At 47.8% G+C, this 60,948-nt stretch overlaps 1 protein-coding gene across 2 annotated transcripts; it reads left to right on the forward strand.

Moving 5' to 3' along the window:
• Positions 1-29,732: 29,732 nt before the first annotated feature.
• On the forward strand, positions 29,733-60,532 carry cdk10 (cyclin dependent kinase 10). Of its 2 annotated transcripts, XM_079248019.1 has the most exons (14): positions 29,733-29,935; positions 30,683-30,755; positions 30,832-30,903; positions 30,998-31,100; positions 46,259-46,340; positions 47,311-47,378; positions 57,937-57,989; positions 58,173-58,242; positions 58,367-58,426; positions 58,497-58,620; positions 58,776-58,915; positions 59,921-59,973; positions 60,047-60,148; positions 60,296-60,532. In XM_079248019.1, the coding sequence occupies exons 1-13, from the start codon at positions 29,846-29,848 to the stop codon at positions 60,139-60,141; spliced, it is 1,083 nt and encodes a 360-aa protein (XP_079104145.1). In that variant the 5' UTR covers positions 29,733-29,845; the 3' UTR covers positions 60,142-60,148; positions 60,296-60,532. The 2 variants fall into 2 exon arrangements, with proteins under 2 accessions (XP_079104145.1, XP_079104144.1); XM_079248018.1 differs by lacking the exon at positions 60,296-60,532 and having other exon boundaries at positions 60,047-60,258.
• Positions 60,533-60,948: the final 416 nt, after the last annotated feature.

A 60,948-nucleotide genomic window follows, 5' to 3' on the forward strand; every position in this document is an offset into this window, starting at 1 on the left:
AGTTTTCATCTCTCTCGTGGAGTAAAAAGTATGGAAGCTCCTCTATTTCAGGTCTCTGGTCATTTCTCCTCCCCAACAACACATAATTCACAGCTAAAACACAAGTTTGTCTCCTTTCAGCCACCATATTCAGAGATGAAGATGTAACACCTTCTACTGTTTTAGGTGTTCCTGTCCAGTTGTTCCTGCCCAGATGTTCCTGTCCAGGTGTTCCTTTCCAGGTGTTCCTGCCCAGCTGTTCCCGTCCAGATCTTCCTTTTTCAGATGTTCCTGTCCAGATGTTCCTTTCCAGGTGTTCCTGTCCAGATGTTCCTGTCCAGATGTTCCTGTCCAGGTGTTCCTGTCCAGATGTTCCTGCCCAGGTGGTCCTGTCCAGAGGTTCCTTTCCAGGTGTTCCTGCCCAGGTGTTCCTGTCCAGGTATTCCTGTCCAGGTGTTCCTGTCCAGATGTTCCTGTCCAGATGTTCCTGTCCAGGTGTTCCTGTCCAGATGTTCCTGCCCAGGTGGTCCTGTCCAGAGGTTCCTTTCCAGGTGTTCCTGCCCAGGTGTTCCTGTCCAGGTATTCCTGTCCAGGTGTTCCTGTCCAGATGTTCCTTTCCAGATGTTCCTGCCCAGGTGGTCCTGTCCAGAGGTTCCTTTCCAGGTGTTCCTGTCCAGGTATTCCTGTCCAGATGTTCCTGCCCAGATGTTCCTGTCCAGGTGTTCCTGCCTAGATGTTCCTGTCCAGATCTTCCTTTCTAGGTGGTCCTGTCCAGGTGTTCCCGTCCAGATGTTCCTGTCCAGATTTTCCTGTCCAGATGTTCCTTTCCAGATGTTCCTGTCCAGGTGTTCCCGTCCAGATATTCCTGCCCGGATGTTCCTTTCCAGATGTTCCTATCCAGATGTTCCTGTCCAGGTGTTCCCGTCCAGATGTACCTGCCCGGATGTTCCTTTCCAGATGTTCCTATCCAGATGTTCCTGTCAAGTTGTTCCTGCCCGGATGTTCCTGCCCAGGTGGTCCTGTCCAGAAGTTCCTTTCCAGGTGTTCCTGTCCAGGTATTCCTGTCCAGGTGTTCCTGTCCAGATGTTCCTTTCCAGATGTTCCTGCCCAGGTGGTCCTGTCCAGAGGTTCCTTTCCAGGTGTTCCTGTCCAGAGGTTCCTTTCCAGGTGTTCCTGCCCAGGTGGTCCTGTCCAGAGGTTCCTTTCCAGGTGTTCCTGTCCAGGTATTCCTGTCCAGATGTTCCTGCCCAGATGTTCCTGTCCAGGTGTTCCTGCCTAGATGTTCCTGTCCAGATCTTCCTTTCTAGGTGGTCCTGTCCAGGTGTTCCTGTCCAGATGTTCCTTTCTAGGTGGTCCTGTCCAGGTGTTCCCGTCCAGATGTTCCTGTCCAGATTTTCCTGTCCAGATGTTCCTTTCCAGATGTTCCTGTCCAGGTGTTCCCGTCCAGATATTCCTGCCCGGATGTTCCTTTCCAGATGTTCCTATCCAGATGTTCCTGTCCAGGTGTTCCCGTCCAGATGTACCTGCCCGGATGTTCCTTTCCAGATGTTCCTATCCAGATGTTCCTGTCCAGGTGTTCCTGTCAAGTTGTTCCTGCCCGGATGTTCCTGCCCAGGTGGTCCTGTCCAGAAGTTCCTTTCCAGGTGTTCCTGTCCAGTTGTTCCTGCCCAGGTGGTCCTGTCCAGATGTTCCTATCCAGGTGTTCCTGCCAAGATGTTCATTTCCAGTTGTTCCTGTCCAGATGTTCCTGTCTAGATGCCAAAGACTGGGATCTAAACCCAGACTGTGACCTAAACCAAGACTAGGACCTTAACCCAGACTGGGATCTGAACCAAGACTGGGACCTGGACCAAGACTGGGACCTGAACCCAGACTGGGACCTGGACCAATACTGTGACCTGGACAAAGACTAGGACCTGGAAAAAGACTGGGACCTAAACCAAGACTGGGACCTGGACCAAGACTGGGACCTAAACCAAGACTGGGACCTGGACCAAGACTGGGACCTGAACCAAGACTGGGACCTGAACCCAGACTGGGACCTAGACAAAGACTGGGCCCTGAACCCAGACTGGGACCTGAACCAAGACTGGGACCTGAAGCCAGACTGGGACCTGAACCAAGACTGGGACCTTAACCCAGACTGGGATCGGAACCAAGACTGGGACCCTGACCAAGACTGGGACCTGGACCAAGACTGGGACCTGAACCAAGACTGGAATCTAATCCAAGACTGGGACCTGAACCAAGACAGGAATCTAAACCCAGACAGGGACCTAAACCAAGACTGGGACCTGGACCAAGACTGGGACCCGAACCAAAACTGGGATCTCAACCCAGACTGGGACCTGAACCAAGACTTGGACCTGAACCCAGACTGGGACCTGGACCAAGACTGGGATCTGAACCCAGACCGGGACCTGAAACAAGACTGGGACCTGAACCAATACTGGGACCTGGACCAAGACTGGGATCTGAAAAAAGACTAGGACCTGGACCAGGACTGGAACCTGAACCCAGACTGGGACCTGAACCCAGACCGGGACCTTAACCAAGACTGGGATTTAAACCCAGACTAGGACCTAAACCAAGACTGGGACCTGGACCAAGACTGGGACAAGGACCAAGACTGAGACCTAAACCAAGACTGGAACGAGGACCAAGACTGAGACCTAAACCAAGACTGGAACGAGGACCAAGACTGGGACCTGAACTAAGACTGGGACCTGGACCAAGACTGGGATCTAAACCCAGTGTGGGATAAAAACCCAGACTGGGATCTAAACCAAGACTGGGAACTGAACAAAGACTGGGACCTGAACAAAGACTGGGACCTGAACCCAGACTGGAATCTAAACCCAGACTGGGACCTAAACCAAGACTGGGACCTGGACCAAGACTGGGACCTGGACCAAGACTGGGACCTGGACCAAGACTAGGACCTGAACCCAGACTGGGACCTGAACCAAGACTGGGACCTGAACCAAGACTGGAATCTAAACCCAGACTGGGACCTGAACCAAGACTGGGACCTGGTCCAAGACTGGGACCTGAACCAAGACTGGGACCTGAACCAAGACTGAGATCTAAACACAGACGGGGACCTGAACCAAGACTGGGACCTGGTCCAAGACTGGGACCTGGACCAAGACTGGGACCTTAACCCAGACTGGGACCTGGAAAAAGACTGGGACCTGAACCATGACTGGGACCTGAACCCAGACTGGGACCTGGACCAAGACTGGGACTTGAACCAAGACTGGGACCTGAACAAAGACTGGGACCTGAACCCAGACTGGAATCTAAACCCAGACTGGGACCTAAACCAGGACTAGGACCTGGACCAAGACTGGGACCTGGACCAAGACTGGGACCTGAACCCAGACTGGGACCTGAACCAAGACTGGGACCTAAACCAAGACTGGAATCTAAACCCAGACTGGGACCTGAACCAAGACTGGGACCTGGACCCAGACTGCTGAACCAAGACTGGGATCTAAACACAGACTGGGACCTGAACCAAGACTGGGATCTGGACCAAGACTGGGATCTGAACCCAGACTGGGACCTTAACCAAGACTGGAATCTAAACCCAGACTGGGACCTGGAAAAAGACTGTGACCTGGACCAAGACTGGGACCCGAACAAAGACTGGGATCTAAACACAGACTGGGACCTAAACCAAGACTGGGACCTGGACCAAGACTGGGACCTTGACCAAGACTGGGATCTGAACCCAGACTGGGACCTTAACCCAGACTGGAATCTAAACCCAGACTGGGACCTAAACCAAGACTAAGACCTGGACCCAGACTGGGACCTGAACCAAGACTGGGACCTGGACCAGGATTGGGACCTGAACCAAGACTGGGATTTCAACCCAGACTGGGACCTGAACCAAGACAGGGACTTTAACCAAGACTGGGATCTCAACCCAGACTGGGACTTGAACCCAGACTCGGACCTGGACCAAGACTGGGATCTGAACCTAGACCGGGACCTGAACCAAGACTGGGACATGGATCAAGAATGGGATCTGAACAAAGACTAGGACCTTGACCAGGACTGGAACCTGAACCCAGACAGGGACCTGAACCCAGACCGGGACCTTAACCAGGACTGGGATCTAAACCTAGACTGGGACCTAAACCAAGACTGGGACCTGGACTAAGACTGGGACCTGGACCAAGACTGGGACCTGAACCAAGACTGTGATCGAAACACAGACTGGGACCTGGACCCAGACTGGGACCTGGAAAAAGACTGGGACCTGAACCCAGACTGGGACCTGGACCAAGACTGGGACCTGAACCCAGACTGGAATCTAAACCCAGACTGGAATCTAAACCCAGACTGGGACCTAAACCAAGACTAGTACCTGGACCCAGACTGGGATCTGAACCCAGACTGGGACCTGAACCAAGACTGGGACCTGGACCAAGACTGGGACCTGAACCAAGACTGGGACCTTGACCAAGACTGGGACCTGGACCAAGACTGGGATCTGAACCCAGACTGGGACCTTAACCCAGACTGGAATCTAAACCCAGACTGGGACCTAAACCAAGACTGGGACCTGGACCAAGACTGGGACCCGAACCAAAACTGGGATCTCAACCCAGACTGGGACTTGACCCAAGACTGGGACCTGAACCAAGACTGGGATTTCAACCCAGACTGGGACCTGAACCCAGACGGGGACCTGAACCAAGACTGGGACCTTAACCAAGACTTGGACCTGAACCCAGACTGTGACCTGGACAAAGACTGGGACCTGGACGAAGACTGGGACCTGAACCAAGACTGGGACCTGGACCCAGACTGGGACCTGAACCAAGACTGGGATCGAAACACAGACTGGGACCTGGACCCAGACTGGGACCTGGAAAAAGACTGGGACCTGAACCCAGACTGGGACCTGGACCAAGACTGGGACCTGAACCCAGACTGGAATCTAAACCCAGACTGGAATCTAAACCCAGACTGGGACCTAAACCAAGACTAGTACCTGGACCCAGACTGGGATCTGAACCCAGACTGGGACCTGAACCAAGACTGGGACCTGGACCAAGACTGGGACCTGAACCAAGACTGGGATCTAAACACAGACTGAGACCTGGAAAAAGACTGGGACCTAAATCCAGACTGGAATCTAAACCCAGACTGGGACCTAAACTAAGACAAGGACCTGGGAAGGGACTGGGACCTGAACCAAGACTGGGACCTGGACCAAGACTGGGACCTGGACCAAGACTGTGACCTGGACAAAGACTGGGATCTAAACCCAGACTGTGACCTAAACCAAGACTGGGACCTGGAAAAAGACTGGGACCTGAACCCAGACTGGGACCTGGACCAAGACTGTGACCTGGACAAAGACTGGGACCTGGACCAAGACTGGGACCTGAACCAAGACTGGGACCTGAACCCAGACTGGGACCTTAACCCAGACTGGAACCTGAACCAAGACTGGGACCTGAACCCAGACTGGGACCTGGACCAAGACTGGGACCTGGACAAAGACTGGGATCTAAACCCAGACTGTGACCTAAACCAAGACTGGGACCTGGAAAAAGACTGGGACCTGAACCCAGACTGGGACCTCGACCAAGACTGTGACCTGGACAAAGACTGGGACCTGGACCAAGACTGGGACCTGAACCAAGACTGGGACCTGAACCCAGACTGGGACCTGGACCCAGACTGGGACCTGAACCCAGACTGGGACCTGGACCAAGACTGGGACCTGAACCCAGACTGGAATCTAAACCCAGACTGGAATCTAAACCCAGACTGGGACCTAAACCAAGACTAGTACCTGGACCCAGACTGGGATCTGAACCCAGACTGGGACCTGAACCAAGACTGGGACCTGAACCAAGACTGGGATCTAAACACAGACTGAGACCTGGAAAAAGACTGGGACCTAAATCCAGACTGGAATCTAAACCCAGACTGGGACCTAAACTAAGACAAGGACCTGGGACAAGACTGGGACCTGAACCAAGACTGGGACCTGGACCAAGACTGGGACCTGAACCCAGACTGGGACCTGGACCTAGACTGTGACCTGGACAAAGACTGGGATCTAAACCCAGACTGTGACCTAAACCAAGACTGGGACCTGGAAAAAGACTGGGACCTGAACCCAGACTGGGACCTGGACAAAGACTGGGACCTGAACCAAGACTGGGACCTGAACCCAGACTGGGACCTTAACCCAGACTGGAACCTGGACAAAGACTGGGACCTGAACCAAGACTGGGACCTGAACCCAGACTGGGACCTTAACCCAGACTGGAACCTGAACCAAGACTGGGACCCTGACCAAGACTGGGACCTGGACCAAGACTGGGACCTGAACCAAGACTGGGATCTGAACCAAGACTGGGACCTGAACCAAGAAAGGAATCTAAACCCAGAAAGGGACCTAAACCAAGACTGGGACCTGGACCAAGACTGGGACCCGAACCAAAACTGGGATCTCAACCCAGACTGGGACTTGAACCAAGACTGGGACCTGAACCAAGACTGGGATTTCAACCCAGACTGGGACCTGAACCCAGACTGGGACCTGAACCAAGACTGGGACCTGAACCAAGACTTGGACCTGAACCCAGAATGGGACCTGGACCAAGACTGGGATCTGAACAAAGACTAGGACCTTGACCAGGACTGGAACCTGAACCCAGACTGGGACCTGAACCCAGACCGGGACCTTAACCAGGACTGGGATTTAAACCTAGACCGGGACCTAAACCAAGACTGGGACCTGGACCAAGACTGGGACCTAAACCAAGACTGGGACCAGGACCAAGACTGGGACCTGGACTAAGACTGGGACCTGGACCAAGACTGGGACCTGAACCAAGACTGGGATCGAAACACAGACTGGGACCTGGACCCAGACTGGGACCTGAACCCAGACTGGAATCTAAACCCAGACTGGAATCTAAACCCAGACTGTGACCTAAACCAAGACTAGTACCTGGACCCAGACTGGGATCTGAACCCAGACTGGGACCTGAACCAAGACTGGGACCTGGACCAAGACTGGGACCTGAACCAAGACTGGGATCTAAACACAGACTGGGACCTGAACCAAGACTGGGACCTTGACCAAGACTGGGACCTGGACCAAGACTGGGATCTGAACCCAGACTGGGACCTTAACCCAGACTGGAATCTAAACCCAGACTGGGACCTAAACCAAGACTAGGACCTGGACCAAGACTGGGACCTGGACAAAGACTGGGACCTGAACCAAGACTGGGACCTAAACCAAGACTGGAATCTAAACCCAGACTGGGACCTGGACCAAGACTGTGACCTGGACAAAGACTGGGACCTGGACCAAGACTGGGACCTGAACCAAGACTGGGACCTGAACCCAGACTGGGACCTGGACAAAGACTGGGACCTGAACCAAGACTGGGACCTGAACCCAGACTGGGACCTTAACCCAGACTGGAACCTGAACCAAGACTGGGACCTGAACCCAGACTGGGACCTGGACCAAGACTGTGACCTGGACAAAGACTGGGATCTAAACCCAGACTGTGACCTAAACCAAGACTGGGACCTGAACCAAGACTGGGACCTGAACCCAGACTGGGACCTGGACCCAGACTGGGACCTGAACCCAGACTGGGACCTGGACCAAGACTGGGACCTGAACCCAGACTGGAATCTAAACCCAGACTGGAATCTAAACCCAGACTGGGACCTAAACCAAGACTAGTACCTGGACCCAGACTGGGATCTGAACCCAGACTGGGACCTGAACCAAGACTGGGACCTGGACCAAGACTGGGACCTGGACCAAGACTGGGACCTGAACCAAGACTGGGATCTAAACACAGACTGAGACCTGGAAAAAGACTGGGACCTAAATCCAGACTGGAATCTAAACCCAGACTGGGACCTAAACTAAGACAAGGACCTGGGACAAGACTGGGACCTGAACCCAGACTGGGACCTGGACCAAGACTGGGACCTGAACCCAGACTGGGACCTGGACCTAGACTGTGACCTGGACAAAGACTGGGATCTAAACCCAGACTGTGACCTAAACCAAGACTGGGACCTGGAAAAAGACTGGGACCTGAACCCAGACTGGGACCTGGACAAAGACTGGGACCTGAACCAAGACTGGGACCTGAACCCAGACTGGGACCTTAACCCAGACTGGAACCTGGACAAAGACTGGGACCTGAACCAAGACTGGGACCTGAACCCAGACTGGGACCTTAACCCAGACTGGAACCTGAACCAAGACTGGGACCCTGACCAAGACTGGGACCTGAACCCAGACTGGGACCTGAACCAAGACTGGGACCTTAACCCAGACTGGAACCTGAACCAAGACTGGGACCCTGACCAAGACTGGGACCTGGACCAAGACTGGGACCTGAACCAAGACTGGGATCGGAACCAAGACTGGGACCTGAACCAAGAAAGGAATCTAAACCCAGAAAGGGACCTAAACCAAGACTGGGACCTGGACCAAGACTGGGACCCGAACCAAAACTGGGATCTCAACCCAGACTGGGACTTGAACCAAGACTGGGACCTGAACCAAGACTGGGATTTCAACCCAGACTGGGACCTGAACCCAGACTGGGACCTGAACCAAGACTTGGACCTGAACCCAGACTGGGACCTGGACCAAGACTGGGATCTGAACAAAGACTAGGACCTTGACCAGGACTGGAAACTGAACCCAGACTGGGACCTGAACCCAGACCGGGACCTTAACCAGGACTGGGATTTAAACCTAGACTGGGACCTAAACCAAGACTGGGACCTGGACCAAGACTGGGACCTAAACCAAGACTGGGACCAGGACCAAGACTGGGACCTGGACTAAGACTGGGACCTGGACCAAGACTGGGACCTGGACCAAGACTGGGATCGAAACACAGACTGGGACCTGGACCCAGACTGGGACCTGGAAAAAGACTGGGACCTGGACCAAGACTGGGACCTGAACCAAGACTGGGATCTAAACACAGACTGGGACCTGAACCAAGACTGGGACCTTGACCAAGACTGGGACCTTGACCAAGACTGGGACCTGGACCCAGACTGGGATCTGAACCCAGACTGGGACCTTAACCCAGACTGGAATCTAAACCCAGACTGGGACCTAAACCAAGACTAGGACCTGGACCAAGACTGGGACCTGGACAAAGACTGGGACCTGAACCCAGACTGGGACCTGAACACAGACTGGGACCTAAACCAAGACTGGAATCTAAACCCAGACTGGGACCTGAACGAAGACTGGGACCTGGTCCAAGACTGGGACCTGAACCAAGACTGGGATCTAAACACAGACTGGGACCTGAACCAAGACTGGGACCTGGACCAAGACTGGGACCTAGACCAAGACTGGGATCTGAACCAAGACTGGGACCTTAACCAAGACTGGGATCTAAACCCAGTTTGGGACCTAGACCCAGACTGGGACCTGGAAAAAGACTGGGACCTGAACCAAGACTGGGACCTGAACTCCGACTGGGACCTGGACCAAGACTGGGACCTGAACCCAGACTGGGACCTGGACCAAGACTGGGACCTAAACCAAGACTGGAAACTAAACCGAGACTGGGACCTGGACCAAGACTGGGACCTGAACCCAGACTGTGACCTAAACCAAGACTGGGAGCAGGACCCAGACTGGGATCTGAACCCAGACTTGGACCTGAACCAAGACTGGGACCTGGACCAAGACTGGGACCTGGACCAAGACTGGGATCTGAACCCAGACTGGGACCTTAACCAAGACTGGGATCTACACCCAGACTGGGACCTAAACCAAGACTGGGACCTGGACCAAGACTGGGACCTGAACCAAGCCTGGGACCTGGATCAAGACTGGGATCTGAACCCAGACTGGGACCTAAACCAAGACTGGGACCTGGACCAAGACTGTAATCTAAACCCAGACTTGGAACTAAACCAAGAGTGGGACCTGGACCCGACTGGGATCTAAACCCAGACTGGGAACTAAACCAAGACTTAGACCTTAACCAAGACTGGAATCTAAACCCAGACTGGAATCTAAACCCAGACTTGGAACTAAACCAAGACTGGGACCTGAACCAAGACTGGGACCTCTTCCAAGACTGGGACCTGAACCAAGACTGTGACCTGAACCAAGACTGTGTCTTGGACCAAGACTGAGATCTGAACCCAGACTGGGACCTGAACCAAGACTGGGACCTGGGCCAAGACTGGCACCTGAACCAAGACTGGGACCTGGTCCAAGATTGGGACCTGAACCAAGACTGGGACCTGAACCAAGACTGGGACCTGGACCCAGACTGGGATCTGAACCCAGACTGGGATCTGAACCTAGACTGGGACCTGGACCAAGACTAGGACCTGAACCAAGATTGGGACCTGGACCAAGACTGGGACCGGGACCAAGACTGGGATCTAAACCCAGACTGGGACCTAAACCCAGACTGGGACCTGAACCCAGACTGGGACCTGAACACAGACTGGGACCTGGACCAAGACTAGGACCTGATCCAAGACTGGGACCTGAACCAAGACTGGGACCGGGACCAAGACTGGGACCTGAACCCAGACTGGGACCTGAACAAGGACTGGGACCTAAACCAAGACTGGGATCTAAACCCAGACTGGGACCTAAACCAAGACTGGGACCTTAACCATAGAGTGTTTGTAAAAAGATGGGCGGAGCCTCTGTGATGTCACCCGTAGGTTTCTGAAGAGCTGAATTGAAGCTCGGTGGGCGGTATCTACCATCACCATCTTGGCAGGGGCATGCGTGTCGTCTCCCCTGGAAAATACAAAAATGGGCAAAGAGGTGGAGCTGAGAGGGGGGCTGTGAGCGTCATGGTGGATGATTGACATCGAGCAAACTCCGAGCTTTCAGTAGCTAAGAGCTAACCGAGCTAACCAGGAGATAACAGGAGCTAACCAGCTAACGGAGGTAAGCGGGCTAAAGCTAAGTCACGTTAACCGGCTAAAAACCGCGGCTAAAAACTACGTTCTTCTTCCTTAAAGTGTCAGGTCGAGTACCTTTCAGTCAAAAGGACACGCCCCTAAATATGCCGAACTTCGAGATTAAATTACTTCTAAACGGGTGAGTTAGAAAAAAATTCACTCCCCCAACAGTTGTCATTAAGGTAAACCTGACCTATTAAACCTAAAATGGATTTTTGAACCAGGCTGTAAACATGTTTATTTCTGCTGTAAACATGTTTTTTTTTCTGCTGTAAAGTTGGTCTTTTTAACATGGGAGTCCATAGGGATTTGCTCTGTTTTGCAGCCCCAAGTGGAGGAAGGGGGAACTGCAGTTTTATACACTTCCGCATGGACTTCACTTTTAACCACCGAAGGCTCCGTCCATCTTTCATATATGGTCTATGATCTGAACCTAGACTGGGATCTGGACCCAGACTGGGATTTGAACCTAAACTGAGATCTGAACCCAGACTTACAGGCGGCTGAAATGAGTTTCCTCCGCAGGGTGGCCGGTCTCTCCCTTAGAGATAGGGTGAGGAGCTCAGTCATCCGGGAGGAGATCAGAGTAGAGCTGCTGCTCCTCCGCATCGAGAGGAACCAGTTGAGGAGGCTCGGGCATCTGGTCAGGATGCCTCCTGGACCTCCCTGGTGAGGTGTTCCAGGCACGTCCCTCGGGGAGGAGACCCCGGGGAAGACCCAGGACACGCTGGAGGGATTATATCTCTCGGCTGGCCTGGGAACGCTTCGGGATCCCCCCTGCAGAGTTGGCAAATGTGGCTGGGGAGTGGGAAGTATGGGCTTCCCTGCTGAGGCTGCTGCCCCCGCAACCCCGGATAAGCGGGAAAAGATGGATGGATGGATGAATGGATGGATTGATTGATTTTAAAAAATTAGTTTATGACTGATGGAACATTTATTATTTTTTCATATTTGTTTGCTTTTTAAAAAATCTTTCTATTGAACCAGAATTAGAAAATAATGTAATTATTTTCATAAAACTTTTATTTATTATTACTTTAGTCAGTTTCAGTTTTTCTCCTTCTTTAATGGGAGGGTATGAATACATATGAGGACAACTATATATGTGTCTAACAAGGATTATTTTCCACTGAAGTTAACATCAGCTTGACAGGATGAGCTGTCAGCCAGAGGAGAGCTCGTCTAAACCGCCTCCTCCTCATGCTGCTCATTTACACACAAAGGAAAAGAAATTTCATTTAAACTACTGCCACCATTTTCTGTCATTATAAACATATTTTCAAGTTTTTGTAGAAGAATGGGCTCAATAATGAGATAAACTTGGCATATGTAGTTGCTAGGCAACGGAGGACTGGAGCACCATGGGTAATTCTCGTCCACTAGATAGACTGTCTCATTTTACTTGCAGGAAGCTCACCTGTATGCAGATGATGTAGGACACTTGGTAGTCTATGTGGTCTGTGGAACACCTGGTAGTCTGTAGGCCTGGAAGTGTGCAGACTCTGAACTGAGACACGGCCCATGTTTCATGTTCGGAGCCACGAGGCCGCCATGACGCACGTGACACTCGTCCAGCCAAGGTGTCGCAACTCTGCATGAAGGGCTCTGGTTGTAGCTAGCGCTGTTAGCAGCTAGCTCCTAGTTCTGCTGACATAAAACGCTTTAAGCATTGTTTACTTTTGAAAGAGGTTCTTCTTGCAGCCTTAAACCGTCTTCCCGTGAATGATCTCGTGCTTTAGTCGCTAGTTTAGCCATGTCACTGTTTGCTAATTTATTAAGCGGTGGGCAAAAAGCCAGAAAGAGCCAGAGGAAAGACATCGATAAGTTTACAGAAATAGAAGCTTTGCTGGCAGAAAAGGCAGAATCACTGAAGAAAAACATTGACCTGGAACTTTTAAACGCCAAGAAAAACATTAGAAAAAACAGAAGAGGTGAGATATATAAGACACATTTTTTATTTTCCCGTGTGTTAAATGCTAACGTTAGCTGCTCGTTATAAGCCTAATTAGCATCGTAGCTACAAGAATGCTACAGTAATTAATAAATAACAAATTCCTAAATTTATTTAATTTATAAACAGCTTATTGAAAGATGGCAGACAAAATTATGGGGTCGTGATGTCATACACGGTATTGGTGCTAAAATATGTTTGTTTTTTTTTGTTTTTTTTAAATAAAGGTATTAATTAGCATTTAAAGGGGTTCAAATGAGCTGACGTCACTTCCTGTTACACAACTTGGCGGGAAAATGTCTCCATGGCAACGCTGACCTACCTGACGCACACCTGGAGAAGCTGTAATGGCAGAAAAATTAAAAATAGTGTGAAATTTGAGACATCTGAGGAAAACAAACAAATCTTCACATAAAATGTTATAAATTAAAATTAAGTGGAAAAATGAAGATAAAATGCATCAATGTTATTGATGAGAACGTCAACCAGAAAAATATATTCAGTCAGCAAAGTAGTTCTACGTTTTATGAAGTTCACACAGTTGATCAATAAGCTGTAGCTGCCATACAAAGGAAGTTGTAAATGAATAATTCCCATTAAAACAATGCGGTCGCCGTGCAGAATCAGCAGGCTGATGCGGGTCTCCCCTCTTTCATATTCACAGCCACAACGCAGACCAATCCCCGCCAAAGTCCCCAATCACAGTGGGAATATGAGCCCAGTTCTCCGCTTCACAACATCTTCAGTTCAGGGGTGTTTCATCACAGCAAAAGTTCCTTTCTGGTCCTCCAGCAGCATCATTTCAGGAAAGTGAGCCGTGCAAGTCCATCAGGACCAGAATGGTGGATTACCACGCTGACTTGAAGTCCTGGCTTGTGTTTCTTCGCTCTAATGGTATAACCCGCCTCTAAAATCACGTTAAGTCTTATTTTTACTTTGCGTAACTGAAAGCTAATCTTCCAGTGCACGCTAACCTAAAACTAAAGGTCCGGATTCTGATGAGGCTTCGTGGTGTGAGATGAGGGGAGATCGTTTCTATAGAAACAGTTTGTTTTAAATTGAAATTAGTTTCAGAGTTTTTCACAGAGTCTCTTTTCCCTGTCTGCGTCTTTCCTGCTCCGAATCTTTTTACATTTTGGAAAACTGTGTTTTTATTTTGGTCGTTAAAAAGTATTTAAAGCACTCTGCAGCAACGTGCACCCTGCAGCAACGTGCACTCTTTAGCAATGTGCACTCTTTAGCAACGTGCACTCTTTAGCAAAGTGCACCCTGTAGCAATGTGCACCCTGCAGCAACGTGCACTCTTTAGCAACGTGCACCCTGCAGCAACGTGCACTCTGCAGCAACGTGCACCCTGCAGCAACGTGCACTCTGCAGCAACGTGCACCCTGCAGCAACGTGCACTCTGCAGCAACGTGCACTCTGCATGTTGACGTGTGTTCGCGGTAAGTTGCAAATGAATTGTCTGAATAGAAGAATAAAGTTTTCTGAGTTTTGAAACCGAGACGTGATGCGTGACTCAGAAAACGTTCAGAACTTGTCTGGAAGATGAGAAAGTTCATGCCAGGTGTGTCATCGCTGTTTCCAGCTGCTCTGCAGGCGCTGAGGAGGAAGAAGTGGTATGAAAAGCATCTGAAGCACATCAGCTGTGCTGTCAAGGCCATGAAATCTGCTCAAGAACACATGTAAGGAGGAAAGCTTGTTTCCAGCTTTGCATTGTGTTTGTGTGTGTATGTGTGTGTGTGTGTGTGTGTGTCTTACAGCTGAACTTTCTGCTGGTTTTGCAGCGAAAGCTTCAACGAAGTGAACGATACGATGACGGAGGTTCCAGAAGAGGAGGTGGCGACTCGGGACGCGTCGGCCAGTCTCGTTCCGTCTGTAAACCAGGAGGTGGAATTTGATGAGGTACCTGTATGATTACATATGTTGGGAGATTATTTATTGTGTTAGTGCTGCTGGTGTTCCATTTGCTGTTGTTGTTGTGGTTGTTTGTCAGAGTCTGGACAAGAAGACCTGCGCCATCTGCATAATGATCATACCGCTGTTTTATTTTTATATCATTATTAGCGCTGGCAGCCATTTAAAACTGCAATTTTCTGTTACCTGCTAAATTAAATGCAATTTTATATGATGAAGTGAAAAAATGAAATGAAAAATACTTTATTAATCCCAAAGGGAAATTCAATATTGTAGTAGATAATAATAATAACTAGAGGAGGTCTTGTTCCGGAGGCTGATGGCTGCTGGCAGGAATGATCTTCTGTATCTTTCAGTCTTACATCGGACCTGAAGAAGCCTCTCACTGAACACACTTTGTTGTTTCATCACTGTGTTGTGGAGAGGGTGTGAAGAATCCTCCATCATCTTCATCAGCTTGTGCAGCATTCTTCTTTGGACAATCAGCTCCAGCGGCTCCAGAGTTACTCCAAGCACAGAAGCAGCTTTCTGGATCAGTTTGTTGATTCTCTTCAAGTCTCTGGTTCTGATGCTACTACCCCAGCAGATGCTGCAAAGCTGACTGCACTCTCCACAACAGACTTATAGAAGATAAGCAACATCTTGGTGCAGACGTTAAACCATCTCAGCTTCCTTAAGAAGTACAGTCTGCTCTGACCTTTCTTGTAGATGTAGTCAGTGTTGCATTTCCAGTCCAGTTTGTTGTCCAGCTGAACTCCAAGATACTTGTATTCCTCCACCACCTCCACCTCCTCTCCCAGGATGGAAACAGTGCTTTGTTTATTCTTCTTCCTCCTGAAGTCAACAATCATCTCTTTTGTTTTGCTGCTATTTAATATGAGATGATTGTCACCGCACCATTTAACAAACTGACTGACCAGTTCTCTGTACTCTGCTTCTTGTCCATCCCTGATACACCCCACAACTGCAGAGTCATCAGAGTATTTCTGCAGATGACAGGACTCAGAGTTGTACTGGAAGTCTGAGGTGTACAGAGTGAAGAGGAATGGCCAGAGTACAGTTCCTTGTGGTACACCAGTGCTGCTGACCTCCATCTCAGACACACAACCTTTCAGTCTCACAAACTGGGGTCTGTTTGTGAGGTAGTCATAGATCCAGGTGGTTGTGGAGGTATCCACCTGGAATTTATGGAGCTTCTCACATAACAAAGCAGGCTGAATGGTATTAAAAGCACTGAGAAATGAAAGAACATGACCCTCAGAGTGCTGCCTGAATGGTCCAGATGAGAGTGTGCTCTCTGGAGCAGGTATATGATGGCATCTTCAACCCCAAGTCCATTACGATATGCAAACTGGAATGGGTCCTGAAAGGTGTTTACTTGCTTGTTGAGGTGAGCCAGTAAGAGTCTCTCCAGGACTTTCATGATGTGAGATGTCAGGGCAACTGGTCTGTAGTCACTTGGTTCAGCTGGTTGTGTTTTTTTAGGCACTGGAACAAGGCAGGAGGTTTTCCACTGCACTGGGACTCTATTTAGTCTCAGACTGGTGTTGAAAAGGTGCTGGAGAATCGGACATAGTTGTTCTGAGCAGGTCTTGAGAACTCTGGGACTGACACCATCTGGACCTGCAGCCTTGTTCTGGTTCAGTTTCTCAAGTTGCTTCTTAACCTGATTGCAGGAGACAAACAAGGTGGAGGTCTCAGGATGTCCTGATGTGGAGGGAGATGAAGCTGTGTTCTGGTCCATGACTGAGCTGCAGGGTGACAGATTGGAGGCGTGACAGGAAAGCAGTGGGCTTATGGAGGGTGTGTGGTCTGTTGGGCTGGAGGTAGGGGGTGAACTGAACCTGGTGAAGAATATGTTCAGCTCATTAGCTCTGTCCAGACCTCCATCAGGTTGGTCCCCCTTTAACTTGAAGCCGGTGATCTTCTTCATTCCAGACCACACATCCCTCAGGTTATTCTGCTGGAGCTGACTTTCTAACTTCTTCCTGTAGTCCTCCTTGCACTTCTTAGTTTGTGTTTTAAGTTGTTTTTGTGTTGCCCTCAATAACTCCCTGTCTCCATCCCTGAAGGCTTTCTTTTTGATGTTCAGCAGCTTTTTCAGCTCACTGGTGATCCAGGGTTTGTTATTGGGGAAGCACCTCACTGTTCTTGTTGGGACGATGCTGTCCACACAGAAGTTTATGTAATCTGTCACACACTCAGTCATGGCGTTGATGTCGTCTCCATGAGGTTCACAGAGGACGTTCCAGTCTGTAGCCTCAAAGCCTCCTCTAAGAGCATCTTCAGCTTCAGCAGACCAGATTTTGATAGTCTTTGTGATGACTGGTTGCTGCTGAACGATGGGCTTGTAGGTGGAGGTGAGAAGAACCAGATTATGGTCAGATCTTCCTAAAGGAGGCGGGGCAGAACAACTGGATCCATTATTCATATTTGCATAAAATAAGTCCAACATCTTATTTTCTCTGGTGGAGCAGCTGACAAACTGCTGGAATGTTGGTAGAGTTGCAGAGAGGGAGACGTTGTTGAAGTCTCCGGAGATCGCCATGAATGAGTTTGGATGCTGTGTTTGTAGCCGAGCAACGACGGAGCTGATGACATCACAGGCTGTGTCTGGTGCGGTACCAGGTATTATATAAACCGCTACCAGAATAACACAGGTAAACTCTCTGGGTAAATAATATGGACGGAAGCTCACAGCTAACAGTTCCATGTCCCTTGTGCATATCTTCTCCTTGACAGTAACATGTCCAGGATGACACCAACGCTGGTTAACCAGCACTGCAATTCCACCACCCTTTAGCTTTCCGCTGTGTTGTCTACTGCGGTCTGCACGGACCGTTTTAAAGCCCGGTACAGACACATTACAGTCAGGGATGTGTTCATGCAGCCATGTCTCGGTGAAGCACATAATACTGCACTCTCTGTATTCTTTCTGAGACCTTGTTAGCATCTCCAGCTCGTCCGTTTTGTTAGCTAGCGATCTCACATTACCCAAGACGACGGTCGGGAGAAATGGTTTAAATCTCCATCGCTTTCTCCTCTGTCTGACTCCCGCTCTGCATCCTCTTCTCTTTCTTTTCAACTCCATCAGGATTTGATGTGTTGTTTCATTGATAATCCTGATTTGGGAGAGGTTAATCAGTTGATCCCGATTGTAAACAAGTCTTTCGTTGCCATGGAGACTCATCATAACAAGTCTTGAAAGAGCAAAAATATGCAGAAAAATCTTCTTTGTGGCACACGCTCCGAACCGGCATGAAATCCTCAGAAAAAAATACCTAATTTGAGGTCATATCTATGCGAGAAGACTTTGTACTTTAAAAAAAAATCAAAATAGCAAGTCAGAGCTAGTCAGAGTCATTTGCTGCCATCAGACGGCGCAATATAGAATGAAATTATATTCATTCATTCATTCATTTTCTGAACCGCTTAATCCAATTCAGGGTCGCGGGGAAGCTGGAGCCTATCCCAGCTGGCTTTGGGCGACAGGCAGGGTACACCCTGGACAGCTCGCCAGTCCATCGCAGCGAATTATATTATTTTCTTTATATTATATTATATTATATTATATTATATTATATTATATTATATTATATTATATTATATTATATTATATTATATTATATTATTCGATTTGATATAATTATTCTAATAAGTAAAACTATCATTTTATTTGACATAGTTTAATGTAATATAATGATATAATATACTATTCTGAAGCAGTGATGTTTTTAAAAGAACAAACTAAACTGAAGTAGTGATGAAATGATTTCAGAGTTATGTCCTGGTGATTCTTTATTATTTATGTTTAAAATCCATCTTTAGTCTTTATTTTTTTATTTTATTGTGATGTTTTCTGTATGCTATGTTTCATAGAATAGACTAAAATAGGTTTCATTGCCATGCTACTAGACGATACAACGAGATTAAGCGGAGAGTATTAACACATTTAAATGGAATAAAATAAAACAATATCCTAAAGGTGTCATCATGTGACCACAGCTCTGTCTGATAGTAGGCCAGAACGAGACGTCGCCTCGTCGGCGAACTTGGAATGATGTTTTGCGAGTGGGCGGGGCTACAGTCGGACCTGTCGAGAGAGTAGATTATCGGGCAGTGTGAGGAAAGCCAGTGCTGAGAGGATGAGAGGAGGGAACCCAGTTTAACCCGCTGTGGGCGGTTAGTTGGGAAATCCTTTATCCAGGCACAGGTGGGACCCCCAGGTGATCCGGATGTCTGGGTTTACTGTGTTGAAGGCAGAACTGTAGTCTATGAACAGTAAGCTGGCGAAGGTGGCGCAGGGTTCCAGGTGGCTGCGTGAAGGATAGTGGGTATGGCGTCCTCTGTCAATTTGTTGGGTGTGTGTGTGTGTGTGGGGGGGGGGGCTCTCTGATGTGGCGTGTGATGATGGGAGAAAGTGCTACGGGTCTGTAATAGTTGAGGGTGGCTGTTTGGGACCGGGATAGTGGTTGCAGACTTCAGCAGGATGATTGTGAAGACCTGGGAAGGCTGGGGAGCCGTCCCTTCAGCACCGTCCAGATATTCCACCTGGCCAGGTGCCGTCTTGGTGTTTACTGAACAGAGTATGACTTCCTGGGGGGGGGGGGGGGGGGGGGGGCTGCAGCGGTGTGGCAGGGAGCTGTGTTGGAGACTCAAGGCGTCAGCTGTTTAGCTCTTCTGCTATCCCGGCGCCCGAGTCTCGTGGCGTGACGGCGCAACCTTTGAAGTTGGTGACGGTCTGGACGCCACGGCCGTCGGGGGTTGATGCTGCGGAGGTGATCCTCCACTGACCTGCAGGTGGCTCTGGCATCCCGGATGCCTCTTCTCAGGTCGGCACCAGCAGTGCTGGGAGGGTTGTGTGTCCCGTGCTCGGAGGCGTGCACAGACCATCCAGGGTTTCTGGTCTGGGTTTGTCCTGATGGTCTTGTTCACCGCCACATTCCCAATGCAGTATTTGATGCTTTATTCTATGACTGGAAGTGTTGCACGGCACTTTCTGCAGCTTCGCTGGTGTTCAAGGACCTTTGATATGCAAAAGGAAACAGAGTTATTACCGTTAGACTGTTTGCCTTACTGATGTTAGAGGTAGATCGCCATGATCTGTACAGATCAAAGTGGGATTGGTGATCATCTGTGTTTGCCTCCTCCAGGATGCCGTGCTGGCAGAGCTGGAGAAAAGTCTGGATGAGAACGACTCTGAGGTCAAGGCGACAGACGGTTCTGCCTGTTGTACCACGGCCTTGTCCTCCACATCTCCTCTTCATCCCTGTAAGAATGTTTTCTAGTGAAGCCAGATGTTGGAAGTATCTACAGAATGAATGCACATGATGTAACAACCTGTCTGTCTTTAAGCTGAGATGGAGGAATACGAGATTGAAGATGCCTTAGAGTATCTGCGACGCTGGGCGAACGAAGCCCTGTGATCGGAGCCGTCACGCTGGGAGAGGAAATAAACGGCAGTTAGCTAGGTGTTGCTTAGTGTTTTACGTTCATGGTCGCGACAGGTCTTATCTAGAGGTTCCTTTGCCCCGCGACGCTTCAGTGCCAAAGTAGAAATGGTCTCATTCAGGGAGCTTTGTTCTTTTGCAGTTTTCATCGCTGCTCATCCTGTTCACCGTTTCATTTCTTCCTCTGACAGTTGTTGTTTCAGACGGTTTATTTTTGGAAATAAAACCAACAAGATCCCATAGACGTGTCTTACATCTTACTACCTGCCCCAACATCTAACAGGTTATCCTACATCTTACTACCTACTCCAATAACTAACAGGTTATCCTACATCTTACTACCTGCTCCAACATCTAACAGGTTATCCTACATCTTACTACCTGCCCCAACATCTAACAGGTTATCCTACATCTTACTACCTACTCCAATAACTAACAGGTTATCCTACATCTTACTACCTGCTCCAACATCTAACAGGTTATCCTACATCTTACTACCTGCTCCAACATCTAACAGGTTATCCTACATCTTACTACCTGTTCCAACATCTAACAGGTTATCCTACATCTTACTACCTGTTCCAACATCTAACAGGTTATCCTACATCTTACTACCTGCCCCAACATCTAACAGGTTATCCTACATCTTACTACCTGCCCCAACATCTAACAGGTTATCCTACATCTTACTACCTGCCCCAACATCTAACAGGTTATCCTACATCTTACTACCTGCCCCAACATCTAACAGGTTATCCTACATCTTACTACCTACTCCAATAACTAACAGGTTATCCTACATCTTACTACCTGTTCCAACATCTAACAGGTTATCCTACATCTTACTACCTGTTCCAACATCTAACAGGTTATCCTACATCTTACTACCTGCCCCAACATCTAACAGGTTATCCTACATCTTACTACCTGCCCCAACATCTAACAGGTTATCCTACATCTTACTACCTACTCCAATAACTAACAGGTTATCCTACATCTTACTACCTGCTCCAACATCTAACAGGTTATCCTACATCTTACTACCTACTCCAATAACTAACAGGTTATCCTACATCTTACTACCTGCTCCAACATCTAACAGGTTATCCTACATCTTACTACCTACTCCAATAACTAACAGGTTATCCTACATCTTACTACCTGCTCCAACATCTAACAGGTTATCCTACATCTTACTACCTACTCCAATAACTAACAGGTTATCCTACATCTTACTACCTGCTCCAACATCTAACAGGTTATCCTACATCTTACTACCTACTCCAATAACTAACAGGTTATCCTACATCTTACTACCTGCTCCAACATCTAACAGGTTATCCTACATCTTACTACCAACTCCAACATCTAACAGGTTATCCTACATCTTACTACCTACTTCAACTACTACCAGGTTATCCCACATCTTACTGCCTGCTCCAACAACTCACAGGTTATACTATGTGTTACTAAGTGCCAACAGCTAACAGATGAAGCATCTTTTTTTCCTTTGTTGCTGGATGCAGATCAATAGTTACTGATCAGAATTTATTTTTCACACTTTCTGGAATAGTCTTTTAACCTTGTTAAAAGGTTAAGAAATCTGTCACTGCATCAGTTTGTTAAAGAAGTCAAACATCTAATCAGTCTAATAATCACTTCACCAAAGGGAAAATCCAGGTATCTTTTATTTTGATATATTTTTATTCAATTTAGTTTATTTTTAATGTTATTTCAATGAAGGGTTTCTATTTTATGTCTATTTATTTTTAATATATTCTTTTCAACCTTATCTCATTGGCCATCTACAACCATATATATCGGTGTATTTTCAGTTAGAAACGGGTAAAAGTTTCACACTAAACATGTTTATGGCATACATTTGTAATGAACTATGAATGTCATGAAATTTGGTTTTTACTCAGCAGAGTCCGTTTTTTAAATTTTTGTTCTTGTTCTGGTGTTTGTTGTTTTTGCACTCCAAAACAAGATTTGTACTTTAAATCCGGGATCTCTTATTGTTGCCGTAAGCAACTGAATGGGATTAGCGTCTCTGGCAGACAGCGAGATGGAGGAAGGCGACTGGGATGAATGCAGGCTGTAAATCTGTTGCAGTCTAAACTCTCCAGAATGTGATCATCATGTATGAGGACATATATGAACTGTGGAACTGCTGACTGAAGCTCAATGGGGTCTGGAGCGAGCCAGAGGGAATTTTCAGGTGAGGTTTGCTATCTTCTACATGTTTGTATAAAGGATTGTAAGGTTACTGGTGAGATTGTTTTTTATCAGGTTTACTGCCTTCTACGCGAAGATGCAGATCTTTATTTACTTTATTAGAAAATAAAAGAATTTTCCTTCCTGCATTACGATGGAGATTAGATTTTTTCTTCCTCATGAACTGTAAAGTGGAAAACACAACGTGTGACCTCATTTAGGAGACTTAAGCTTCATGGCAGGACTGACGGGCTGCTTCAACGCTGGCACGGATGGAAACATCAGCTGTAAAACAACCAAATAAAGATTGTTTACGAATCATTACTGATATGATGCTCACATGGCCCCTAACAGCATTAAGAAATTAGCACAATCCAATTTGAGAGGGGCGGCTGCTCGTTGTGCAGCATGAATACAAAGCTGCTCAGCAAGTGCAGCCCGTTGTCGACTTCCACACCTTCACAAAGATTTTACAAGAAGTTTACTCTTTGCAAGATGTAAGACTGAAAGATACAGAAGATCATTCCTGCCAGCAGCCATCAGCCTCCGGAACAAGACCTCCTCAAATTAATTATTATATACTGCAATATTGAATTTCCCTTTGGGGATTAATAAAGTATTTTTCATTTAATTTAATTTCATTTATGGAGCAACACGCGACTTGTGTTTCAATTCACCTTTATTTATATAGCGTCAAATCACAGCAATGCCATCTCAAGACGCTTTACAGACAGAGAAGAAAACATGAAAGCCTATATAACCTCGTATATAAGGAAACCAACAGATTGAGTTGGAGGATCCAACGGTGGGGGGGTAAAAGAGAGAGATAAAGAGAAAGAAGCTCAGTGTATCAGGAAATGTCCCTCAGCAGTCTAAACCTATAGCAGCATAACTAAGGGATGCTAACCATCCCTAGCTATAGGACTTATCAAAAAGATAAGTCTTCAGCCTAGTCTTAAAGGTGGGGAGGGTGTCTGCTTCCCTAACACTAACTGGGAGCTTATTCCATAAGAGAGGGGCCTGATAACCAAAGGCTCTGCCTCCTGCTCGGCTCTTTGAGACTCTAGGAACCACAAGTAAGCCTGCAGTCTGCGAACGAAGTACTCTGCTTGGTATATAAGGAACAATGAGGTCTTTGATATATAGTGGTGCCTGGCTGTGGAGGGCTTTATATGTAAGGAGAAGGATTTTAAATTCTATTCTAGATTCAACAGGCAGCCAATGAAGAGAGGCTAAAACTGGAGAAATATGATCTCTCCTGCTGGTTCTGGTCAGGACTCTGGCTGCAGAATTCTGGATCAGCTGAAGGCTTTTCAGGGCATATTTAGGACAGCCCAGTAATAGAGAGTTACAGTAATCTAGTCTCGAAGTAACAAAAGCGTGAACCAGTTTTTCTGCATCACTCTGAGACAGAATGTCCCTAATTTTGGCTATATTACGTAAATGAAAGAAGGCTGTTTTAGTAACCTGCTTAATATGTGGGCCAAAGGACAGGTCAGGGTCAAATATTACTCCAAGGTTTCTCACTGTAGCACTGGAAGCTAAAGTAATGCCATCCAGGTTCATTACAAAACTGGAAAATTTAGCTCTGAGTTTTTCAGATCCAACGAGAATTACTTCAGTCTTATCTGAGTTTAAGAGGAGAAAATTTCTAGACATCCAAGTCTTTATGTCTATGAGACAATTTTGTAGCCTATTGGGCTGATTTGTTTCATCTGGTTTAAAGGATAAGTATAGTTGAGTATCATCTGCATAACAATGAAAGTTTATTCCATCCATCCATCTTCTGCCGCTTATCCGGGGTCGGGTCGCGGGGGCAGCAGCCTAAGCAGGGACGCCCAGACTTCCCTCTCCCCAGCCACATTTGCCAACTCTGCGGGGGGATCCCGAGGCGTTTCCAGGCCAGCCGAGAGATATAATCCCTCCAGAGTGTCCTGGGTCTTCCCCGGGGTCTCCTCCCAGAGGGACGTGCCTGGAACACCTCACCAGGGAGGTCCAGGAGGCATCCTGACCAGATGCCCGAGCCTCCTCAACTGGTTCCTCTCGATGCGGAGGAGCAGCGGCTCTACTCTGATCTCCTCCCGGATGACCGAGCTCCTCACCCTATCTCTAAGGGAGAGCCCGGCCACCCTGCGGAGGAAACTCATTTCAGCCGCCTGTATACGAGATCTCGTTCTTTCGGTCACGACCCACAGCTCATGACCATAGGTGAGGGTAGGAACGTAGATCGACTGATAAATCGAGAGCTTCGCCTTCTGGCTCAGCTCCTTCTTCACCACGACAGACCGGCGCAGAGCCCGCATTAATGCAGACGCCGCACCGATCCGTCTGTCCATCTCACGCTCCATCCTTCCCTCACTCGTGAACAAGACCCCGAGATATTTAAACTCCTCCACTTGAGGCAGGACCTGACTCCGGAGAGGGTAATCCACCCTATTCCGGCTGAGGACCATGGTCTCAGATCTGGAGGTGCTGATTCTCATCCCAGCCGCTTCACACTCGGCCGCGAATCGCTCAAGTGAGAGCTGGAGATCACGACCAGATGAAGCCAACAGGACCACGTCATCCGCAAAAAGCAGAGACCCAATCCTGAGGCCACCAAGTCGGATCCCCTCAACACCTCGGCTGCACCTAGAAATTCTGTCCATATAAGTTATGAACAGAATCGGTGATAAAGGGCAGCCTTGGCGGAGTCCAACCCTCACCGGAAACGAATCCGACTTACTACCGGCAATGCGGACCAAGCTCTGACACCTGTCGTACAGGGACCGGACAGCTTGTACAAGGGGGTCCGGTACCCCATACTCCCGGAGTACCCCCCACAGGAGCCCCCGGGGAAAGTTTATTCCATGCTGTCTAATAATTTTGCCTAAAGGGAGCATATATAGCGTGAAGAGTATTGGTCCAAGTACAGAACCTTGAGGAACTCCATGACTTACTGTAGTTTGTGAGGAGGACTTGTCATTTACATGAACGAACTGAAGTCTATCAGATAAATATGATTTAAACCGGCTTAACGCTGTACCTGTAATTCCAACCACCTGTTCTAGTCTTTGTAACAGAATGTTATGATCGACTGTATCAAATGCAGCACTAAGATCAAGCAAGATAAGTACGGACACAAGTCCTTTGTCTGAGGCCATAAGAAGGTCATTAGTAACTTTCACCAATGCTGTCTCAGTGCTATGATAAGCTCTAAATCCTGACTGAAACTCCTCGCATAAATTATTTCTGCTCAGGTGGGCATGTAGCTGAGCGGAAACTATTTTCTCCAGAATTTTGGACATAAACGGGAGGTTAGATATAGGTCTATAATTTGCTATCACCTCTGGATCCAGAGATTGCTTTTTAAGTAAAGGCTTGATTACAGCAGTTTTAAATGATTGTGATACATATCCTGTCACTAAAGACATATTGATAAGGTTTAGTAGTGATGTATTAATTAAAGGGAAAATGTCCTTAAAGAGGCTCGTTGGGAGAGGGTCTAAGATACAGGTGGATGGTTTAGATGAAGCTATTATTTTAGTTAATTCAGAAGGTTGGATAGGACAGAAACTATTTAGACACAAGTCAGATCCTGGTTCTAAGGATGCTTCAGAGACCACAACAGGCTCAACATTATAGGTAGAAGGAAGAATATTGTGAATTTGATCTCTAATAGTGTCAATTTTATTCCTGAAAAAATACATGAAATCATCACAGCAAAGTGAGAAAGGAATACATGGCTCCACAGCGCTCCGGCTCCTAGTAAGCCTAGCTACAGTGCTGAAAAGAAACCGAGGGTTGTTTTTGTTTTCCTCTATCAATGATGAATAATAAGCTGTTCTTGCCGTACGTAAGGCTTTTTGTATACAATTAAACTTTCTTTCCAGGTTAAGTGAGACTCCTCTAGTCCTGATGAACGCCATCTGTTTTCCAAACGCCTTGATGCCTGTTTTAGAGCTCGAAGCTGGGAATTAAACCAGGGAGCCTTCATAATCTTACCTAATTTCTTCTTCTTTAGGGGAGCAACATTATCCAAGGTTGTACGCATTGAAGCTGTTATAGTATCAGCATGTTGATCAATCTGAGCAGGAGTAAGGCTTAAAGGGGGACTCTCGGTCATGCTAACACATGGTAGAGGGGAAAAAATTGATTCAATTGATTGTTTAAATTTTGTAATATTGGTAAATGGACTTGTACTTCTATAGCGCTTTTCTAGTCATACAGACCACTCAAAGCGCTTTACACTACTTGTCACATTCACCCATTCACACACACACTCATACCCCGATAGGCACATCGGGGGGCAGTTTGGGGTTCAGTGTCTTGCCCTAGGACACTTTGGCATTTCAGGGGAAGCCTGGAATTGATCCCCCAACTTACCAGTTGAAGGACAACTGCTCTTCCTCCTGAGCTACAGCCGCCCGTTGTCTGTTTATCAGACAATATTATTGTCTGATAAACATCTACTATAGTAGAATTTATTTTTGGTCAGTGAGTAATCAAATAAAGTGAATTCAAAGGTTAATAAGAAGTGATCGGACAAGACAGGGTTTTGAGGAAATACTTTGAGCTTATCAGTCTCAATACCAGATGTTAGAACCAGATCAAGAGTATGACCATGAGAGTGAGTGGCTCCATGGACATTTTGTGAAAACCCAATTGAGTTTAGAATAGAGCTAAAGGAAATGTTTAAACTATCATTTTCAACGTCAACATGAATATTAAAATCACCTAGTACAATGACCTTATCAGTAGTCAGCACTAACTCAGACAAGAGATCAGAGAATTGGGTCAGAAACTCGGAGTAAGGTCCAGGTGGGCGATACACTAATGCTAAAAGGAGCGGTTTCTCTCAATTCCATTTTGGATGAGATAAATTTAATGTCAGGAATCCAAAGGATTTATAGTTCGTTTTGAGCTTAGGATTAATTAAAAATTCTGACTGAAAAATAGCTGCAACACCTCCTCCTCTGCCTGTAGTTCTAGGAATGTGAAAGTTTAAATAGTTAGCTGGCGTAGCTTAATTAATACTAACATAATCCTCTTGCTGTAACCAGGTTTCCGTTCAGACAGAATAAATCAATGTGGTGATCACCTATCAAGTCATTGACTAATAAAGACTTATTTGGGAGGGATCTAATATTCAGTAGGCCACACTTTATTGTCTTATTTTCAGATTTTATTAGATCTATTGTTTTTATTTTTATGAGGTTTTCACGATTAACCCCAGAAGTGTTTTTGTGTTCTTTAATTCTTACTGCTGGGGAGTTGTATAAGGTCGGAATGGGGTTTTGGGTGGGCGGCGGCAGGTTGGAAGCTGCAGAAAAGTGTGTAGGACTACAATTCTGCCTCCTGGTCCCAACCCTGAGTTGTCAATTTAGCTGACTAATAAAAGAGTCCATATTGCTAGATAAGAGAGCGGCTCCATCCAACGTGGGATGGATGCCATCTCTCCTAATAAGACCAGGCTTTCCCCAAAAAGCGCTCCAATTATCTATAAAACCCACGTTGTTATCGGGACACCACCTAGACAACCAGCGGTTGAAGGATGACATGCGGCTAAACATGTCATCGCTGATTAAATTTGGCAAGGGACCAGAGAAAACTACGGAGTCCGACATGCTCTTGGCAAAGTTACACACCGAAGCAACATTAATTTTAGTGACCTCCGATTGGCGTAACCGGGTGTCGTTACCGCCGACGTGAATTACAATCTTACGGTATTTACGTTTAGCCTTAGTCAGCAGTTTCAAATACGATTCGACATCGCCCGCTCTGGCCCCAGGAATGCATCTGACTATGGTCCCCGGTGTCTCTAGAGCCACGTTTCTGACTATGGAACTACCTATAATCAGGGTTTCTGCCTCAGCAGGTGTGTATATTTTCTACTGTATATTTTCATACAGCAACACACCGACTCATGTTTTCATGGTATAAAACAACCTGCTCCCCCAGCAGCATCGTTGTGGTTAAAGATCCCCTTTTAGAGACAAACAGACCTGATCACACTGTAAACCATGCAACGGCATTAAATCACATCTCTCATTATTTTATCAAGAAGTTTAAATCATGAAACTGAAGCTGGATGGAAGGTTCAGCAGTGAAAGTTTCTTCTGATCGTTGAAACAAACTAAGCTGTTAAGTAGCTCGCCAGGTTTTTATTTAGTTCCCCTGTTCTTTGTTACGCCTCAGTTTTATTTTGCTGCTTCGAGGTCTTACTTTGTTTGTTTTGTCTCTGTCCTGTCTACTTTTTGGTTTAATTGTTTAGTTGTCCCCACATCTCCACGTACCATGACAAAACCTTTTATTAAAATATTCTGATAAGAAATTAGTTCATTATTAAATATGAACATTATATCTAAAAATGTGAAATTTATTTTCACATGAGAAAATGTCTCCCTGTCTGAGGGATGTCTCTTCATGTTGTCTTCAGCTTCAGAGAGGCCCGTCTCATCGCAGCCCACCAGCGAGTCCTCCAGCCCCTCTGAGCATCCCCCCACCATCATCATCACAGCTCCATCACGAGACGACATCTACGCCACGCCATCCAACATCACCATAGCTGAAGCCATGAAAGAGCGGAGGCCCACCTCTGCACCTTTAGTAGTGGGACGGAAACTGGTGACCAGGCAGTAAACCAGTACGTCCCATCAGGTGTAGGAACAGGCTGAACAGTCGGTGTCAATCTGTCAGCAGATAAATGTTCTGCTCTTTTCCAAAGCGACTTACATATAAAATATTAAAACAAAATATGTTCAAAACCGGCCCTGCGATGGACTGGCGAGCTGTCCAGGGTGTACCCTGCCTGTCGCCCAAAGCCAGCTGGGATAGGCTCCAGCTTCCCCGCGACCCTGAATTGGAATAAGCGGTTTAGAAAATGAATGAATGAATGTTCAAAACCACAGACTATTTGGCAATTTTTATTGTTCAGATCATAAAAAGACATCAGATATATATATATATATATATGAAAAAAAATAAAAATGTCAAATATTTCATTCTCTGACCCAGGAAAAATACTTTCTTATAACTGTAATCATCATCAATCTGATTCATCAAATCAAAATAATCATTTAATTTTTAATAATTGGTGATATCAGTAAGGTAGCTGTGTCTGGTAAGACAATAATATGACAGTGGAGACTGACGTGAAAATATCTTATATTCTCTGCAGTAAATTTCTCAGAGGGACTCTAGGTTAGCCTGAACTCCGGGAAACGTTTTGGTTGGCCATTTTTATTGCCTCACAACAAACGACGATGGAGCCTGAAAAACGTTAAGATCTAAAGCTCGTTTCTTTTCTCTTCTGAGCCCCAAAACCATCATAAATTGGTTTTAAATGGTTTAAACCAACCTAAACTAAAGGATGGAGCCTGTCGGAGAGGACGAAGCGGACATTATAAAGCTGAAATCCATCAGAGGTTATAAAACTTTCCCGGTGCCGCAGAACGACAGGGTGAGAATAAAACCTCCACACTTTTAAACATGTTGGTTTATTTACGTTTGTTTCTTTACATGCATTGTTTAGTTACGTGCAGGTGAAGTGGGACACGGTTTAACAGCGTTTAATTAAACTCTGTAGTCAATTTAAAAGAAGAAAAACGGTAAATCTCCAAACTGGACCTGGTTCCAGGCAAAATGTTGCTCACTTCGATTTAATCTCATAATTATCCTAAATTCTTTTATTAATAAGTTGTTTTGAATATGACTGAAGCTGAAATACATGTTCACTTATATACGTAAAACAAACGAGGAAATTAGTTTTATTCATTATGTTTGAATATTTTTTCTCATCAGCTGAAAGAAGTAAAAAAAAACAAAAACAAAAAAAAACAAAACCTTAAGACAGAAAAAGATTTGATGCCACAACGATGACTATAAATGAACGAAGAATATGAATATTAATGAAATTATTTAGGTGCTATAAATGTAAATGTTCTCAGAACAAGATAAAAATATATAAATACTTAAGTTAAAAAAGAGAATTATAGTAAAAAGGCACTAAATGCAACAAACTGGGAACCACTGAAACCAGTTTTAAGGGTTAGTTTATTTTTCAGCAGTCCTATTATACACCGCCTACCTGCTTCGGATGGTTTCGTAATGTCATTAAAAATAAAAACATCACCCAAGCTGGTTTCACGCCTTGTTTTTATGACATAAATGTCAGGACTGTTAGCTGACGTGATAAACTGGGTTTCAGTTCGGGAGCTGCAGAAGCGTCCGAGAGTTTGAGAAGCTCAACCGAATAGGAGAAGGAACGTACGGCATCGTGTGTGAGTGTTTTCCCCTGCTTAACATGTCGGTTTCATTACAGATTCAGCAAATAAACATGTTCTCTCCTGGCTTTAGACCGAGCCCGTGACACCAAGTCGGATGAGATTGTAGCGCTGAAGAAGGTCCGCATGGACAAAGAGAAAGACGGTGAGACGTTAACAGGGTTCACGCCGCTGCTGTGACGCCTTTTCTCATTTTTCAGGTGTTATAAAAATGTCCAAAATCTGTTTTTTTCTGTCAGGGATCCCCATCAGTAGCCTGAGAGAGATTACGCTGCTGCTGAGGCTGCGGCACGCCAACATTGTGGAGCTGAAAGAAGTGGTCGTGGGCAGCCATCTTGAGAGGTACAACACATTTATTTACACTTGGATGGTGAAACATCAGCAGGTAACACAACAGGTAACACATCAGGTAACTCAGTAGGTAACACATCAGGTAACAACACAGCAGGTAACACAGCAGGTAACAACACAGCAGGTAACACATCAGGTAACACAGCAGGTAACAACACAACAGGTAACACATCAGGTAACAACACAGCAGGTAACAACACAACAGGTAACACATCAGGTAACAACACAGCAGGTAACAGCAGGTAACAACACAGCAGGTAACACATCAGGTAACAACACAACAGGTAACGCATCAGGTAACAACACAGCAGGTAACACATCAGGTAACAACACAGCAGGTAACACATCAGGTAACAACACAACAGGTAACAACACAACAGGTAACACAGCAGGTAACAACACAGCAGGTAACACATCAGGTAACAACACAACAGGTAACACAGCAGGTAACAACACAACAGGTAACAGCAGGTAACAACACAGCAGGTAACACATCAGGTAACAACACAGCAGGTAACACATCAGGTAACAACACAACAGGTAACACATCAGGTAACAACACAACAGGTAACACATCAGGTAACAACACAACAGGTAACACAGCAGGTAACAACACAGCAGGTAACACATCAGGTAACAACACAACAGGTAACACAGCAGGTAACACAGCAGGTAACAACACAGCAGGTAACAACACAACAGGTAACAACACAGCAGGTAACAACACAGCAGGTAACACATCAGGTAACAACACAGCAGGTAACGCATCAGGTAACAACACAGCAGGTAACGCATCAGGTAACAACACAGCAGGTAACACAGCAGGTAACAACACAACAGGTAACAACACAACAGGTAACAGCAGGTAACACAGCAGGTAACAACACAACAGGTAACAACACAGCAGGTAACACATCAACAGGTAACACAGCAGGTAACAACACAACAGGTAACACAGCAGGTAACAACACATCAGGTAACAACACAACAGGTAACACAGCAAGTAACACATCAGGTAACAACACAGCAGGTAACAACACAACAGGTAACACAGCAGGTAACACATCAGGTAACAACACATCAGGTAACAACACAACAGGTAACACATCAGGTAACACAACAGGTAACAACACAACAGGTAACACAACAGGTAACAACACAACAGGTAACACAGCAGGTAACAACACAACAGGTAACAACACATCAGGTAACACAACAGGTAACACAGCAGGTAACAACACAGCAGGTAACACAGCAGGTAACACATCAGGTAACAACACAACAGGTAACACAACAGGTAACACAGCAGGTAACAACACAACAGGTAACACAGCAGGTAACACAACAGGTAACACAGCAGGTAACAACACAACAGGTAACAACACAGCAGGTAACACAGCAGGTAACACAGCAGGTAACAACACAACAGGTAACACAGCAGGTAACACATCAGGTAACAACACAACAGGTAACACAGCAGGTAACACATCAGGTAACAACACAACAGGTAACACATCAGGTAACACATCAGGTAGCACATCAGGTAACACAGCACGTAACACATCAGGTAACAATACAACAGGTAACACAGCAGGTAACACATCAGGTAACAACACAGCAGGTAACACAGCAGGTAACAACACAACAGGTAACACAGCAGGTAACACAGCAGGTAACACATGTAACAACACAATAGGTAACACAGCAGGTAACAACACAACAGGTAACACAGCAGGTAACAACACAACAGGTAACACAGCAGGTAACACATCAGGTAACAACACAGCAGGTAACAACACAACAGGTAACAACACAACAGGTAACACATCAGGTAACACATCAGGTAACAACACAACAGGTAACACATCAGGTAACAACACAACAGCTAACACAGCAGGTAACACATCAGGTAACAACACATCAGGTAACAACACAACAGGTAACACAACAGGTAACACAGCAGGTAACAACACAACAGGTAACACAGCAGGTAACACATCAGGTAACAACACAGCAGGTAACACATCAGGTAACACAGCAGGTAACAACACATCAGGTAACACAGCAGGTAACACAACAGGTAACAACACAGCAGGTAACACATCAGGTAACAACACAACAGGTAACACAGCACGTAACAACACATCAGGTAACAACACAACAGGTAACACATCAGGTAACACATCAGGTAAAAACACATCAGGTAACAACACATCAGGTAACAACACAACAGGTAACACATCAGGTAACAACACATCAGGTAACACATCAGGTAACAACACAGCAGGTAACAACACAACAGGTAACACAGCAGGTAACACATCAGGTAACAACACAACAGGTAACACGTCAGGTAACAACATAGCAGGTAACACATCAGGTAACAACACAACAGGTAACACAACAGGTAACACAGCAGGTAACAACACAACAGGTAACACATCAGGTAACAACACAACAGTTAACACAGCAGGTAACAACACAACAGGTAACACATCAGGTAACAACACAACAGGTAACACATCAGGTAAGAACACAGCAGGTAACGCATCAGGTAACAACACAGCAGGTAACACATCAGGTAACAACACAGCAGGTAACAACACATCAGGTAACACAGCAGGTAACAACACAGCAGGTAACAACACAACAGGTAACAACACAGCAGGTAACACAGCAGGTAACAACACAGCAGGTAACACATCAACAGGTAACACATCAGGTAACAACACAGCAGGTAACAACACAACAGGTAACACAGCAGGTAACACATCAGGTAACAACACAACAGGTAACACAGCAGGTAACAACACAACAGGTAACACAGCAGGTAAGAACACAGCAGGTAACACAGCAGGTAACACATCAGGTAACAACACAACAGGTAACACAGCAGGTAACAACACAACAGGTAACAACACAGCAGGTAACACAGCAGGTAACACATCAGGTAACAACACAGCAGGTAACACATCAGGTAACAACACAACAGGTAACAACACAGCAGGTAACACATCAACAGGTAACACAGCAGGTAACAACACAACAGGTAACACAGCACGTAACACATCAGGTAACAACACATCAGGTAACACATCAGGTAACAACACAACAGGTAACAGCACGTAACACATCAGGTAACAACACATCAGGTAACAACACAACAGGTAACAACACAGCAGGTAACACAGCAGGTAACAACACATCAGGTAACAACACAACAGGTAACACAGCACGTAACAGCACGTAACACATCAGGTAACAACACAACAGGTAACACATCAGGTAACAACACAACAGGTAACAACACATCAGGTAACAACACAGCAGGTAACACATCAGGTAACACAGCACGTAACACATCAGGTAACACAACAGGTAACACATCAGGTAACAACACAACAGGTAACACATCAGGTAACAACACAACAGGTAACAACACAGCAGGTAACACAGCAGGTAACAACACATCAGGTAACAACACAACAGGTAACACAACAGGTAACACAGCAGGTAACACATCTGGTAACAACACAATAGGTAACACATCAGGTAACAACACAACAGGTAACACAGCAGGTAACAACACAACAGGTAACAACGTAACAGGTAACACAGCAGGTAACACATCAGGTAACAACACAACAGGTAACACAGCACGTAACACATCAGGTAACAACACATCAGGTAACAACACAACAGGTAACACAGCACGTAACACATCAGGTAACAACACAACAGGTAACACAGCACGTAACACAACAGGTAACAACACATCAGGTAACAACACAGCAGGTAACACAGCAGGTAACAACACAACAGGTAACAACACAGCAGGTAACAACACAACAGGTAACACATCAGGTAACAACACAACAGGTAACACAGCAGGTAACACATCAGGTAACAACACAGCACGTAACACATCAGGTAACAACACAACAGGTAACACATCAGGTAACAACACAACAGGTAACACAGCAGGTAACAACACAACAGGTAACACAGCAGGTAACAACACAACAGGTAACACAGCACGTAACACAGCACGTAACACATCAGGTAAAAACACATCAGGTAACAACACAACAGGTAACACATCAGGTAACACATCAGGTAACAACACAGCAGGTAACAACACAACAGGTAACACATAAGGTAACAACACAACAGGTAACACAGCAGGTAACAACACAACAGGTAACACGTCAGGTAACAACACAGCAGGTAACACATCAGGTAACACAACAGGTAACACAGCAGGTAACAACACAACAGGTAACACAGCACGTAACACATCAGGTAACAACACATCAGGTAACACATCAGGTAACAACACAACAGGTAACACAGCACGTAACACATCAGGTAACAACACAACAGGTAACAACACATCAGGTAACAACACAACAGGTAACAACACAACAGGTAACAACACAACAGGTAACAACACAACAGGTAACACAGCACGTAACACAGCACGTAACACATCAGGTAACAACACATCAGGTAACAACACAACAGGTAACACAGCAGGTAACAACACAACAGGTAACAACACAGCAGGTAACACAGCAGGTAACAACACAGCAGGTAACACAGCAGGTAACAACACAGCAGGTAACACATCAACAGGTAACACAGCAGGTAACAACACAACAGGTAACACAGCACGTAACACATCAGGTAACAACACATCAGGTAACACATCAGGTAACAACACAACAGGTAACAACACAACAGGTAACACAGCAGGTAACAACACAACAGGTAACAACACATCAGGTAACAACACAACAGGTAACAACACAACAGGTAACAACACAGCAGGTAACACAGCAGGTAACAACACATCAGGTAACAACACAACAGGTAACAGCACGTAACACAGCACGTAACACATCAGGTAACAACACAACAGGTAACACATCAGGTAACAACACAACAGGTAACAACACATCAGGTAACACAACAGGTAACACAGCACGTAACACATCAGGTAACAACACAGCAGGTAACACATCAGGTAACACAACAGGTAACACATCAGGTAACAACACAACAGGTAACACAACAGGTAACAACACAGCAGGTAACAACGTAACAGGTAACACAGCAGGTAACACATCAGGTAACAACACAACAGGTAACACAGCACGTAACACATCAGGTAACAACACAACAGGTAACAACACAACAGGTAACACCACAACAGGTAACACAGCACGTAACACATCAGGTAACAACACAACAGGTAACACAGCACGTAACACAACAGGTAACAACACATCAGGTAACAACACAGCAGGTAACACAGCAGGTAACAACACAACAGGTAACAACACAGCAGGTAACACATCAGGTAACAACACAACAGGTAACAACACAGCAGGTAACACATCAACAGGTAACACAGCAGGTAACAACGTAACAGGTAACACAGCAGGTAACACATCAGGTAACAACACAACAGGTAACAGCACGTAACACATCAGGTAACAACACAACAGGTAACAACACAACAGGTAACACAGCACGTAACACATCAGGTAACAACACAACAGGTAACACAGCACGTAACACAACAGGTAACAACACATCAGGTAACAACACAGCAGGTAACACAGCAGGTAACAACACAACAGGTAACAACACAGCAGGTAACAACACAGCAGGTAACACATCAGGTAACAACACAACAGGTAACAACACAGCAGGTAACACATCAACAGGTAACACAGCAGGTAACAACACAACAGGTAACACAGCACGTAACACATCAGGTAACAACACATCAGGTAACAACACAACAGGTAACAGCACGTAACACCACAACAGGTAACAACACATCAGGTAACAACACAACAGGTAACAACACAACAGGTAACAACACAGCAGGTAACACATCAGGTAACAACACAGCAGGTAACACATCAGGTAACAACACAACAGGTAACACATCAGGTAACACAACAGGTAACACATCAGGTAACAACACAACAGGTAACACAACAGGTAACAACACAGCAGGTAACAACGTAACAGGTAACACAGCAGGTAACACATCAGGTAACACAGCACGTAACACATCAGGTAACAACACAACAGGTAACACCACAACAGGTAACACAGCACGTAACACATCAGGTAACAACACAACAGGTAACACAGCACGTAACACAACAGGTAACAACACATCAGGTAACAACACAGCAGGTAACACAGCAGGTAACAACACAACAGGTAACAACACATCAGGTAACAACACAACAGGTAACAACACAGCAGGTAACACATCAACAGGTAACACAGCAGGTAACAACGTAACAGGTAACACAGCAGGTAACACATCAGGTAACAACACAACAGGTAACACAGCACGTAACACAACAGGTAACAACACAACAGGTAACACCACAACAGGTAACACAGCACGTAACACATCAGGTAACAACACAACAGGTAACACAGCACGTAACACAACAGGTAACAACACATCAGGTAACAACACAGCAGGTAACACAGCAGGTAACAACACAACAGGTAACAACACAGCAGGTAACACATCAGGTAACAACACAACAGGTAACAACACAGCAGGTAACACATCAACAGGTAACACAGCAGGTAACAACGTAACAGGTAACACAGCAGGTAACACATCAGGTAACAACACAACAGGTAACACAGCACGTAACACATCAGGTAACAACACAACAGGTAACAACACAACAGGTAACACCACAACAGGTAACACAGCACGTAACACATCAGGTAACAACACAACAGGTAACACAGCACGTAACAACAGGTAACAACACATCAGGTAACAACACAGCAGGTAACAACACAACAGGTAACAACACAGCAGGTAACAACACAGCAGGTAACACATCAGGTAACAACACAACAGGTAACAACACAGCAGGTAACACATCAACAGGTAACACAGCAGGTAACAACACAACAGGTAACACAGCACGTAACACATCAGGTAACAACACATCAGGTAACAACACAACAGGTAACACAGCACGTAACACCACAACAGGTAACAACACATCAGGTAACAACACAACAGGTAACAACACATCAGGTAACAACACAGCAGGTAACAACACAGCAGGTAACAACACAGCAGGTAACACATCAGGTAACACAACAGGTAACACATCAGGTAACAACACAACAGGTAACAACACAGCAGGTAACAACGTAACAGGTAACACAGCAGGTAACACATCAGGTAACAACACAACAGGTAACACAGCACGTAACACATCAGGTAACAACACAACAGGTAACACCACAACAGGTAACACAGCACGTAACACATCAGGTAACAACACAACAGGTAACACAGCACGTAACACAACAGGTAACAACACATCAGGTAACAACACAGCAGGTAACACAGCAGGTAACAACACAACAGGTAACAACACAGCAGGTAACACATCAGGTAACAACACAACAGGTAACAACACAGCAGGTAACACATCAACAGGTAACACAGCAGGTAACAACGTAACAGGTAACACAGCAGGTAACACAGCAGGTAACAACACAGCAGGTAACACATCAACAGGTAACACAGCAGGTAACAACACAACAGGTAACAACACAACAGGTAACACAGCACGTAACACATCAGGTAACAACACAACAGGTAACAACACAACAGGTAACAACACATCAGGTAACAACACAGCAGGTAACACATCAGGTAACAACACAGCAGGTAACACATCAGGTAACAACACAACAGGTAACACATCAGGTAACACAGCACGTAACACATCAGGTAACACAACAGGTAACACATCAGGTAACAACACAACAGGTAACAACACAGCAGGTAACACAGCAGGTAACAACACATCAGGTAACAACACAACAGGTAACACAGCACGTAACACATCAGGTAACAACACATCAGGTAACAACACAACAGGTAACACATCAGGTAACAACACAACAGGTAACAACACATCAGGTAACAACACATCAGGTAACACAGCACGTAACACATCAGGTAACAACACAGCAGGTAACACATCAGGTAACAACACAACAGGTAACACATCAGGTAACAGCACGTAACACATCAGGTAACACAACAGGTAACACATCAGGTAACAACACAACAGGTAACAACACAGCAGGTAACACAGCAGGTAACAACACATCAGGTAACAACACAACAGGTAACACATCAGGTAACAACACAACAGGTAACACAGCAGGTAACAACACAACAGGTAACACAACAGCAGGTAACAACGTAACAGGTAACACAGCAGGTAACACATCAGGTAACAACACAACAGGTAACACAGCACGTAACACATCAGGTAACAACACAACAGGTAACACATCAGGTAACAACACAACAGGTAACACAGCACGTAACACATCAGGTAACAACACAACAGGTAACACAGCACGTAACACAACAGGTAACAACACATCAGGTAACAACACAGCAGGTAACAACACAACAGGTAACACATCAGGTAACAACACAACAGGTAACACATCAGGTAACACATCAGGTAACAAGTCAGCACGTAACACATCAGGTAACAACACAACAGGTAACACAGCAGGTAACAACACAACACGTAACACAGCACGTAACACATCAGGTAAAAACACATCAGGTAACAACACATCAGGTAACAACACAACAGGTAACACATCAGGTAACACCACAGCAGGTAACAACACAACAGGTAACACATAAGGTAACAACACAACAGGTAACACAGCAGGTAACACATCAGGTAACAACACAACAGGTAACACATCAGGTAACACATCAGGTAACAAGTCAGCACGTAACACATCAGGTAACAACACAACAGGTAACACAGCAGGTAACAACACAACACGTAACACAGCACGTAACACATCAGGTAAAAACACATCAGGTAACAACACATCAGGTAACAACACAACAGGTAACACATCAGGTAACACCACAGCAGGTAACAACACAACAGGTAACACATAAGGTAACAACACAACAGGTAACACAGCAGGTAACACATCAGGTAACAACACAACAGGTAACACGTCAGGTAACAACACAGCAGGTAACACATCAGGTAACAACACAACAGGTAACACAGCAGGTAACAACACAACAGGTAACACAGCACGTAACACATCAGGTAACAACACAACAGGTAACACAGCACGTAACACATCAGGTAACAACACATCAGGTAACAACACAACAGGTAACAACACAACAGGTAACAACACATCAGGTAACACAGCACGTAACACAGCACGTAACACATCAGGTAACAACACATCAGGTAACAACACAACAGGTAACAACACAACAGGTAACAACACAGCAGGTAACACAGCAGGTAACACATCAGGTAACAACACAGCAGGTAACACATCAGGTAACAACACAGCAGGTAACACATCAACAGGTAACACAGCAGGTAACAACACAACAGGTAACAACACAACAGGTAACACAGCAAGTAACACATCAGGTAACAACACAACAGGTAACAACACATCAGGTAACAACACAACAGGTAACAACACAACAGGTAACAACACAGCAGGTAACAACACAGCAGGTAACACAGCAGGTAACAACACATCAGGTAACAACACAACAGGTAACACAGCACGTAACACATCAGGTAACAACACATCAGGTAACAACACAACAGGTAACAACACAACAGGTAACACATCAGGTAACAACACAACAGGTAACAACACATCAGGTAACACAACAGGTAACACAGCACGTAACACATCAGGTAACAACACAGCAGGTAACACATCAGGTAACAACACAACAGGTAACACATCAGGTAACACATCAGGTAACAACACAACAGGTAACAACACAGCAGGTAACACAGCAGGTAACACAACAGGTAACACAACAGGTAACACAGCAGGTAACACATCAGGTAACAACACAATAGGTAACACATCAGGTAACACAACAGGTAACACAACAGGTAACAACACAGCAGGTAACAACGTAACAGGTAACACAGCAGGTAACACATCAGGTAACAACACAACAGGTAACACAGCACGTAACACATCAGGTAACAACACAACAGGTAACACCACAACAGGTAACACAGCACGTAACACATCAGGTAACAACACAACAGGTAACACAGCACGTAACACAACAGGTAACAACACAGCAGGTAACAACACAACAGGTAACAACACAGCAGGTAACAACACAACAGGTAACAACACAACAGGTAACACATCAGGTAACAACACAACAGGTAACACAGCAGGTAACACATCAGGTAACAACACAGCACGTAACACATCAGGTAACAACACAACAGGTAACACAGCAGGTAACAACACAACAGGTAACACAGCACGTAACACATCAGGTAAAAACATATCAGGTAACAACACATCAGGTAACAACACAACAGGTAACACATCAGGTAACACATCAGGTAACAACACAGCAGGTAACAACACAACAGGTAACACATAAGGTAACAACAACAGGTAACACAGCAGGTAACACATCAGGTAACAACACAACAGGTAACACGTCAGGTAACAACACATCAGGTAACAACACAACAGGTAACACAACAGGTAACACAGCAGGTAACAACACAGCAGGTAACAACACACAGGTAACACATCAGGTAACAACACAACAGGTAACACATCAGGTAACACATCAGGTAACAACACAACAGTTAACACAGCAGGTAACAACACAACAGGTAACACATCAGGTAAGAACACAGCAGGTAACGCATCAGGTAACAACACAGCAGGTAACAACACATCAGGTAACAGCAGGTAACAACACAGCAGGTAACAACACAACAGGTAACAACACAGCAGGTAACACAGCAGGTAACAACACAGCAGGTAACACATCAACAGGTAACACAGCAGGTAACAACACAGCAGGTAACAACACAACAGGTAAGACAGCAGGTAACACATCAGGTAACAACACTACAGGTAACAACACAACAGGTAACACAGCAGGTAACAACACAACAGGTAACACAGCAGGTAACAACACAGCAGGTAACAACACAACAGGTAACACAGCAGGTAACACAGCAGGTAACAACACAGCAGGTAACACATCAGGTAACAACACAACAGGTAACACAGCAGGTAACAACACAACAGGTAACACAGCACGTAACAACACAACAGGTAACAACACATCAGGTAACAACACAACAGGTAACAACACAACAGGTAACAACACAGCAGGTAATACATCAGGTAACAACACAACAGGTAACACAGCACGTAACACATCAGGCAACAACACATCAGGTAACAACACAACAGGTAACAACACAACAGGTAACACATCAGGTAACAACACATCAGGTAACAACACATCAGGTAACAACACTACAGGTAACAACACAACAGGTAACACAGCACGTAACACATCAGGTAACAACACAGCAGGTAACACATCAGGTAACAACACATCAGGTAACAACACAACAGGTAACACAGCAGGTAACACATCAGGTAACACAACAGGTAACACATCAGGTAACAACACAACAGGTAACAACACATCAGGTAACAACACAACAGGTAACACATCAGGTAACAACACAACAGGTAACAACACATCAGGTAACAACACATCAGGTAACAACACTACAGGTAACAACACAACAGGTAACACAGCACGTAACACATCAGGTAACAACACAGCAGGTAACACATCAGGTAACAACACATCAGGTAACACAGCACGTAACACATCAGGTAACACAACAGGTAACACATCAGGTAACAACACAACAGGTAACAACACATCAGGTAACAACACAACAGGTAACAACACAACAGGTAACACAGCAGGTAACACATCAGGTAACAACACAATAGGTAACACATCAGGTAACAACACAACAGGTAACACAGCAGGTAACAACACAACAGGTAACACAGCAGGTAACAACACAACAGGTAACAACACATCAGGTAACACATCAGGTAACACAGCACGTAACACATCAGGTAACAACACAACAGGTAACACAGCACGTAACACAACAGGTAACAACACAGCAGGTAACACAGCAGGTAACAACACAACAGGTAACACAGCAGGTAACACATCAGGTAACAACACAGCACGTAACACATCAGGTAACAACACAACAGGTAACACATCAGGTAACAACACAACAGGTAACACATCAGGTAACACAGCAGGTAACAACACATCAGGTAACAACACAGCAGGTAACACATCAGGTAACAACACAACAGGTAACACAGCAGGTAACAACACAGCAGGTAACAACACAGCAGGTAACAACACAGCAGGTAACAACACAGCAGGTAACACATCAGGTAACACAGCAGGTAACAACACAGCAGGTAACAACACAGCAGGTAACAACACAGCAGGTAACAACACAGCAGGTAACACATCAGGTAACAACACAACAGGTAACAACACAACAGGTAACAACACAACAGGTAACACATCAGGTAACACATCAGGTAACAACACATCAGGTAACAACACAGCAGGTAAACAACACAGCAGGTAACACAACAGGTAACACAGCACGTAACACATCAGGTAACAACACATCAGGTAACAACACAGCAGGTAACACAGCAGGTAACAACACATCAGGTAACAACACAACAGGTAGCACATCAGGTAACACATCAGGTAACAACACAGCAGGTAACACAGCAGGTAACAACACAGCAGGTAACAACACAACAGGTAACAACACAACAGGTAACACAGCAGGTAACAACACAACAGGTAACACAGCAGGTAACACATCAGGTAACAACACATCAGGTAACAACACAGCAGGTAACAACACAGCAGGTAACACAGCAAGTAACACATCAGGTAACAACACATCAGGTAACAACACAACAGGTAACAACACAACAGGTAACACATCAGGTAACAACACATCAGGTAACACAGCAGGTAACACATCAGGTAACAACACAATAGGTAACACAGCAGGTAACACATCAGGTAACAACACAACAGGTAACAACACAACAGGTAACACAGCAGGTAACACATCAGGTAACACATCAGGTAACAACACAACAGGTAACACAGCAGGTAACAACACAACAGGTAACACAGCAGGTAACACATCAGGTAACAACACAACAGGTAACACAGCAGGTAACAACACATCAGGTAACAACACAACAGGTAACAACACATCAGGTAACAACACAGCAGGTAACAACACAACAGGTAACACAGCAGGTAACACATCAGGTAACAACACAACAGGTAACACATCAGGTAACACAGCAGGTAACACATCAGGTAACACAGCAGGTAACACATCAGGTAACAACACATCAGGTAACACATCAGGTAACATATCAGGTAACAACACAGCAGTTAACACATCAGGTAACACATCAGGTAACAACACATCAGGTAACAACACAACAGGTAACACAGCAGGTAACACAACAGGTAACACAGCAGGTAACACATCAGGTAACAACACATCAGGTAACAACACAGCAGGTAACAACACAGCAAGTAACAACACAGCAAGTAACACATCAGGTAACAACACAGCAGGTAACAACACATCAGGTAACAACACATCAGGTAACAACACATCAGGTAACAACACAACAGGTAACAACACAACAGGTAACACAGCAGGTAACACATCAGGTAACAACACATCAGGTAACAACACATCAGGTAACAACACAACAGGTAACAACACAACAGGTAACACATCAGGTAACAACACAGGTAACAACACAACAGGTAACACAGCAGGTAACACATCAGGTAACAACACAACAGGTAACACATCAGGTAACAACACATCAGGTAACAACACAGCAGGTAACGCATCAGGTAACAACACAACAGGTAACACAGCAGCTAAAGCCCGTTCCATCCTCCACGAGAAGCGAGAACTTTTTTCTTGTTCTCGAGGCTCCGAGAAGAAAATGACGTCATTTTCTTCTCGCGGACGTGTTTGAGGACAGTTCTTGACACACCGGGCTGGCAGAACTTTTTTCTTGCGGGGCTGCGAGAAGTATCGTGTGATTGGTCAGACATCTGAGGTGGGCGTGGTTAACACAGAGAACGCAGGAAGTGGAGTTGCTGCTTCCGTGTGTTGCCGGCAAAACGGATTGTTTTGATAAAACAGCTGATCGATGTGGTGAGAAAGTACCAACATTTTTACATGTGGCATTAAAACACCTGGACACAGCCGCGTGCACGACCCGCCCCGCCGCGTGCAAAACCACCAGACTGCGGTCCCGATGCGTTCAGGGACCAGACTGCGGGTCCCGATGCGTTCAGGGACCAGACTGCTGGTCCCGATGCGTTCAGGGACCAGACTGCTGGTCCCGATGCGTTCAGGGACCAGACTGCTGGTCCCGATGCGTTCAGGGACCAGACTGCTGGTCCCGATGCGTTCAGGGACCAGACTGCTGGTCCCGATGCGTGGTCCTGATGCGTTCAGGGACCAGACTGCGGTCCCGATGCGTTCAGGGACCAGACTGCGGTCCCGATGCGTTCAGGGACCAGACTGCGGGTCCCGATGCGGGGTCCCGATGCGTTCAGGGACCAGACTGCGGTCCCGATGCGTTCAGGGACCAGACTGCTGGTCCCGATGCGTGGTCCCGATGCGTTCAGGGACCAGACTGCTGGTCCCGATGCGTTCAGGGACCAGACTGCTGGTCCCGATGCGTTCAGGGACCAGACTGCTGGTCCCGATGCGTGGTCCCGATGCGTTCAGGGACCAGACTGCTGGTCCCGATACGTTCAGGGACCAGACTGCGGTCCCGATGCGTTCAGGGACCAGACTGCAATCCCGATGCGTTCAGGGACCAGACTGCTGGTCCCGATGCGTTCAGGGACCGTTCAGGGACCAGACTGCGGTCCCGATGCGTTCAGGGACCGTTCAGGGACCAGACTGCGGTCCCGATGCGTTCAGGGACCGTTCAGGGACCAGACTGCGGTCCCGATGTGTTCATGCCTGTTTTTACCCGTTGTTTGGTTAGAACAGTTCCTGCAGATGAACTTTTACGAAGCTTTAGATTTACTGGTTTTATTCGTCCGTTAATCGTTTTCCTGTGTCGTCCAGCCTGTTTCTGGTGATGAGCTACTGCGAGCAGGACCTGGCCAGCCTGCTGGACAACATGCAGACGCCCTTCTCTGAAGCTCAGGTGAGACCAAAGGAAAACAAGTGTTCACACTTTTCAAGCTCCTTCTGGAACTCATTTGGCTTTTTATTTCAAATAATTCTGTTTTTTCTTTCATAAATACGTTTTTTACTGAAGTCTGATCACAAACGCTTCCAAATGAAAACGTCTCGTAGCTTCAAATCGGGCGGGTCGGGCTTTCAGCTGCTACTGAAGCTGTTAAGGGACAAACTTCCTCAGTGTTTTAGCTGTGAATCCTGTGATGTCCGGAAGAAACAAGCAGAGACCACCTGTAGACCACCCCTGGACCACCTGTAGACCACCCCTGGACCACCCCTGGACCACCTGTAGACCACCTGTAGACCACCCCTGGACCACCTGTAGACCACCCCTGGACCACCTGTAGACCACCTGTAGACCACCCCTGGACCACCTGTAGACCACCTGTAGACCACCCCTGGACCACCTGTAGACCACCTGTAGACCACCCCTGGACCACCTGTAGACCACCCCTGGACCACCTGTAGACCACCCCTGGACCAGCTCTAGACCAGCTCTAGACCACCCCTGGACCACCTGTAGACCACCTGTAGACCACCCCTGGACCACCTGTAGACCACCGCTGGACCAGCTCTAGACCACCTCTAGACCACCCCTGGACCACCTGTAGACCACCTCTAGACCAGCTCTAGACCACCTGTAGACACTAATAATATTGTAGTACTACTTATTATGTAGTACTACTAATCATGTAGTACTACTAATGTGTACTACTTATCATGTAGTACTAGTAATCATGGAGTACTATTAATCATGTAGTACTACTCATCATGTGTACTACTTATCATGTAGTACTACTAATAACGTGTACTACTTACATGTAGTACTACTAATCATGTGTACCAGTACTGGTGACCAGTACAGTACTGGTAATTACAGTACTAAAGGTTCCAGTTTGATCCTTCGCAGCTTCCGTCTGTCTTCCTGTTTGCAGGTGAAGTGTATCGTCCTCCAGCTGCTCAGAGGTTTGGAGTACCTCCATCACAACTTCATAATACACAGGTTCGTACCTCCATCACAACTTCATAATACACAGGTTCGTACCTCCATCACAACTTCATAATACACAGGTTCGTACCTCCATCACAACTTCATAATACACAGGTTCGTACCTCCATCACAACTTCATAATACACAGGTTCGTACCTCCATCACAACTTCATAATACACAGGTTCGTACCTCCGCCGCAGCTGCATAATACACAGGTTCGTACCTCCGCCGCAGCTGCATAATACACAGGTTCGTACCTCCGCCGCAACTTCATAATACACAGGTTCGTACCTCCGCCGCAACTTCATAATACACAGGTTCGTACCTCCGCCGCAGCTGCATAATACACAGGTTCGTACCTCCGCCGCAGCTGCATAATACACAGGTTCGTACCTCCACCGCAACTTCATAATACACAGGTTCGTACCTCCGCCGCAGCTTCATAATACACAGGTTCGTACCTCCGCCGCAGCTTCATAATACACAGGTTCGTACCTCCACCACAACTTCATAATACACAGGTTCGTACGTCCATCACAACTTCATAATACACAGGTTCGTACCTCCGCCGCAGCTGCATAATACACAGGTTCGTACCTCCATCACAACTTCATAATACACAGGTTCGTACCTCCGCCGCAGCTTCATAATACACAGGTTCGTACCTCCATCACAGCTTCATAATACACAGGTTCGTACCTCCGCCGCAGCTGCATAATACACAGGTTCGTACCTCCATCACAACTTCATAATACACAGGTTCGTACCTCCGCCGCAGCTTCATAATACACAGGTTCGTACCTCCATCACAACTTCATAATACACAGGTTCGTACCTCCACCACAACTTCATAAAACACAGGTTCGTACGTCCATCACAACTTCATAATACACAGGTTCGTACCTCCATCACAACTTCATAATACACAGGTTCGTACCTCCATCACAACTTCATAATACACAGGTTCGTACCTCCATCACAACTTCATAATACACAGGTTCGTACCTCCGCCGCAGCTTCATAATACACAGGTTCGTACCTCCGCCGCAGCTTCATAATACACAGGTTCGTACCTCCATCACAACTTCATAATACACAGGTTCGTACCTCCATCACAACTTCATAATACACAGGTTCGTACCTCCGCCGCAGCTTCATAATACACAGGTTCGTACCTCCATCACAACTTCATAATACACAGGTTCGTACCTCCGCCGCAGCTTCATAATACACAGGTTCGTACCTCCGCCGCAGCTTCATAATACACAGGTTCGTACATCCATCACAACTTCATAATACACAGGTTCGTACCTCCATCACAACTTCATAATACACAGGTTCGTACCTCCATCACAACTTCATAATACACAGGTTCGTACCTCCGCCGCAGCTGCATAATACACAGGTTCGTACCTCCGCCGCAGCTTCATAATACACAGGTTCGTACCTCCATCACAACTTCATAATACACAGGTTCGTACCTCCATCACAACTTCATAATACACAGGTTCGTACCTCCATCACAACTTCATAATACACAGGTTCGTACCTCCGCCGCAGCTTCATAATACACAGGTTCGTACCTCCATCACAACTTCATAATACACAGGTTCGTACCTCCATCACAACTTCATAATACACAGGTTCGTACCTCCATCACAACTTCATAATACACAGGTTCGTACCTCCATCACAACTTCATAATACACAGGTTCGTACCTCCGCCGCAGCTGCATAATACACAGGTTCGTACCTCCATCACAACTTCATAATACACAGGTTCGTACCTCCATCACAACTTCATAATACACAGGTTCGTACCTCCATCACAACTTCATAATACACAGGTTCGTACCTCCATCACAACTTCATAATACACAGGTTCGTACCTCCGCCGCAGCTTCATAATACACAGGTTCGTACCTCCATCACAACTTCATAATACACAGGTTCGTACCTCCGCCGCAGCTTCATAATACACAGGTTCGTACCTCAACTTTCAACATGTGGCTCGGGGACCGAAACGGGACACATGTAGTCCGTGTCTGAAGACTCGGCTCTTCCATGTGAACCTAGTTTAGGTATATTAGAACTCCGCCCAGTTCTTTTCAACAGACATTGTGGTATTATTCTCTGTACCTAAACATGGGGGATATTATGGGATGGAAGGGAGGAAACCTGTAGCACGTCATGTCAACACCGCCGTCCAACTGGATGTCCTCGACTGTTTGAAGTCCTGCTCGTGTTGTTGTCTCTCTGATGTACGTCGCTGTGGATAGAGGTATCTGCTACAGGACTGTAGAATAGTAGTAGTACGTGTAGTAGTACGTGTAGTCGTACTGATGCAACGTGGACCGGAGGGTGGCGAAACGATTAAAGGCAGCTGCAGGTGGAAATTAGACAGCGTATATTTTCTCTGCTGTGTAGTACAGAACATATTCTGACTGGTTTAAAGCAGAAAGCTGGAAACTTTTATCCCCGTCTGCTTGCCGTAGTTTTGACTCGAGCTGCTGGTGGAGTCGGCTTGAAGAACGCCGCTGCAGCCTGATCGCCGCCAGATCGCCGCCAGAGCAACAACTCTGTCATTAAACTGGACTCGGTTGTTTCTATGTTTTCATCTGATAAATACAATGCATATGTACTGTACTGGTCCTACTGGTCCGGCTGTACTGTACTGGTCCTACTGGTCCGGCTGTACTGTACTGTTCCGGCTGTACTGTACTGGTCCTACTGGTCCGGCTGTACTGTACTGGTCCTACTGGTCCGGCTGTACTGTACTGGTCCTACTGGTCCGGCTGTACTGTACTGGTCCGGCTGTACTGTACTGGTCCTACTGGTCCGGCTGTACTGTACTGGTCCGGCTGTACTGTACTGGTCCTACTGGTCCGGCTGTACTGTACTGGTCCTACTGGTCCGGCTGTACTGTACTGGTCCTACTGGTCCGGCTGTACTGTACTGTTCCGGCTGTACTGTACTGGTCCTACTGGTCCGGCTGTACTGTACTGGTCCTACTGGTCCGGCTGTACTGTACTGGTCCTACTGGTCCGGCTGTACTGTACTGGTCCGGCTGTACTGTACTGGTCCTACTGGTCCGGCTGTACTGTACTGGTCCTACTGGTCCGGCTGTATGACACTGGTTCTACTGGTCCGGCTGTATGACACTGGTTCTACTGGTCCAGCTGTATGGGGAACTGGTGTGATACTGGTCCTACTGGTCCAGCTGTATGTGGAACTGGTGTGACACTGGTCCTACTGGTCCAGCTGTATGACACTGGTTCCACTGGTCCAGCTGTATGGGGAACTGGTGTGATACTGGTCCTACTGGTCCAGCTGTATGACACTGGTTCTACTGGTCCAGCTGTATGGGGAACTGGTGTGATATTGGTCCTACTGGTCCAGCTGTATGTGGAACTGGTGTGACACTGGTCCTACTGGTCCAGCTGTATGGGGAACTGGTGTGACACTGGTTCTACTGGTCCAGCTGTATGACACTGGTTCTACTGGTCCAGCTGTATGTGGAACTGGTGTGACACTGGTCCTACTGGTCCAGCTGTATGGGGAACTGGTGTGATACTGGTCCTACTGGTCCAGCTGTATGGGGAACTGGTGTGATACTGGTCCTACTGGTCCAGCTGTATGTGGAACTGGTGTGACACTGGTCCTACTGGTCCAGCTGTATGGGGAACTGGTGTGACACTGGTCCTACTGGTCCAGCTGTATGGGGAACTGGTGTGACACTGGTCCTACTGGTCCAGCTGTATGGGGAACTGGTGTGACACTGGTCCTACTGGTCCAGCTGTATGTGGAACTGGTGTGACACTGGTCCTACTGGTCCAGCTGTATGGGGAACTGGTGTGACACTGGTCCTACTGGTCCAGCTGTATGACACTGGTTCTACTGGTCCAGCTGTATGGGGAACTGGTGTGACACTGGTCCTACTGGTCCAGCTGTATGGGGAACTGGTGTGACACTGGTCCTACTGGTCCAGCTGTATGGGGAACTGGTGTGACACTGGTCCTACTGGTCCAGCTGTATGTGGAACTGGTGTGACACTGGTTCTACTGGTCCAGCTGTATGTGGAACTGGTGTGACACTGGTCCTACTGGTCCAGCTGTATGGGGAACTGGTGTGACACTGGTCCTACTGGTCCAGCTGTATGGGGAACTGGTGTGACACTGGTTCTACTGGTCCAGCTGTATGGGGAACTGGTGTGACACTGGTCCTACTGGTCCAGCTGTATGGGGAACTGGTGTGACACTGGTCCTACTGGTCCAGCTGTATGGGGAACTGGTGTGACACTGGTCCTACTGGTCCAGCTGTATGGGGAACTGGTGTGACACTGGTCCTACTGGTCCAGCTGTATGTGGAACTGGTGTGACACTGGTCCTACTGGTCCAGCTGTATGGGGAACTGGTGTGACACTGGTCCTACTGGTCCAGCTGTATGGGGAACTGGTGTGACACTGGTCCTACTGGTCCAGCTGTATGGGGAACTGGTGTGACACTGGTCCTACTGGTCCAGCTGTATGGGGAACTGGTGTGACACTGGTCCTACTGGTCCAGCTGTATGGGGAACTGGTGTGACACTGGTTCTACTGGTCCAGCTGTATGGGGAACTGGTGTGACATTGGTCCTACTGGTCCAGCTGTATGGGGAACTGGTGTGATACTGGTCCTACTGGTCCAGCTGTATGACACTGGTTCTACTGGTCCAGCTGTATGTGGAACTGGTGTGACACTGGTTCTACTGGTCCAGCTGTATGACACTGGTTCTACTGGTCCAGCTGTATGTGGAACTGGTGTGACACTGGTCCTACTGGTCCAGCTGTATGGGGAACTGGTGTGATACTGGTCCTACTGGTCCAGCTGTATGACACTGGTTCTACTGGTCCAGCTGTATGGGGAACTGGTGTGACACTGGTCCTACTGGTCCAGCTGTATGGGGAACTGGTGTGACACTGGTCCTACTGGTCCAGCTGTATGGGGAACTGGTGTGACACTGGTCCTACTGGTCCAGCTGTATGGGGAACTGGTGTGACACTGGTCCTACTGGTCCAGCTGTATGGGGAACTGGTGTGACACTGGTCCTACTGGTCCAGCTGTATGGGGAACTGGTGTGACACTGGTCCTACTGGTCCAGCTGTATGTGGAACTGGTGTGACACTGGTCCTACTGGTCCAGCTGTATGGGGAACTGGTGTGACACTGGTCCTACTGGTCCAGCTGTATGGGGAACTGGTGTGACACTGGTTCTACTGGTCCAGCTGTATGTGGAACTGGTGTGACACTGGTTCTACTGGTCCAGCTGTATGGGGAACTGGTGTGACACTGGTCCTACTGGTCCAGCTGTATGACACTGGTTCTACTGGTCCAGCTGTATGGGGAACTGGTGTGATATTGGTCCTACTGGTCCAGCTGTATGTGGAACTGGTGTGACACTGGTCCTACTGGTCCAGCTGTATGGGGAACTGGTGTGACACTGGTTCTACTGGTCCAGCTGTATGACACTGGTTCTACTGGTCCAGCTGTATGTGGAACTGGTGTGACACTGGTCCTACTGGTCCAGCTGTATGGGGAACTGGTGTGATACTGGTCCTACTGGTCCAGCTGTATGACACTGGTTCTACTGGTCCAGCTGTATGGGGAACTGGTGTGACACTGGTTCTACTGGTCCAGCTGTATGGGGAACTGGTGTGATACTGGTCCTACTGGTCCAGCTGTATGTGGAACTGGTGTGACACTGGTCCTACTGGTCCAGCTGTATGGGGAACTGGTGTGACACTGGTCCTACTGGTCCAGCTGTATGGGGAACTGGTGTGACACTGGTCCTACTGGTCCAGCTGTATGGGGAACTGGTGTGACACTGGTCCTACTGGTCCAGCTGTATGTGGAACTGGTGTGACACTGGTCCTACTGGTCCAGCTGTATGGGGAACTGGTGTGACACTGGTCCTACTGGTCCAGCTGTATGTGGAACTGGTGTGACACTGGTCCTACTGGTCCAGCTGTATGGGGAACTGGTGTGACACTGGTCCTACTGGTCCAGCTGTATGGGGAACTGGTGTGACACTGGTTCTACTGGTCCAGCTGTATGTGGAACTGGTGTGACACTGGTTCTACTGGTCCAGCTGTATGGGGAACTGGTGTGACACTGGTCCTACTGGTCCAGCTGTATGTGGAACTGGTGTGACACTGGTTCTACTGGTCCAGCTGTATGGGGAACTGGTGTGACACTGGTCCTACTGGTCCAGCTGTATGGGGAACTGGTGTGATACTGGTCCTACTGGTCCAGCTGTATGGGGAACTGGTGTGACACTGGTCCTACTGGTCCAGCTGTATGGGGAACTGGTGTGACACTGGTCCTACTGGTCCAGCTGTATGGGGAACTGGTGTGACACTGGTTCTACTGGTCCAGCTGTATGGGGAACTGGTGTGACATTGGTCCTACTGGTCCAGCTGTATGGGGAACTGGTGTGATACTGGTCCTACTGGTCCAGCTGTATGACACTGGTTCTACTGGTCCAGCTGTATGTGGAACTGGTGTGACACTGGTTCTACTGGTCCAGCTGTATGTGGAACTGGTGTGACACTGGTCCTACTGGTCCAGCTGTATGGGGAACTGGTGTGATACTGGTCCTACTGGTCCAGCTGTATGACACTGGTTCTACTGGTCCAGCTGTATGGGGAACTGGTGTGATACTGGTCCTACTGGTCCAGCTGTATGTGGAACTGGTGTGACACTGGTCCTACTGGTCCAGCTGTATGGGGAACTGGTGTGACACTGGTCCTACTGGTCCAGCTGTATGGGGAACTGGTGTGACACTGGTCCTACTGGTCCAGCTGTATGGGGAACTGGTGTGACACTGGTCCTACTGGTCCAGCTGTATGGGGAACTGGTGTGACACTGGTCCTACTGGTCCAGCTGTATGTGGAACTGGTGTGACACTGGTCCTACTGGTCCAGCTGTATGGGGAACTGGTGTGACACTGGTCCTACTGGTCCAGCTGTATGGGGAACTGGTGTGACACTGGTTCTACTGGTCCAGCTGTATGTGGAACTGGTGTGACACTGGTTCTACTGGTCCAGCTGTATGGGGAACTGGTGTGACACTGGTCCTACTGGTCCAGCTGTATGGGGAACTGGTGTGACACTGGTCCTACTGGTCCAGCTGTATGGGGAACTGGTGTGACACTGGTCCTACTGGTCCAGCTGTATGGGGAACTGGTGTGACACTGGTCCTACTGGTCCAGCTGTATGTGGAACTGGTGTGACACTGGTCCTACTGGTCCAGCTGTATGGGGAACTGGTGTGACACTGGTCCTACTGGTCCAGCTGTATGGGGAACTGGTGTGACACTGGTCCTACTGGTCCAGCTGTATGGGGAACTGGTGTGACACTGGTCCTACTGGTCCAGCTGTATGGGGAACTGGTGTGACACTGGTCCTACTGGTCCAGCTGTATGGGGAACTGGTGTGACACTGGTTCTACTGGTCCAGCTGTATGGGGAACTGGTGTGACATTGGTCCTACTGGTCCAGCTGTATGGGGAACTGGTTTGATACTGGTCCTACTGGTCCAGCTGTATGGGGAACTGGTGTGACACTGGTCCTACTGGTCCAGCTGTATGGGGAACTGGTGTGACACTGGTCCTACTGGTCCAGCTGTATGGGGAACTGGTGTGACACTGGTCCTACTGGTCCAGCTGTATGTGGAACTGGTGTGACACTGGTCCTACTGGTCCAGCTGTATGGGGAACTGGTGTGACACTGGTCCTACTGGTCCAGCTGTATGTGGAACTGGTGTGACACTGGTCCTACTGGTCCAGCTGTATGGGGAACTGGTGTGACACTGGTCCTACTGGTCCAGCTGTATGGGGAACTGGTGTGACACTGGTTCTACTGGTCCAGCTGTATGTGGAACTGGTGTGACACTGGTTCTACTGGTCCAGCTGTATGGGGAACTGGTGTGACACTGGTCCTACTGGTCCAGCTGTATGTGGAACTGGTGTGACACTGGTTCTACTGGTCCAGCTGTATGGGGAACTGGTGTGACACTGGTCCTACTGGTCCAGCTGTATGGGGAACTGGTGTGATACTGGTCCTACTGGTCCAGCTGTATGGGGAACTGGTGTGACACTGGTCCTACTGGTCCAGCTGTATGGGGAACTGGTGTGACACTGGTCCTACTGGTCCAGCTGTATGGGGAACTGGTGTGACACTGGTTCTACTGGTCCAGCTGTATGGGGAACTGGTGTGACATTGGTCCTACTGGTCCAGCTGTATGGGGAACTGGTGTGATACTGGTCCTACTGGTCCAGCTGTATGACACTGGTTCTACTGGTCCAGCTGTATGTGGAACTGGTGTGACACTGGTTCTACTGGTCCAGCTGTATGTGGAACTGGTGTGACACTGGTCCTACTGGTCCAGCTGTATGGGGAACTGGTGTGATACTGGTCCTACTGGTCCAGCTGTATGACACTGGTTCTACTGGTCCAGCTGTATGGGGAACTGGTGTGATACTGGTCCTACTGGTCCAGCTGTATGGGGAACTGGTGTGACACTGGTCCTACTGGTCCAGCTGTATGGGGAACTGGTGTGACACTGGTCCTACTGGTCCAGCTGTATGGGGAACTGGTGTGACACTGGTCCTACTGGTCCAGCTGTATGGGGAACTGGTGTGACACTGGTCCTACTGGTCCAGCTGTATGGGGAACTGGTGTGACACTGGTCCTACTGGTCCAGCTGTATGGGGAACTGGTGTGACACTGGTCCTACTGGTCCAGCTGTATGGGGAACTGGTGTGACACTGGTCCTACTGGTCCAGCTGTATGGGGAACTGGTGTGACACTGGTCCTACTGGTCCAGCTGTATGTGGAACTGGTGTGACACTGGTCCTACTGGTCCAGCTGTATGGGGAACTGGTGTGACACTGGTCCTACTGGTCCAGCTGTATGGGGAACTGGTGTGACACTGGTCCTACTGGTCCAGCTGTATGGGGAACTGGTGTGACACTGGTCCTACTGGTCCAGCTGTATGGGGAACTGGTGTGACACTGGTCCTACTGGTCCAGCTGTATGGGGAACTGGTGTGACACTGGTTCTACTGGTCCAGCTGTATGGGGAACTGGTGTGACATTGGTCCTACTGGTCCAGCTGTATGGGGAACTGGTTTGATACTGGTCCTACTGGTCCAGCTGTATGACACTGGTTCTACTGGTCCAGCTGTATGTGGAACTGGTGTGACACTGGTCCTACTGGTCCAGCTGTATGGGGAACTGGTGTGACACTGGTCCTACTGGTCCAGCTGTATGGGGAACTGGTGCGATACTGGTCCTACTGGTCCAGCTGTATGGGGAACTGGTGCGATACTGGTCCTACTGGTCCAGCTGTATGGGGAACTGGTGCGATACTGGTCCTACTGGTCCAGCTGTATGGGGAACTAGTGCGACACTGGTCCTACTGGTCCAGCTGTATGGGGAACTGGTGCGACACTGGTCCTACTGGTCCAGCTGTATGGGGAACTGGTGCGACACTGGTCCTACTGGTCCAGCTGTATGGGGAACTGGTGCGACACTGGTCCTACTGGTCCAGCTGTATGGGGAACTGGTGCGACACTGGTCCTACTGGTCCAGCTGTATGGGGAACTGGTGCGACACTGGTCCTACTGGTCCAGCTGTATGGGGAACTGGTGCGACACTGGTCCTACTGGTCCAGCTGTATGGGGAACTGGTGCGACACTGGTCCTACTGGTCCAGCTGTATGGGGAACTGGTGCGACACTGGTCCTACTGGTCCAGCTGTATGGGGAACTGGTGCGACACTGGTCCTACTGGTCCAGCTGTATGGGGAACTGGTGCGACACTGGTCCTACTGGTCCAGCTGTATGGGGAACTGGTGCGACACTGGTCCTACTGGTCCAGCTGTATGGGGAACTGGTGCGACACTGGTCCTACTGGTCCAGCTGTATGGGGAACTGGTGCGACACTGGTCCTACTGGTCCAGCTGTATGGAGAACTGGTGCGACACTGGTCCTACTGGTCCAGCTGTATGGGGAACTGGTGCGACACTGGTCCTACTGGTCCAGCTGTATGGGGAACTGGTGCGACACTGGTCCTACTGGTCCAGCTGTATGGGGAACTGGTGCGACACTGGTCCTACTGGTCCAGCTGTATGGGGAACTGGTGCGACACTGGTTCTACTGGTCCAGCTGAATGGGGAACTGGTGCGACACTGGTCCTACTGGTCCAGCTGTATGGGGAACTGGTGCGACACTGGTCCTACTGGTCCAGCTGTATGGGGAACTGGTGCGACACTGGTCCTACTGATCCAGCTGTATGGGGAACTGGTGCGACACTGGTCCTACTGGTCCAGCTGTATGGGGAACTGGTGCGACACTGGTCCTACTGTATGGGGAACTGGTGCGACACTGGTCCTACTGGTCCAGCTGTATGGGGAACTGGTGCGATACTGGTCCTACTGGTCCAGCTGTATGGGGAACTGGTGTGATACTGGTCCTACTGGTCCAGCTGTATGGGGAACTGGGACAAACTATCTCTAACCTCCGTGTCCTTATCAGGGACCTGAAGGTGTCCAATCTGCTGATGACGGACAAAGGCTGCGTGAAGATCGGTGAGTACTCCAGCCCATTAGGAGTAATCTGATTACTTCCTGCTGCAGAACGTTCACGTCTCCGACTGGAATCATCCAAAACCTGCAGCCAGATAGGATCGGGTTCCTCCTGCAGACCCGCTTTAACTAAAACCTTCGGTTCTGAGCCATTAAGTCTAACAGACCTGCTTCTTGGTTCTGCAGCTGACTTCGGGCTGGCCCGGCTGTATGGGATCCCCCAGCCCCCCATGACCCCCCGAGTGGTCACGCTGTGGTGAGTGCTTCTACTGGATCACCTCATCAAGGGGAATCTCTGTGTGCCAGGGATTAGTCGCGCCGCCTCAGTGGAAACTCTGGCGTGTAATCCGAGCGCTAATCCTCCATGGCCTCCTCTGCAGGTACCGAGCTCCAGAGCTCCTCCTGGGGACCAAAACCCAGACTACAGCCATCGACATGTGGTGAGGAACAAACGGAGACGCAGCAGCAGAAGCTCCTCACCAAGAACTGAAGCTGGTCTTTCTGTCTCAGGGCCGTCGGCTGCATCCTGGCCGAGCTGCTCGCCCACAGACCTCTGCTGCCTGGAAGCTCCGAGATCCAGCAGGTGGACCTGATCGTGCAGCTGCTGGGGACGCCCAGCGAGAACATCTGGCCGGTCAGGAGAAATTATGGGATGCAACCTGAACAGCACTGATCAATGCATTCTGGTCTTAAACCAGTTCCGACCAGTTCTGGATCAGGACCCCCTGGGGTGGGGGAGGGGGGGCAACCTGGACGAACCTGGTTCTATGTGAAGGTTTTGCGTTGCAGGGCTTCTCTCTGCTCCCCCTCGTCGCCCAGTTCAGCCTGCGGAAGCAGCCGTACAACAACCTGAAGAACAAGTTCATCTGGTTGTCCGACGCAGGACACAGACTGCTCAACCTGCTCTTCATGTACAACCCACAGCGCAGGTACGCAGGACCAGTAGGTCCAACTGGGGCCAGTAGGACGAGTTAGGACCAGTAGGACCAGCTGGGACCAGTAGGGCCAACTGGGGCCAGTAGGACGAGTTAGGACCAGTAGGACCAGCTGGGACCAGTAGGTCCAACTGGGGCCAGTAGGTCCAACTGGGGCCAGTAGGACGAGTTAGGACCAGTAGGACCAGCTGGGACCAGTAGGGCCAACTGGGACCAGTAGGGCCAACTGGGGCCAGTAGGACGAGTTAGGACCAGTAGGGCCAACTGGGACCAGTAGGACGAGTTAGGACCAGCTGGGACCAGTAGGGCCAACTGGGACCAGCAGGACGAGTTATGACCAGTAGGACCAGTAGGTCCAACTGGGGCCAGTAGGACGAGTTAGGACCAGTAGGACCAGCTGGGACCAGTAGGGCCAACTGGGACCAGTAGGTCCAACTGGGGCCAGTAGGACGAGTTAGGACCAGTAGGGCCAACTGGGACCAGTAGGACGAGTTAGGACCAGTAGGACCAGCTGGGACCAGTAGGGCCAACTGGGACCAGTAGGGCCAGCTGGGACCAGTAGGACGAGTTATGACCAGTAGGACCAGTAGGGCCAACTGGGACCAGTAGGACCAGTAGGGCCAACTGGGACCAGTAGGTCCAACTGGGGCCAGTAGGACGAGTTAGGACCAGTAGGGCCAACTGGGACCAGTAGGACCAGTAGGACGAGTTAGGACCAGTAGGACCAGCTGGGACCAGTAGGGCCAACTGGGACCAGTAGGGCCAGCTGGGACCAGTAGGACGAGTTATGACCAGTAGGACCAGTAGGGCCAGCTGGGACCAGTAGGACGAGTTAGGACCAGTAGGGCCAACTGGGACCAGTAGGACCAGTAGGACGAGTTAGGACCAGCTGGGACCAGTAGGGCCAGCTGGGACCAGTAGGACCAGCTGGGACCAGTAGAGATGACCAGTTTACAGAAGCTTGTTTTCCTGTAGCGTCTGTTTGTTTTCCGACTGCAGAGCGACGGCGAAAGACTGCCTGGAGAGTTCCTACTTCAAGGAGAAACCTCTGCGTGAGTGTGGCATCTGAAGACGGAGCCGCTGAAGCTCCGCCTCCATCGTTAATCATCTGGTTTCTCTCGGCAGCATGCGAACCGGAGCTGATGCCGACGTTCCCCCACCATCGCAACAAGCGCGCCGCTGCTCCTGTAGAGAGCGTCTCCAAGCGCAGCAAAGTCTGAAGACCAGGTCAGGGTTCCCCGCCGACCTCCCCGTCAACGCAGCTTCATCTGTCAGGGAGGAGCCGAGTCAGAGGAGCCGGTCCAGTCGGTGGAACCGGGTCGGAGCAACCGTAATCTGCAGACGTTTAAATAAAATTCTTCAATGTTTCATCAGGCTGCGGAGGAAACATCCAGATGTTTTCCTGAGTCCGGCTTCCAACCCGACGCTGTTCTGGGAAAGTGTTTTCTGACTTCCTGTGGGGAGCGGCGGGGAGTCCTGCCGAAGGTCCAACCCGTCTCCATGCTGGAACTGAACAAGGTTCTGGTCTGTTTTCTTCTTGTGCAGACTGGAACCAGCAACCCGGTTGCGACCGGTTTTATTGTAAAATGTTGGTCAGAATTAAACGAATCAAACCTGCTGGTTCTCATTTTTATTCATTTACCAGATCGGCCAATAGAAACGCAAGACGGAACAGCTGCGGTTCAAGGTTCAGTTCAAACGACCTCAATCCCGTTTCCACAGCATCACCATTCCCAACCGGGCCAGGCATTCCCAGCCGGACCGGCGTTCCCAACAAGGACCAACGTTCCAAATCGGGACCGATGTTCCCAACGAGGACCGCCGTTCCCAGCAGCACTTTCCCTCTCACATTCAGAAAACGGAATATTTTGGGTCTCTGGATAAAAGACTTACGGAACCTTTCTGTATAAAAAGGGACAAAGCGTTCCGACGGATCAATGACCTCGCTGAGAACATCAGAAGCAGATATTTATTAATACTGTTAATTATTGATCTGCAGAGAAACCTTTCCTCAGACAATACTGATA

Source organism: Telmatherina bonti (genome assembly GCF_933228915.1).
Source record: "Telmatherina bonti genome assembly, chromosome: 2".
Classification (NCBI taxonomy): domain Eukaryota; kingdom Metazoa; phylum Chordata; class Actinopteri; order Atheriniformes; family Telmatherinidae; genus Telmatherina; species Telmatherina bonti.

Bases quoted from the DNA above. Each gene is read 5' to 3' on its own strand.
- cdk10 (XM_079248019.1), top strand. From the start codon at position 29,846: ATGGAGCCTGTCGGAGAGGACGAAGCGGACATTATAAAGCTGAAATCC. The intron at 47,379-57,936 runs GTTCGTACCTCC...TGTCCTTATCAG, and splicing joins CACAACTTCATAATACACAG to GGACCTGAAGGTGTCCAATC. The intron at 58,916-59,920 runs GTACGCAGGACC...TTCCGACTGCAG, and splicing joins ATGTACAACCCACAGCGCAG to AGCGACGGCGAAAGACTGCC.